The sequence below is a fragment of the Stegostoma tigrinum genome, chromosome 33, assembly GCF_030684315.1.
Source record: "Stegostoma tigrinum isolate sSteTig4 chromosome 33, sSteTig4.hap1, whole genome shotgun sequence".
Taxonomy (NCBI): Eukaryota; Metazoa; Chordata; class Chondrichthyes; order Orectolobiformes; family Stegostomatidae; genus Stegostoma; species Stegostoma tigrinum.
This window is the reverse complement of record NC_081386.1, coordinates 29,245,453-29,317,541: the sequence shown is the minus strand read 5'-3', so window position 1 is coordinate 29,317,541 and position 72,089 is coordinate 29,245,453. Positions and strand designations below refer to the sequence as shown.

At 43.7% G+C, this 72,089-nt stretch overlaps 1 protein-coding gene across 5 annotated transcripts; it reads right to left on the bottom strand.

The window, feature by feature from the left end:
* Nucleotides 1–16,360: 16,360 nt before the first annotated feature.
* anp32a (acidic (leucine-rich) nuclear phosphoprotein 32 family, member A) lies at nucleotides 16,361–53,747 on the bottom strand. Of its 5 annotated transcripts, none has more exons than XM_048562682.2 (7): nucleotides 53,709–53,747; nucleotides 31,724–31,873; nucleotides 29,827–29,949; nucleotides 28,357–28,555; nucleotides 23,365–23,507; nucleotides 19,998–20,064; nucleotides 16,361–17,644 (listed from the first exon to the last, which is right to left on the bottom strand). In XM_048562682.2, the coding sequence occupies exons 1-7, from the start codon at nucleotides 53,730–53,732 to the stop codon at nucleotides 17,586–17,588; spliced, it is 765 nt and encodes a 254-aa protein (XP_048418639.1). In that variant the 5' UTR covers nucleotides 53,733–53,747; the 3' UTR covers nucleotides 16,361–17,585. The 5 variants fall into 5 exon arrangements, with proteins under 5 accessions (XP_048418639.1, XP_048418637.1, XP_048418638.1 ...); XM_048562680.2 differs by lacking the exon at nucleotides 53,709–53,747 and adding an exon at nucleotides 51,536–51,703; XM_048562681.2 differs by lacking the exon at nucleotides 53,709–53,747 and adding an exon at nucleotides 45,035–45,136 and having other exon boundaries at nucleotides 28,387–28,555.
* Between the last annotated feature and the right edge of the window lie 18,342 nt (nucleotides 53,748–72,089).

Genomic DNA, 72,089 nt, shown 5'->3' with positions numbered 1-72,089 from the left:
TGTACACTCCCCCCACCCCCTCCCACTCCTAGTTCTTATGGTGAGTCCAACATTATAGCCCTCCCAATGCAATGGAATGTCAGAACTGGTTTGTGCAATTTGGGGATTGAGGAGCATTTCTTTGCACAGACTGAATATTATCCGTGGGTGTGAGTGGAATGAACTTCCATAGTAAGTGGTGCATGCGAGCACAGTTACAACATTTAAAAGATGTTCAGATAAGCGCATGAATAAAAATGTTTGGAGAGATATGGGCTAAGTGCAGGCAGATGGGACTAGTTTAGTTTGCGATGATGGTCAGAATGGACTGGTTGGACCAAAGGGCTGGTTACTATGCTGCATGACTCTGTATACAACATAGAAACAGACCCTTTGGTCCAACTCATCCATGCTGACCAGATGTCCTATATAAATCCGGTCCCATTTGCCAGCATTTGGCCCAGATCCCTGTGAACCCTTCCTCTTCACATACCTATCCAGGTGCCTTTTACATTTTGTAATCTGTGACATGATGGAGGCAAAGTTAATCAGACGGTGAGATGGTGTGACACGGGAATCACAAATTTTCAGGAAGGATGAATGTCTTCAGTTTAGTTCTTATTCTTTTCAATTTCTTTAAAGTAGATTCCTTAAATTTCTTAAAATAGAAAAATGATCTAAACAAAAATATAGAAATCCATGTGATGACGAAAGTCAACAGGTATTTGTGACAGACATAAAAAGTTAATTATTTACTGACACTTAGTGGGCCAAAGATGGTTTTTTTCTTGGTATGTGGGTATCACTGGCTGGGACAACATTTACTGCTCATTCCTAACAGCCCTTGAGAAGACGGTGGTGAGCTGTTTTCTTACATCACTGCGCTCCTCTGTCTATAGAGACATCCACTGTGCTGTTAGGGAAGGGGTTTAAGGATTTTCACCGAGCAACAGTGAAGTAAGGACAATATATTTCTAAGTTATGATGGTGTGTGACTTGGGGGTGGGGGGGGGGGGGGGTGGGGGGCACCCTGGTGGTGATGGTGCTCCCATGTATTTTCGGTCCTACTTTCATTTGACAGAAGCCACATGTTTCTGAGGTGCTGTCAAATGAATTTTGGTTAAGATGCGGAAGGTACACACTGCTGCTGCTATGCAACAGCAGTGGAGAGCGAATATCCAAGGTGGTATATCCAACTTTCTCTCTTGATGTTTCTCTCTTACACATGGTCCCTGGATGACATGTCCATCTGGGTCCTCCTCCAGTGTCACAACGATGCCACCCAGAAACTGGAGGAGCAACACCTCATATTCCACATTGGGAGCCTGCAACCCAGTCGTCTCAATGTGGACTTCACTAGTTTCAAAATCTCCCCACCCTCAGCCTCATCCCATGACCAACCCTCCCTCTCATCCCCGGCTCCTTGACCTTTCCATCTTGTTTCCCACCTATCTGCTCCTCCCAACCTCACTGACCAATCCTCACCACTACCTACTTGCATTCACCTATCACCATCCCACTTACCTTGCCCAGCCACACCCCCCACTCTATTTATTTCAGAGCTCCCTTCCCCCTCCCCATTTCTGAAGAAGGGTCTAGACCTGAAACATCAACTTTCCTGCTCCTCTGATGCTGCCTGGCCTGCTGTGTTCCTCCAGCTCCACACTGTGTTATTGCATAGTCACTCGGTCTGGATAGTAGTTCTATGGACATCAGTGATCTCTAGAAATGCAGCTCCATTAGCTTGGATGGCAGTATCATGTCAACAGTGCAAGTCCAATTCACACTAACTGAGGTTACCACTAAAGTCCTACCTTTTCAATATTGTCCCTTCACCTAAGGAGTGGTGACCCACAGGTTAAATTCATCATCAGTTCTCTCATTGTACGGTGATTTTATCTTTACACAAAGCTAAGCTAGGACACTCAGTGTGACCGGTCTAACATAGCACATAGGGAAACACAATCAAGTTGTTTTGTCCCCAGAGACATGCCTTCTTACATTCGTTAATAGATGGTGATCAGGACAAAGATCTCAGTTTACAGAAAGATCAATCATGGCTCCCATGATGAAATTGTAAAAGGTACTGGAGGGATTGTGGAACAATTCTCTAGAGCAAATTAGTACCTCAATAGGCTATGACCGCCCTAATTATGACCACATTTTGGTAGTGTGGATGAATGTAATAAGACTGTGGCCTATCTCCAATTACCGCTTGGAATGTTCAAAGTACATATTGACCCTGATCAGAATATGATTGCCATCTTCCATTTAGAAGATAAAAATTAGAAAGAGAACAACTCCAGTAAGTGTCAATGGCCCAAGTGTCTGGAATGGTACTGTGCGTCAGTGAAAGAGGATAGTGCCCTCTACTGTTCACTGGGAAATCATCCTCGAAAGGAGAGCCATACAAGCCTGCACCCTCTGCTGGGTGAAAGCAATAAACGCCCATGAAAAGAACTCTCATAAAGTGGGTTAGACAGAATAGGACTCAAACTCGAAACGCCTCTACTGGTGAAAGTTGGTTGAAGTGGGTTCTAAGCTGACTGGACAACATTGGAGGTCAAACATAATCAAAACAGACAGTGCCGACGTTTGAATGAGATGTTAAACTGAAGTTCAGCCTGCCTCCTTGGGTTCAATTTGAAATGTACCAAGGCCCAATTTTGCAGCTCGGTTACTTCTTTGCAGTGAAAGCAAAATACAGTGGATGTTGAAATCCAAAATATAAACAGTTAATGTTTCAAGTCCAATTTGATTCTTCTTCAGAACAAAAGGCAAAGTGCTCCAAGAAACAGTTACATCATACACAAACCTTTACTCTTGTTTCTCTCTCCACAGATGCTACCAGACCCCGTTGAGTTTCTCCAGAACTTTTTGTGTTTATTCCAGATCTTCAGCATCCATGCGATCTTGCTTTCAAAGTCAGAGTGTGACTGGTGATACAGGTGAATTAAAATAAGAATTCATCTCCTCGCCTGTACTTAACCACGTACAATATCACATCAGAGACAGTAGGAACTGCCGATGCTGGGGAATCTGAGATAACAAAGTGTAGAGCTGGATGAACACAGCAGGCCAAGCAGCATCAGAGGAGCTGGAACGCTGACATTTCAGGCCTAGATCCCTCTTTCTGAAGAAGGGTCCCGACCCAAAACGTCAAGCTTTCCTGCTCCTCTAATGCTGCTTGGCCTGCTGTGTTCATCCAGCTTCACATAGTGTTATCTACAATATCATATCAATTCTTCTTTCTGTGTCTAACTTTTTGAAACCATATAATATTTAAAAATCTTTTTGCCAAACTCAGTTTTTTATTCAATAATATTCATTATATAGTGACTGAAAATGTAGTAAATCATCTTAAAGTGTATTATCAAACAAAATTTTACATTTCAGTAGATATTAGGGAAGATGAGCAAAAGTTTGGTCAAAGATGTATGCTTCAAGGAGCATGTTTTGAAGTAACTTATAGTTTTTAACTATTATTTAGAGCCAAATTAGTTGAGATTTTTTCCCAAATAACTACTGTCCCCTGAATTTAAGCCAGTCAATCCAGAAGACATTTGGTCTTGGGTCTATGGGATTAACATAACCATCCCAGGGGAAGAAGGGATGTAAGAAAGTTATCTTCCTCCAAATAGCCTGTTGAATTTTAATAAACATTAACTATAATATCAACATCTTAGATATTGGAAGTGTTTGATTTCTCCCTCTAGAATATATACTGAATGAGTTTATAGAGACTAGTTGCATTTATTTCAGTTGTAACAGAAAAAACTGAAGTGTGATCATTGCTAAATTCATAATTATTTTGACGGAAATGAACAAGCTTTATGTTGGATATGTATGTGGCTATGATGAAAACCATGAAAATGTGTGATACCAAATCTAATCGCATCCAGTTTGATGTTATTTCTAACTATTGATTTACAAGGATGTTGTCAGTGTTGGAGGGTTTAGGTTATACGGAGAGGCTGAATAGGCTGGGGCTATTTTCTCTGGAGCATCAGAGGCTGAGGGGTGACCTTATGGAGGCTTATACAATCATGAGGGGCATGGATAGATGAACAGTCAAAGTCTTCTCCCCAGGAAGAGCAGTCCAAAACAGGGCAGCATAGGTTTAAGGTGAGGGGGAAAGATTTAGAAGGGGCCTAAGGGGCAATGTTTTCACGCAGAGGGTGGTGTGTGTATGGAATGAGCTGCCAGAGGAAGTGGTGGAGGCTGGTACAGTTACAACATTTAAAAGGCATCCGGATGAGTACCTGAATAGGAGGGGTTTCGAAGGAAATACACCAAGTACTGGGAAATGGAACTAGATTAACTTGGGATATCTGATCAGCATGGATGAGTTGGATTGAAAGATCTATTTCTGTGCCGCACATCTCTCTGACTGTCTAAGAATATTAGGAATATCTAAGAACAGACATGAATAGAATATATAACAGCATATATGAATATTTAAAGTTTTTTACCTTGAAGTCCCAAGCAAGATATCTTCTCTCTGTGGGAGAAACTATCTTTTGAGAAGTATCACCTGAGGGTTTCTAATGCATCTGAGATTTCAGAGTGACAGTGCTACTTTTATACTGTTCAGGTTCCTCTAACTTGCAAATGCATTAACCCTATATAAAGCTTGATCCAACCTTCACATAATGCTATATCATTTAACATAACTCCTTAATTATACAGGTTTCTTTATGGAGCTGTGATCTTTTCCCTTGTCAATTTATTTGTGGCATTTTATTCTTTTGCATGATTATTCCTTTTATCTCCCCCTTATACCTTTAATGGGGTCATTTACCTCATTTGGCTGGTTGCAATGCAGAGTGCTAACAACAGCTGGGTTCATTTCCTGGACCAGCTGAGGTAACCATAAATGACTACTCCCAACCACTCCACTCACCTGAGGTGTGGTGACCCTCGGATAAGACTCCAGGTGTCTTTCCCAATGAGAGCAGCCCCACGGTACAGTGGGATAATGAAGAATTTGCTCATACTTTCAACCTTAAAAGAAGCCTTTCACTAAAGGCTTATTAACAAAAATCTTTTCTTTCTTTGTCTTTTTGAGTGTTTTCTTAATCCCGGTTTCGAAATATGTTAATGTGATAAAGATCTTTGCCATCTCTTGTCAGTTGAATAATTCCAGTATTTCTTCTGAAATTGACATCATAACTCCACACCCGGGCATAATGTTACCATGTTTCTTTCCAGTTTTGTTTCAGTGGTTAAGTCTATTAACTCAATTAATAGTATTTCCATATCCCTTTCTAGATATATCCTAATTTCAAAGTTGACTTGGCATTCCCTGCCAACTGTGATGGCGTCTTAAATAATTAACTCCTTACATAAGAGCGTAAGAAATAGCAGCAGGACTGGGCCATCCGGCTGACTGAGCCTGCCCCACCATTCAATAACCTCATGGCTGTTTTGGTGGACTCAGCTCTGCTGACCCACCCACTCATCATAAACCCTTCATCCCTTTACCGTTCATAAAAAAATCTGTCTTTGCCTTAAAAGTATTTGACAAGGAAGCCTCAACTGCTTCACTGGGCAGGGAATTCCACAGATTCACAACACTTTGGGTGAAGAAGTTCCTCCTCATGTCAGCCCTAAATCTGCTCCCCCTTATTTTGTCCCTATGCCTCTGGTTCTAGTTTCACTTACCAGTGGAAACAGCCTCCCTGCTCCTCTCTTATGTATTCCCTTCATAATTTTATTTGTTACACCAACCCTCATTAATATTTTTTAAAATGTCTATGTTTGTCCTATTTAATTAGCCATATTTATTTCTCCATCAAACAGGTAGGGCTAACCAGATATCAGCACAGTGGCTCAGTGGTTAGCACTGTTGGCTTACAGCACGAGGCTTCTGGGTTCAGTTCCACCCTCAGGTAACTGTCTATGTGGAGCTTGCACGTTCTCCCTGTGTCCGCATTGATTTTCTTCAGATGCCCTGGTTTCCTCCCACAGTCCAAAGATGTGCAGGTTATGAGGGTCGCTCATAGCGTTCAGGAATGTGTAGATTATAGGGGGTGGGTCTGGGTGGGATGGCCCAAGGGTCAGTGTGGACTTGTTGGGCCAAGGGGCCTGGTTCCACAGTGTAGGGATTCTGTGATTATGTTTAAAGGGGGAAAGTATGGTACAGAGGCAGAAAGTTTTAGGGAGAGAATCACACAGCTTGGGACCTCAGCAGTGAAGACCTGGTCACTGATGTGTTTGATTAAAATCAAGGATTGTTAGCTCTTTGAGTTAATTTCACTTGTTTTTCCATTCATTCATATTAATACCTGACTGACTATCCTGGCCTTGTATGTAACAACGTTCTGGGTTCAACTTGTCTTGACTGATTGAATGGTTCCTTACACAGCAAGTGTGAGCAAATGGCCTCGCTTATCAGTCTCAAATGCTTTTGATGTTTCTCTCTCCCACTCTTTATATTTCTTTCTCCTGATTCTTGCTTTCTCTTTCTTTTAGGTCAGAGGTAGGAGGCCTGTATAACTGGAGGTTGTGGGGAAAATGAACTCAATCCATCACCCACTGACTTCCTGGACAGTGGTATAGGAGCAGTCTAGGCATATGTTTTAGTCTCCTAGGCCCAATGCAATCAGACGGCCTTAGTGTAATGGCAATACGGCCAATTTAGTCATCCAGAACATCATCAGACTGGGAATATGGATTCAAATCCCACCACTGCAGAGTGTGAAATTTGAACTCAATAAATATCTGGAATTTTAAAAAGTGGCAACCATTTTGATTGTCAAACCCTTTCTAATCCACAAATCTTCTATAGAGAAGGAAATCTGCTACCCTTACCTGATCTGGCCTATAGGTGACTGTAGACCAGCTGCACTGTGTCATAGAATCATACAGCACAGAAACAGACCCTTTGGTCCAACTCATATGCATGACCAGATACCTCAATCTGACCGAGTCCCATTTGCCAGCATTTCACCCACGTCGCTCTAAACCATTCCTATTCATAATCTGAGGGGTAACCTTTTCAAACAGAGGGTGGTGCATGTATGGACTGAGCTGCCAGAGGAAGTGGTGGAGGCATGTCCAATACAAGGTTTAAAACACCAAACAGGAAGAATTTCCTAAAGCAGTAAGTCATCATTCCCTGACCAGGCCACAGCAGCGACTGTAATAAATCCTGACCACTACGCCACAGCTTCCGGTTTTTAAAGCTTGTCGTATTGCCACTACTTTTGCCATTTTCTAGAGGGACAGTTTCTCCTCCCGATGATGCCCTGCACTGGAAAAGCAACAACTCCCTCAGCCTGTGCCAACATCCATTTACTGGAACAAGAAATCCACACTCTGTTCCTTCGCTCTGTCAGATGGTGAATATATCTGTGAATCTGATTCAATGAACCCATTCATTTCTATTATATACTTTAAGAATATACATCTGTCACACTCAAACTTTCTCTATTCTGCATGTCAGCAACTTTTGCTGATCTCATTTTGGGGACTAAATTTTCAGAAGTTGGTTTAAAAGTATGGTTGAATCTTAACAGCCCTTTGGGCAATAAATGTTGGCCTAGCCAGTGACACCTTCATCCGTGAATAAATGAAACAAAATTGGATGTTGGGAAGATGCCCCCATTGGTAGGAGAGACCAGGACCTGAGGGCACAGACTTAGAGTAAAGGGAAGATCTTTTAGAATGGCCAGAGAGTGGTGAATCTATGGAATTCACTGCCACACACGGCTGTGGAGACCATGTCATTGACTACATTTAAGACTGAGGTAGCTAGGTTCTTGATTATCAAGGAGATTAAATGTTTCGGGGAGAAAGCAGGAGAATGGGGTTGAGGAGCTTATCAGCCATGGTTGAATAGTGGAGCAGAATCAATGGGCTCATTGGCCTAATTTCTGCTCCTATGTCTAATGATACAACCCAGTGCTTTCAACCAATATCTATCCCTATCTCCCACCCCATTTCCCTCAGAATCTTAGTTGCTCTCAGAAAGCAACGTTTTCCAAAATAAGGTTACAAAAATAACACTTTCCTTGCTTGACTTACTTGCCTACACTGCATCAAGATTAGAATTCAGAGATGAGGAGAAATGTTATTTCTCAAAGGGTTGTAAGTCTGAGGAACATTGATAGCTCAATGAGTGGACAGTGCTGATTGGTAGGCAAGAGCCCATTGACCAACCAATAAACACTCTTCACTCCTTCAGCATCAATGTCGATTTTGACTTGGATTGATATTATTCTGAACCATCCTGTTGAGTGCAAGGTGAAAAACTTGGACAAAAATTTCTTTCAACAATACTTAGATTTTAAGGGAGTTTAGAAACAGAAGTCACAATATGTGTGATCTCAAATTCCAGGTGTATTTTACCTCAATAAAGCGTTTGTAATTTTTCATCAAGTTTCTAAAATCATCTAGAAGATGAAAGTTGGGCTCACGGGACAATACTGATACATCCTGAGGTAGGGGAGTGACTAGTCTGTATATCCAGGCCACGCAATCTAAATTTAGTTCAGATTCCCAACTCTGAGTGAAAACATGTCCAAGCTAAGGGGTAGTAGGAACTGCAGATGCTGGAGATCTGGATGAACACAGCAGGCCAAAGCAGCATCAGAGGAGCAGGAAAGCTGGTATTTTGGGTCTGGGCTCTTCTTCAGAAAATTTTCTTGGCTGCTTGGCCTGCTGTGTTCATCCAGCTCTACACCTCCTTGTTATATCATGTCCAAGATAAGTCTTTTTGGACAGCTGAGGGCCTCGAGTAAAAATGTTAATGAAGGTATTACAGCATACAGTTAACAAGTGAATTTACAAATTTGGGGAGTAGGCCTCTGGGCCCCTCTGGCTTTGTTCAACCATTCAATAAGATGTCAACTGATCCGATTACTTCATTTTCGTCGGCCCAAAAAAAACCCTTTCTCGCTTATTATAAAGACTGCAGATATTTCTATTTAGAAATGTAAAACAGATAACAGAAGGGTTATTGCTTGCTTTTTTAGCAATTTAAAGGAAAAATGAAACTTTATGGTCACTTCCTGGTTAATCAGGAACTCGTAACTTTGCTTGAAGCTGGATTTAGTGGGATATGCTGGCATCAGTTGCCTTTGGGAGAAAAATATACCTGCCCACCAATGGGGTTTTCATTGACTGCAGGTGGTGGTTTGTCATTTGAACTGTATGTGAGGAGATGCTGATTGGTGGCAAATGAACTCTCATTGGTAGAGTCATTGCCATGGACAATGCAATTATTAATACTACTGACAGTTAAATGCCATGCTTTGTTTGATTTTAAACCTGGTAGGCTAGCTCTGGCTGGCTCATTTCTAAGGGAAATGCCTGGACCAGAGACAGGTTGTCACCCATTTTGTTGAGTTGAAACAGACACAATACATGTACATGCTCTTTGCAGACAGAAAGGACAAGGCACTGTATATTAATGTACGTAGCTCCCAGCACAGAGTGTGTCACATTGTGAGCCCCATCAGAAATTAGTTATTAATGCAATTCCTCTGGCACAGAAATTATTCACTAAATGTTTCAAACAAGCAGCCACCCGTTTAAAACTGAAGTAAGGGAAGTTCATTCTTCTCTCAGCTTCATGAGTTATGGAAATCTCTTCCTCAAAAAGATCATCTGGGACTTTAGAAAAGGGGCTACTGCCCAGGACTGGACACCCAGACTTTTGGAAATACCAAAAACATCCGACTGCAGATGGACAGAAAGTCAGGTTTAATATTTCAAGTTGATCACTATTATTGCAGAATGTTAACTGTTGCTCTCTTCAAAGATGTTATCAGATCTGCTGAATTTTTCCAGAAGTTTTTACTTCAGATATGCGTTGGAATATGAATCATATGGGCCATGTATCAGTGTAGGAATTAAGATATCCACAATATTTCCTTTTTGCCTCAACTTCTACCAATGAGATCAATTGTTTGCAATTCACATCCTGCTACTAGAAGCAAATATTTTTTGTATAAAAGACAAAGATATCCAGTTAACAAACCAGTAGAAAATTAAGAAAAAAATGATTTGTTCAATGCTAAACTGCAAATCTCAAACATACATGTCCTTACACTGGAGCTAATCAGGAACCAGCCCTATTCATATTTGCTTTAGTAAAGAGAAGTGAATCACAAACAATTGATCTCATTGGTATAAGTTGAGGGAAAAGCAAAATATTGCAGGTATCTGAATTCCTACCCAGATACAAGGCCCATGTGATTCATATTCCAACAGACTACCCCTAAGTTGCACAATTTACGTACTACCTCTAGGAATCTCAGAATAATACATCCACACTGGTACAAATACTGGAAACTATCCAAATCCAGTATATAGTTGAAAACTGAAAGTGCCAAATATTACTTTGTGATATGCAGCTTGACAAAGTTCATTGTAACCCCATTCTCCCATTGAATCTGAGCTGTAATTCAACATGCACTTGTCTCCAAATCCAATTGGCCAAAGACATTATCATAAAAGACAAGATGGGGAAATGGACACCTCAGAATGTGGAATTGTTCAGAGGCAAATAAAAGTTGAAATGGAATTTTGATGCTGGGCAGATACTTTGAGATTTAGAGTTTAAAGACTGTTATAATCCCAGTGGAGACTGGCCATTTTTCCCCCCAGGAAAACAACCTGGGTATCCTGTTAGCCAGCAAGTCTCCCAAGCCTGTGGGTCAGACAGAATTCAGGTTATGTAACTCCCCCACCACTCCCCTTCTAGCCCCCATTTCACACTAAACAGACGGTCCCAAAATGTAATATTACATATGATGTAACAGGATATAATTTCAGAGTACCAAAGACAGGCGAATGTTTTGCAGTTTTCAAACAGAATGCTTAAAGTTCCAGTCCCTCAAATTGGAGGCCAAAGTGGAAATTACAAACTGGGAACAGGTGCACCAGCTGAGCAGGACTCAGTAGAGAATTTAGTTGAGGTGAAGTGTCTGTGTCAGAGTCCAGCAAAGCATGCTAGTCTCTGTTTCTGCCCCGGAAACACGTGCAGCCGTTTGAGATTTACTCTCTCACCATCAGAAAATGGTCAGCTTGAAATCCTGCCTCAAGGAAAGCAACTCAGGATAAAACTCCCAACTGAATCCCTATAATCACTTAATATCTTTTCTATAGCGCACAACAAAGTAGGCAGGACCAATCCTCCACTCTGCCCTGAATCTGAATTGCCTTATTCAGATAAGAGGTTAATCTCAGTAAGGGCTTCTGTGGTGCAGTGGTAGTGTGCCTACTTCTGAGCCAGAAGGTCCAGGTTCAAGTCCCAACAGCTCCAGGAGGTATATTATAACATCTCCATACAGGTTGATTGGAAACTAACCAAAGTGATTAATCTGTGTGAGAGGGGAAGTGAATTAATGTTTCTCAAATGACTGTTTCTGCAAAAAAACTGAATGGGAGTAAGCCACTCCTGATCATCATCCAGAGCCCATAGTAAACGGTGCGCACACATGTACAGGAGTAGGCCATCTCTCTTTCAAAACATTTGTCAATTGCCTGTACAATAACATGGTACCTTCTGCCCATTGAATCCATGCTGGCTCCTGAAGAATTATCCAGTTGGTACGATCAAGCTGTTCTTTCGCTATATCCCCACAATCCCCCCACTGCCCTAAATTCAGATGTAGACAACAGCTCCTGCGGCAAATTACTGGAAGTCTCAGGACAAAGATAAAAACACAAGGGACCAAAATATTGCCATGGTAACACAAGGATTGCTTTGGACAGGGAACATCTTTTAAAGTTTTCAAAATGAATGCGTGCCTCTCAACAAAACGTTTTAAAGTACAAAAGTAAAACAAAAAGAAAATCAATTTTATCCAGCACTGCCACTAGACATATTGGCTCATTAACCATCAACAACTCCATGTACATGACAACGTGCCCACACTGCCAACCTATCTCAAAACAGCATGAGACTGGGTGGGGAAAGGTGTACCAAGTAGACAGAGTCTCAGAAAGAGCAATGTACAAATCCCCAGCAGAGAAACTGAACAATTAGACCTGCATCTCCTCAGTGCTTTGAGATGTATTTTAACAAACAGATGGAGAAACTCAGTGGGTCTCACAGCATCTGTGGAGAGTGAAACAAAGTTCCCTTCAAATCCTGTGACCCTTCAGAACTACAAGCAAGGAGGAAGAGATGGCATTTATGCTGATGACCAGGGTGAGGAGAATGAGGAGGAATGAACAAATAGGAGGGACAACAGAAGAGAGAGGACAGTGAAGGGTATGAGAGGGAGAGAGGGGGCAGCATGAGACATGGGGGGGGAACACTGAGGGGCAAGTGTGACAGGAAGAGGGGTATGAGACTGAGGAGGATGTGTGACAGGGAGAGGGAGAGAAGGGGGCTGGGAGGGGCACATCCCTCCTTAGAGAGGGGTTGAAAGAGTAAAAGAGGGGAGAGAGTGAGAGAAATGTCCCAGATCAGCTGTGAAACTGCACTGCACTGTTGTTTGGTCAAAGAAAACCAAATCTCCAGAGATGTCTGTAACTTCACAGTCAGTCAACCAGCTGTGAAAGTTCACTTCTTAGTTCTTTTGATGCTTTCTTCTTGATCTCCAGTGCCATTCTCCAACCTCTGTATTTGCTCACTCTCCCAAAACTTTGTTTCCTGCTGTCCTTTTCCTCCCATTTATTGTTGTTCTTGATTTTATTTTTAAAAATAGTTTCCAAAAAAAATTGCAAGACTTACAAAAAGAGTAATAATTGCTCCAAGAAAGTGAGGAAAATCAGCTCCAGGGCTGAAAAACACAATCACAAAAAAGGAACTGCTCGGACAGTCTGGATCCTCTCCCCACCCACAGACAGGAGTCAAATGCAACTAGATCAGATTGCGATTGCTGGCCTGCAATACGAGGTGGACAGATAGACTCAACTGCAGTGCTACTGATCGAGCTGGTTGGGTCTCAAGCACAGCTGTCCCCAGGCTTGGTGCAGGTGGTGAGGGAACCAACAAGGAAAAACCCTACCTGTCCTCCTCCTTACCAGTGTGCCAGCTGCAGATATATCTGTCCATGACAGTATCAGTCAGAGTGACCACAGCACAGTCCTTGGAGACAAAGTCCCGCCTTCACTTTGAGAACACCCTCTATTGTGGCAGCAGCACCATGCTAAATGGAAGACTTCATACAGAACGAACAACTTAAGACTGGACACCAGTGGGGCAGCAGAATTGCACTCCAACACAATCTATAACCTCACCATATCCTCCACTCAACCATTACCATCAAGCCAGGGTTATCAACCTTGGTTCAATGGAGAATGCAGGAGGATAAGCCAGGAAGAGCACTAGGTGTACGTGAAGATTAGGTTTCAAACCAGTGAAGCCACCAAACAGGATTACTTGCATGCCGAACAGCAAAATCAGCAAGTTATAGGCAGGGCTAAGTGATCCCTCAACCTCAGGTCAAATCTAAGCTCTACAGTCATTGAACATTACAGCACAGTACAGGCCCTTCGGCCCTCGATGTTGTGCCAACCTGTCATACTGATTCTGAAGCCCATCTAACCTACACTATTCCATGTACGCCCATATGCTTGTCCAAAGATGACTTAAATGTACCTAAAGTTGGCGAATCTACTACCGTTGCAGGCAAAGCATTCCATTCCCTTACTACTGAGTAAAGAAACTACCTCTGACATCTGTCCTATATTTTTCACCCCTCAATTTAAAGCTATAAGTCCTACCACATCCAATTGTGAATGGTGGTGAACAATTACCCAAATTACGAGATGGTTCTGCAAATATCCCCATCCTCATTGATTGAGGCCAGCGCATCAGCACAAAAGATAGTGACATTTGTAGCAATATTCACCCACAATGACAAGGGGCTGATCCATCTCAGCCTCCTCCAGTGATCCACAGTATCACAGATACCAGTTTTCAGCCAATTTGATTCACTCCAAGTAACATTAAGAAACAGTTGGAGGCATTAGATACTGCAAAGGCACGCCTTGAGAACATTCCGAAAATTTGTGCTTCTGAACTTGCTACACCCCTAGCCAAGCTGTTCCAGTAGCTACAACAGTGGCATCAAGCAACATGGAAAATTGTCCAGGTAGGTCCTGCACACAAAAACAGGACAAATCCAACCCAGCCAATTCCCACCCCATCAGTCTCCTCTCAATCATCAGTAAAGTGATGGAAGCTGTCATCAACAGTGCTGTCAAGCAGCATCTGCTCAGCAACACAGAGTTTGGGTTCCACCCAGCTCCTGATCTTATTACAGCCCTGGTTCAAACGTGGACAAAAGAGCTAAATTCCAGAGGTGAGGGGGCAGTGACAGCCCTTGACATCAAGACTACATTTGACAATGTGGCATTAAGGAGCCCCAGCAAAACTGGAATCAATGGGTATCAGGAAACTGTGTAGGTTGGAGTTGTAAGGTTGTGGTGTATGGAGGTCAGTCATATCAGCTCCAGATCACTGCAGGGGTTCTTCAAGGTAGCTAGCGTCCTAGGTCCAACCATCTTCAGCTGCTTCATCAACGGCCTCCCCTTCATCATAAGATCAGAAATGGGGATGTTTGCTGATGACTGTCCAGTTATCATTGGTGGCTCCTCAGGTAGAGAAACAGTCTGTGTTCACGTGCAACTAGATCTAGACAATACCCAGGCTTCAGCTGACAAATGGCAATTAACACCTGCACCACAAATTCCATACAGTTGCCCACCAATGAGATAATTTAACCATCACCCCATGACATTCAGTTGTGCTACTATCACTGAATCCCCCACTAAATCAACATCCTAGGGGTATCATTGACCAGAGACAACTGGAGTTGCCACTAATAATGGTAAGTGGTGCAGGTCAGGGGCTAAGAATACTGTGGCAGATCTCCTGACTTCCCAAAGCCTGCCCATGGGGCAGGTCAGGAGTGTGATGAAATGCTCCCCACTTTTCTGTTTAGCTCCAATGACACTCAATCTTGACACCATCGCAAGACAAAGCAACCTGTTTAATTGGCATTACATCCATAAATATCCGCTCCCTCCATCATCGCTCAGTAGTGGCAGTGTGTACTATCTACAAGATGCACTACAGAAATTCACCAAAGACACTCAGACAGCACCTTCCAAACCCACGACCACTTTCATCTTAAAAAAAGACATGTAGCAGGTACATGGGAACATCGCCACCATGTTCCCCTCCAAGCCAGTCACCAGAGTTGGAAATTTATTAACACTCCTTCATTGCCACTGGGTCAAACATCCTGGAATTCCCTCCTGAATGGCACTGAAGTCTACCTACCGTAGATGAACTACAACACACTGAACAGCAGTTCAAGGCAGCAGCTCACCACCTTCAAGAGGCAACCAGGGATGGACAATAAATGCTGGCCCAGGCAGTGACAACCACAATGACTGAAACAAGGTATTTGTTAGGCACGTTGTCATCTCACACCCTGCACTACAAGTCCTTTAGAGTGTACACCGGCGTCAATTACAGTACTTGTCTAAAGTCACTTGAATCCAGGCCTCCTGTCTCAGAGGTAGGGATCCTACCATTTTGCCACAAGAGCCCTCAAAAGTTGCTTTTAAAATGGAGGTAGGCTCAATGGAGTATTGTGAATTGAACCAACGTAATACACCCTTACCTCCCTGAAATGTGGCTGTCAGCTCCAATTCCTGATCTCTACTTTCCTCCAGATCAAATTTACTCCCCCCCAGGGAGGTGTCCATTTGATTGGGTGCAAGCCACTGTCTGAGAAACAGCAACAAATATCAGCCAAACCTAGAAGTGCTTCACCTATTACTGATCACTTCACAGCAAAGGATCACACAGGTAGTCACTGTGTTCCACAGATATGTTGTGCACCTTTATCTCAAACAAATCACCAGATTTCCTTTTTTTTAAAAAAAATAAGGTGTAGATGGAGGAAGACAAATTTAGTGCAGCAGATGGGATGGAGGATGGCTAGCTACTGTAGAGGTTTCAGACAGACAATCTGGCACTCCTCTAGCTTAGGTTGACTATTATAATAATAGATCGCCCCCATGTTTACCAACTTCAGTCAGGCTACAATGATGCTGGAAAGGGGTCATGACTGCAATCTCTCAAATCATGCAACATAGAGGCGGCCATTCTGCCCAATGGAAGAGCCAACACAGGTATGAACACCTACAGCCCCTGTATCCGCTCCCAAACGCTGTCCATAATCCTTCACATTTACCCAATTTCCAACATTTAAACCACGTCCTTTCCGGAATTACCTGTTGAATCTGCTTTGAGCCCTGTCAAGACAATACATTCCAAACTGATAACGAACAGAGGCTTTTAAAAAGACCCTCTTCACACAGCTCTGGTCTCTGTATACTTTAACCTGCCGGAAGTAGAAAGCTGAAATCTTATTGCCCTGATACTCGAAAGAAATCACAAAAATTGTATATAAAAAAGGATTTATTGAAACCGTTGAATGACAAAAAACAGACACAAAACTAAAGGTTTGGCTTTGCTGAGAAAAAAAACAAACTGTGGTGATCTTTTGTACAGATGAAATATTGACTAGGAATACAGTCACCCCAAATATGAAAGTAAAACTCTGTACATTCACTAGGCATTTTTCCCCACCCCAAGTCAATTTTACTGACTTCACCAAGATAAGAAAATACAATTCTGTATTAGTAAGATGCCCTCGAATGTATGAAAACATGCCCATTCAACACTACGTGCCAGACTTATTCTTCTGCATAATGAAGCTTGTAAAAAAATTCAAAGTTTACAGCACAAGGAGGAAATAAATGCAGGCATTTCTCCTCCTCTATGGTATCAGGTTATATTTTACAGACCAAAGAGTAGTACACAGTTGCTGGAAATAGTTTCAGATGTAATTTTTGTTTATTACAACTGTAATACACTACCAGTCATCGATTAGGACTAAATTCTAATGGGTGCCATTTTCAGAAGCCAAGCTACCAGTGAGGTTTGGGTCCGGGGGTCGGTGGTGGTTTAGGATGGGGAAAGGAAGGGACAGGACAAAAATGATATTTGGTCACCATCTAGAGAAAACACAACCTCACACCAAGAGAATGAGGAGAGAAGGGTTTGAAGCTGGGGAGAAATGAGAGGGGAACAGTGATGGTGAGGGGGGTGGATTTTAGATAACAAAAAAAAAGGGGGGGGAGAAGAAGAAAATATGTCAGCTTCGCTTTCCAAAACTGGCAGCCATTTACTGCACAGTACATACACTCTCTCACACACATACAACACACACACACACACTCTTCTCTTGTTGTTGCATTTTGAAGATGCCATTTGGTACATGTTGCTGTGGTAATGATGATGTCGGATATGAATTTTTAATGGCTGCTCCACCCACCCAACATCGCTTCGGTTTTGTTTTAGAAGAAAAGAAAAAAAAAAGAGACACAATATGACTCAATGTTGGCCCTTGCCCATGCCTATAACTCATCCAAATTCACAAACACCAAAGAAAAAAAGAAAATAAAAGTTGAAATTAAACATCCCTGAGCAGCAGTAATGGGAGTTTTCTTCCAACTCATCAATCCCACAGCAACACTGGGGCGGGAGGGAATTTGGGGTGGGGTGGGGGAAGTGGTAGAGAAAACAGATAAAAACAAAATCACAGTAGGTTAACATCCAAAATTTAATCATCTTCTTCGCCTTCATCCTCAGGATCTCGTTTCCTCTTCTGTCCTTTGATCCCTATTTTGGGAGGGACAAGGAAACATCAAAAACTAAGTCCACAGAGCATCCTATATATAACAGCCAGTCTCTCCCCAAGCCCCAGTTCCTTAAGGCACAGGCTCCTTAATAGCCCTTTAGGTACCATGGGGGAAAATGAACATTTTTTTTTCCGATAAAAAAAGGGAATTTCTGGCATCCTTACTCTTCCCCACCCTCACTGAAGTATCTGGATCAAGTGCGGCATGACCACAGAGTCTGCAGCATGCTAACAGACCCTTCAGTCCAACCTGTCCATGCCAAACAGGCATCCCAATCTGACCTAGTCCCTTTTGCCTGCATTTGGCCCATTTCCCTCTAAACCTTTCCAATTCATATACACATCCAGATGCCTTCCACATGGTGTACATGTCCCCGACACTTCCCAACTGGCGATCAAACATGCAACCCCCTTCAGGTCTGTTTAGTTGTGACAGACTGACCAAATTGTCCAGTTATCATGGTTAATCAGCAGGCAGCTTTGATTTCCTTGAAAGGAGGAGATAATTGCATTAGAAGTCAGTGCTGAGACAGCATTCACTCCAGCCAATTCCTGGGATGACCAAGTCTCTTCAGTGAGGACACGAACTGGTTGGGCCTGTACTCCACCGGAGTTTGGATGAATCGGGAAAATCTTATTTGAAAGGTGCAAGGTCTTGAAGTGACCTGAAACCAGATATGGACAGGTCACTTCCTCTGGTGGGGAACAGTGGAACTAGAGGAACAGAGTTTAAAAGTAAGAGGTCTCCCACTTAAAACAGCGCAGTCTTATCAGACACCCCCTCAACCTCGGAGAGTGGTTAGTACACGGAACACTTTTGCAGAGTGAAGAGGCTGGGTCATTAAATATTTGATTCTCTTCAGTCAAATTTAACAGGTTAATCGGTAGGATATTGGGGTACAGTGGTAGCATCCCACCAGTGAGCTAGGAGTGCCAGTTATAAGTCCTGCCTTCACCAATGAGATCCTCAACTCCACTTTTCTCCATCGTCCTCAATTCCCTTCCCAATTTAAAAAGTCCCTCTCTCAGCTTTGATTATATTTAATAATCCAGCTGCAAAAATTTCAAAGATGCACCACCTCTTGGGAGAAGAGATTTTCCAGGGTTGGAACTATAGGGAGTGAATGAATAGGCCGGGCCTATTTTCCTCGGAGCTTCGGTGACCTTATTGAGGTGTATAAGGTCATGAGCAGCACATGGGGAAGCAACGGCCTAGTGGTATTATTGCTGGACTGTTAATCCCGGGGCCGAGATAACGTTCTGAGGATCCAGGTTCGAATCCAGCCATGACAGATGGTGGAATTTGAATTCAATAAATAAAAGCCTGGAATTAAAGAATTAGTTGATCACCATGAAGTCATTGTTGATTGACTGAAAAACCCATCTGGTTCACTAATGTCCTTTAGGAAGTGAAACTGCCATCCTGCTCTGGCCTATATGTGACTTCAGACCCACAGCAATGTGGTGACTCAACTGCCCTCTGGGTAATTAGGGATGGGAATAAACGTTGCCTGCCTGCAATGCCCTCATCCCGTGAAAGAATAAAGAAGAAAACAATAAATAGGGTAAACAGCCAAAGTATTTTCCCCAGGAGTCCAAAACTAGAGAGGGCACAGGTTTAAGGTGAGGGGGGCAAGATTTAAAATGGACTCATGGGGCAACTTTTTCATGCAGAGGGTGGTGAGCGTATGGAATGAACAGCCAGAGGACGTGTGGAGGCTAATATAACATTTAAAAAGGTATCTGGATGGGTATATGACTAGGAAGGGTTTAGACAGATATAGGCTAAATTAAATTTAGGATGCCTCATTGACATGGTCAAGTTGGACCAAAGGGACTGTTTCAATACTGTATGACTCAGTGACACACTGGTCTTAAAAAACGTGTAAGGATAAGAACCCCCTCATTCCGAGATCATATCCTCTGATCCTGGATGCCTCCACAAGGGGAATCAACTTTTGCACATCTACCCTGTCAAGTCCCCCAAGAATCTTGGAAATAATACCATGCCTTTAGATTTGACGGTCTGACAAAAACAATGAAATATGATCCTTTAAATGGAGCCAGATGATTCACATGTAACAAAATGACTGTGAAACTGGTCGCACAGATTAACTAGCATCAGCTCCTTTGCTGATTTTAAAATACATGTTGCCTCGATCTACTTTAAAACCACAAGGTGAGGTGCCTGAGCTGGTTTTGTGTATTAGATGCGTACATTAGTGTCTGTAATCTGGTGTTAGAATTCACAGATCAGGAAACGCACCTTATACTTTTGCGAGGAGGAACACCCAACTACCAAAAAGGCAGAGAGCAGGAGTTTGTGATACTTGCCTGTTTGTTCATCCTCTTCCTCCTCCTCGTCTAATTCACCATCATTGAAGTCCTCTTCCTCTTCCTCCTACACGAGGAAAACAGCCCTCTTGTTAATTGGTAGCAACAACAGTCCACAAAGTGCTCGGTTTAAGTTGACCAGTAATCGGCACTGTTCTTGCCTGCAACAAGGCCGAGACACAGTGGCCCATTTCTGGGTGAAAATGTAACAGATTGCATTTCTGTTTGGCCTTTGGTAATACAAAGCACGTTGACCGGAGGTGCCTCACAGTAATGTTGTCAAACAACATATGGCAGATAGAGAACATTAATGAGATATTCAAAACAGATGATCATTAAAAAAGTTGTTTTAAAAGGAGCAAGTCATACAGTACGCGAACACACCCTTCGTCTGCATGGACTGGTTGGACCAACATTCACAAACTGCATTAGTCCTATCTGCCTGGGTTTAGCCCATATCCCTCAAAACTTTGCCAATTCATGAACTTATCCAAAATTTTTTTTAATGTAACTGTACCTGCACCCACCACTTTTTCTTGGTAGTTCATTCCGCACATAAACCACTGCATCCAAAGTAAACTCCACTCATGTTTTTTTTTTAAAATCTCTCTCCTCTCAACTCGCTATGTCCCCCCCCTTGTTTTGAACTCCCCCTACCCCAGGGAAAAGACCCCTGCTATTCTCCTTATTAGTGTCCCTCAAAGTACTGGAGAAGTTCAGGGAATGAGCTCCAAGCTCTGAGGCATAAGCAGCTGAGGGCACAGCCAATGGTCACCCAAAGTACACGTTGCATCGTGTGCGGTGTTCTCCCCTTGGATGAGATTTAACGGAAGCGTATAACTGGGTGTAAAAGGGATCCTGGGATCATCAACCAGTTTGCCCACAATGAAAATTCCTCACTGCTGTGCACCACACGGCTACACTCTGTCCCAGCACAAAACAGAACTTCTCCCCTTGGCAGAGGGATCAGTGCCCTCATCTCAAACAGGAGGTTTGAGATGAGGGAGCAAGATCTTTTCATCCAGAGTGTGCTGGGAATCTCAAACTCGCTGCCTGGCAGAGACAGAAATCCTCAATATTTTTAGTGGTGTTTAGGTATATGCTTGAGATGGATATTATTTAAGGTCAAGTGCTAGAAAATGGGATGACAATAGTTAACTGGTTATTTTTCACAGGAGTAGACGTAATGGGCCAAAGAGTCTTTTTCTATGCTGTTGACCTCTACTGCAACACACACTTAAAAAGCAATTCAATGCACTCAGAAGTACTGAAAGGTGCGTACAGTAAGAGCAAGTCTTCATCTAAGGGACCATGTTTTTGAACCATTGTTCTTTCTCCTCTGCTTTCAAACCAAACAAGACCCATATTTACATACAAAGAGCAATCACCATTCTCTTATGCGATGCCAGTCTATTCCCAATGAGACTCGAATCACTTTCTCCAGTAAAGCAATGTAGTAAACAAACAGCTTAGAAATGCTGAGCTTTTATAATAAACAATAGTTTTCACCCCACACAATTGTACAACCACTCGAACATATGCAAAGCCAGTACAGGGTCATAATTCCCCATTCAGGAACTTCAGAAACCCAGTGTATGAAAGCAAAAGAAACTGTACAGCCAACTGTAAGCAGATTTGATCCAGTCGATGGACTTTGCTAGACCGAGTAGCCAGACCTCACCTTGTAAGGAACAAAGCCTGTGCTCCATGAGATCTGGCCTCCTGCACATCAAGCTGTAATTACAGCTTGATGCTGGCTATGCCTTTATCCAAAACACCCTCTGCCTCTCCCTCTTCACCGTTAATTGACTACTTCAACTTTGGCCCTCTCTCCCAATGCTGCCTGATGTGGTTTGGTGCCAAACTTTTTTTCAATAACACACTTTGATGCATCTCGGGCATTTTACACAATGCTAAAGATGCTATGTAAAACGCAGGTAGTTGCCGAGTTAAATTTTAGCAGCTCAGAAGGAGTTGGAGGAATCTGCTCCCTTTAAGCTGACATTGCAGATTTGTCAGAGGGCTGAAAGAAATACCATCTAGCACCCCGAACTGCTTAGCTCCTCTGCCATGAGCTTTGTGCTGGTCTTTCCAACATGCACTCCCTCAGAGAATCTATGCTCAGTGTTGCAACACCAAATTTCAGATAGGATTGGCAAAGTGATAAAGACAATCGTGGCTACACTGAAAAATGTGTAGCCAGAAAATTTCCCCAGATTTTGTGGGGAGGATTTAGTAGCTATGAACTTAAATAGCACGCATATTCCCATATCCTGTGAAATAACTTGGAAAGGCCTAACCTGTTACAAGTCATTCACAGGATTATGGGAAAATATAAAAAAGGTGATAGAAAAAAAATTATGAATCTGAGAAAACAGTTGATGCATGGACGAGTGGGAGAACATCTGAAGGCACGAGCTGATGTGAGTTTCACAATATACAGGGTATGAGCACTGATGATTAAGATGACAATGTGTTGGTGGGAGAACAAGTGAGGCCTTGTCAGGGCACATGCAACTTTTTTTAAAAGAAAGGGGAAATTCATCAGGACTGCATCTGTTACAAAGGCAGAAGAACACTGCAGCTGGAAAGTCAGTTAGCAAACGCAAATACAACTTTTTGTTAGCTGTCAAGCCAAACTTTATCTACCCAATTGCTCCAAATCTGGAGGTGGATAAAATTACAACTTGCATTTACATAGCTCCTTTCATGGTAATAGTCCTAGCATTTTACCTCCAATGAGGTACTTTCAAAGTGCAGTTTTTTTGGGGGCAAGTAGGAAGCTGGGCAGCGAATGTGGACAATCTCCCATAAAACTGTAAGGAAAAAGGTAATTTTTTTTTAAAAAGTCATGTGATAGAGATTGAGGATTATCTGCCAAAAGCAAAAAAAACCACACAAGCTGGGATGAACTTCCCTGTTCTGTGAATTTTGTTTTTAAAAACACATTTATCCTCAGGGACAGATGTCAGCTCAGTTTAAAAGAAGTTCCATCCAAAAGTGCAGGCATCCCTCAGCAGTGCACTGAAAATGGACAATGTCAGTCACATTGTGTCATAAAGCAGGTACCCAAGGACTTGCTGTAAAATCGAAAGGCAACTCTGTTCCCGTCAGGCTTTTTTTTGGGGTGGGGGTGGGGTGTGTCTTACTACGGTTTCGTGACCAACCCAACCTGATTAAATTTGTACGGCCGATCAAACATTGCATCTTAAATCAGAAAGTGAACGCAATTCAATTCAAACTAAAACAGGACAAAAAAAGTGCACTTATATAGCATCTTCAAGTCCTAAAAGGGCTTTGGGTGCAAGACGTCGATGCAGTAATTCCTCAAATGCCCATGCCAGGGCTTCTCTGAACCAAACCATACCTCTTCCTCTACACTGAGAGCCTCTTCCTCCTCTTCCCCATCCTCCTCCTCTTCATCCTCATCTTCCTCTTCCTCCTCCCCTTCTTCATCTTCATCCTCTTCACACTGAACTGCCTCATCATAATCTTCCTCTTCGTCAACTTCTGTACATTTTAAATAAAAAAGTGTAATTTAATTAAATGCAACATATTAAAAAAAAGGAATACAAATGATTTCTAAAATGAGACATTACATCTACAACCGATATTAGAATATTCTAAATGTTTCTCGAAGTATGGGCAATTATGCACATGATCTAAATCAGTCATCAGTGCAACACCGAAGAATCGGGACCCGTCGTAAATTCTTGTAACTGGGTGAAGCATCTGGTCCTGCAGACTGGGTCAGAATGAACTACTGATAGTGACCCGAGAAATGTACAAGTGGGTCCACACAGGAGGTGGATTTCAAAACCCGCCCACAATCACCAGTGTCAGAGTCACACAATGTGGAGACGGAACTTTCAGTCCAAACTCTCCATACCGACCAGATATCCTAAACTGATCTAGTCCCACTTGCCAGCATTTAGCCTATATCCCTCTAAACCATTCTTTTCTTGCCTCCATCCAGATACCTTTTAAATGTTCTAATGTACTAGCCTCCACCACTTCCTCTGGCAGCTCATTCCATAGATGCACCACCCTGTTTGAAGAAGTTGCCCCTTGCCCCTTCGAATCTCTCCCCCCTCACCTTAAACCTATGCTCTCTGGTTTGAGACTCCAACCACCACCACCCCCCCACCTTAGTAAAAAGACTGTGGCTGTTCACACCATCCATACCTTCTATTTACCTTAAATCATGCCCCTCATGATTTTATAAACCTAAGGTCACCCCTCAGCCTCAGACACTCCAGGGAAAATAGCCCCAGCCTATTCAATGTCTCCTTACAGCGCAAACATGCCAATCCTGGTAACATCCTCGTTAAACTTTTCTGAATCCTTTCAATTTTAAACAATATACTCCCTATAGCAGGGAGCCCAGAAGTGAACACAGTATTCTAATCGTGGCCTAACCAACGCCTTTTACAGCTGCAACATGACCTTCCAACTCCTACACTCAATGCACTGAACAATGAAGGCATGCGTGCCAAACACCACCTTCACCACTTGGTCTACCTGTGACTCCACCTTCAAAGGAACTCTGAACCTGCCCCCCCGGGTCTCTTTGTTCAGCAACGTTCCCCAGGGGCCCTACCATTAACAGCACGAGTCCTACCCTGGCTTGCTTTACCAAAAAATAAAGCAGCACCTCACATTAAATTAAACTCCACCTGCCACTCCTTGGCCAAATGCACTTGAACCAGAAAATAAAACTATTCCTCAGTTTTTCATTCCTCCCATTTTCCTTGTTTAAGAAAGATACTGAACAGAAAATAAACAGAGCATAATGTGGAGACATCCGTGTCCAGCTACACAGTCACTTTGACAAATCTAGAGAGAGCTTGAGAGAGTCAAGTTTCAACAGGGGAAGGTTAAACTACAGTTCTAGATTCTTCCCCTCAAGGATTTATTGCTTGCCACGAAGAGCCTGAAATTACAAGACTAGAGACTGTGTCCATATCAGGCTGTATCCCACCATCTTGATGTTGCTGCTCTTGGGACAGAGGTCAATGATAGGCCTGCACTGTTTACAAGGGCCAATATGCAACATGCCCAGCCTCCTTCAACAGGTGGGACCAGGGACCCCACACCCAGAGGAATGGGGCAGTGAATGGGAGCAACTTACAAGCTCCCTTTCAAGCCAGCACCTACCCAACAGGGAGTACAGAGTCACGGCAACAAAATCCTGAAAATCACTCCCGTAAAGTGCCCACACAGTTCACCACCACCTATAAAAGGGTAACAGGGTACAGGGAATAAGTGCTGGGTTTTCTGTAGGTAGGTCAGTAGAAGAAGCAAGCTATCATTTTACACAGCTGCATGCTTAAAAGAAGAGTTGAACAGAGTGAAAAAATAAGTCAGCTGCAAGCCTGTCTCCCCCAGCGACACTTTCACAGGAGCCCAGCCTATAGCTCAGGGAACAGCTCTCAACGGAGATAATCTGACACCCACAGGATTCCTCCCAGACACTGCGTCAGTCCACAGACAAGAATCCAACACTGCAGATGAGGGGCAAGTTCTGTGCTTTGGTATATATTGGGGAACAGTTACAGTCTATGTTCAAACAAGACTTGCTAGACTCCATCTCCACTTCAGCTCAGCAGAATGGAAGTTCAAAACGAGCAGATTAAGGATTTTAAAAAAAAAAGCACAATGAACAAATAATCAGAGGAATCAGTCTCAACCAACTCATTTTTCTTGTGAAGCAAGTGTTCGAAGTGTGGGATTTGACAATACTGTAACTGGCCAATGACTGACTCTACACAAGTTCATCCTCTAGCAAAAACAAATCATTGCACAAGGTTAAAATTCTCCAGCTAAATGCAAGAGGAGGGGTGAAAAAAATATGTTTTGGTGGTGCAAAGATTCCCCAGTTGTGTGCGCGTACAGTTGGAACTCTGATTAAGCCCCAGACACACAAACACAGAGGAGCAGAGAACCCAGCAGAGGAAAGTATATGCACAAGCAGAGGTGTTGTTACAATACTGATCCTTGCTTTCACGAACTCCTAGATGCTGAAAGTTCAGCAAGTTGGAGAACAGTCCAAGATTTACTGTTTCTACATTTCAAAAAAAAAATGTTTCTGTAACCACTACAAAAGCTGGGTATGTTTATTTGACAAACTGTCACTTGGTCAAGGATGATGTGACAATAAACTGATATCCTAAACGGGAGGTCGAACAGACAAGTGAAAAATTACCACAGCTTTAAACATATTTCTAGCTTTTACAGCATCTCTTTTAAAGCTGCAAGTTTGGTTCAATTAACTAAGGAAGCAGAGGAAGGATTTATACAAATTTTAAAGCAGCTTTCAGACTGGAAATTCATAGGCAACTTCTGATAACTTTGATATTGTTACACAAATAGAAAAATAATAAATTTACTTGCTCAGTGAAGCCATTTTGCTGCTTTCTTCCCCACCCAATTACCAAGATTGTTTTATCTTCTAAAATTTCTCAAATCGAGGGCATTTAAACTGCACTTGTGTGCAAAATGAAGGGTTTTAATTTCGTCTCATGGTGCACTGGTTAATACCTCAAATTATACTGTGGTTATAACCAGTCGAATGACTTAACAGAGCACACAATAGAACTGTAGTCAAGCATATTGACACAGGGCACTAATAGACAAAATTAAACCTTGAAAAATGTTGAAGCAAAACATCAGATTTCTATACAGTTTATAGGCAGTCATTTCCAGGGTATATAAGTATTAAGTTGCTATTTTACTCAAAAGATATTAAGTCAATTTAAATAAACAGGCTGTACATTTTTGTCAAAGAGAAAGATCAATTCCAGCAGTCCAAGTGCCCAGTAATTGATATATTTTCATGCGGAAAAACCCATACAAAAAAGTTGCCAACAGATGGTTGACAAAACATTCAGATGTGCTGGGCCAGAGAGAGGCCAAAACCTTTGTACCATTTGTTTGACCTTATGGGTGTTGAGCCAATAAGAGCAGCAGCTCGGCAAATCAGTGAATGGGGCTTGTGTTGCATTCAACATGAGGTTCCTAGTTTCAATGGTTGCCTAGGAAACAGGATAGGATACTGAAACACTGGAGGTCAGAGGGGAGGCCATCCAACCTCCATCATAATGGGACATGGAGAATGCGTTGCTGGAGAATGTAGCACCCATGTGGTCCTCGACGTTGTCGTCTAGGGACGTATTACAAAAGCCCTCATGCTGCACTACTGGTCTTTCACTTTACCATTGAAAGCTGCAGCCTGTTTACAGGCCAGGCTGGAATGGAGCACATTTGATGCACTGCTTATTTCACAAGGGTAGTCTACGTATCTGATGCAATCAGATAAAAATCAAATTGTTTTCAAACCAGTTGTTTTCTTGAGGGGTTTTTTTGTGTTTAACAATGTTGTCAAAATCATCTTCAACTTTACTCCTCTCACCCTTTATTTGGGGCACTGGAGTGCTCTGGTAAACCAGCCCTGATTAAACAGAAGAAAAACCCACTGCAGATGCTGCCAATCAGAAACAAAAAACAAAGTTGCTGGAAAAGCTCATCAGGTCTGGCAGCATCTGTGGAGAGAACTCAGTTCATGATTGGGGTAAAGGGAAGGGTTGACCCAAAGCACTGAGGGAGCGTCACTGAACCTGAAACATTAACTCTAATTTCTCTCTACGGATGCAGCCAGATCTGTTGAGCTATTCCAGTAATTTCTGCTTTGGTGCCAGTTAAAACAGTTGCATGTACACCAACTATTCAAGGCTTATATGAAGTACCGTCAGCATGGAAACAGACCCTTTAGTCCAACTCATCCATGCCGACCAAGTTTCCCAAACCAAAGCAGACATACTTGCCTGCTTTTGACCCACATACCTCAACCTTTCCTATTCATGTACTTGCCCAAATATCTAAGTGCTGTAACTGCATCTGCATCCACCACTTCCTCTGGCAGTTCATTCCATACACATAACCACCTTCTGTGTAAAGAATTTGCCCCTCGTGTCCCTTTTAAATCTTTCCCCTCTCACCTTACACTTATGGTCCCTCAGTTTGAATGGAACCAACCCCAGGGAAAAGGCTTTTGCTATTTACCATATCTATGCCCCTCATGACTTCATAAGACTTCTGTAAAAGGGTCACCCCCTCAATTCTCTATGCTCCAGTGAAGAAAGTCCCAGCCCCAATTTGTAACTCAAACCCTCCAGTCCCCGTCAACATCCTTCTGCTGCCATCCTTTCCCCAACACTCCAATCAGTCATTGACTAGTGGCTAGAGACATGCCCGATTACAAGCCATATTCCTTCAGGACAAAACCGGGGACAATTCATAGCAACAGATTGGAGACTGGAAAAGGGCGGACGGGAGTTTAATCACAGAAATTTTGGTGTACCGTCTTCCTCCTCATCATCATCGTCCACACCTTCTGCGTATGCTTCAGTGTCCGAGTCCGGTGCCTCTTTGTCTTCGCGATCGTATCCATCGAGGTACGTCAGTTGTGGGAGAAACTTGAAGACATTTTCTCTGTAATCATTGAGGTTTGTCACCTCGCAATTAAAAAGGTCTAGACTCCTCAGGTTATCCAATTTTTTCTGTAAATAAGGTGGGGGGGGGGGGGGGGGGGGCAGAAAAACACATGGAAAGGGAGAGGTGGAGAAAGGAAATAAATCCCAGAAAGCTTAGGTTTGAAGCTGGACAAAAAAAAAGCTACAGACCAGACAGTTCAAATCCTCCAATGTTCAGTGTTGACAAGTTAGTCTGAAAATAACTGCTTCAGAAACGCCAAGAAAAATTTCCTCCCAAAATGGAGTAGCTCAAACACAAAGTACCAAGCAACTATTGATTGAAATGATCCTAAAGCCATAGATCTGGAATCTTGCAGATTGGTCTAAGTGGATAGCTCCTTTGGATAGCCAGCACAAGGAAAATAGATCTGATGTCCTCCTTCTGGTTTAAGATCCCTAGAAGTGTGGGTTAACCCTAGACTTGATGGATCTTTTCCTCCAAAGGATTGCTCCTTGAGCAACAACATGCTGGAGTCACCAGTGACAGCAAGCTCCAAGGAATATGGAGACAACTCTGCAGGAGGATTCTGCCTTAGAAAAGCTTCAATGAACACCACTTTGCCTGGGGTTATCCTGTTAGGGCAAAGAAGAGGGGAAAAAATCCTCCGCACAGGAAAAAAAAAGGTAGCACAATATTGGAACTCTCTGCTTCAGATGGTGGTGGAGGGGAATTACTGATTTTTTTTAAAAAAAGGTAGAAGTGGATGGACTTCGGGGCAGCACGGTGGCTCAGTGGTTAGCACTGCAGCCTCACAGCGCCAGGGACTGAGTTTGACTCCACCCTCACACGACTGTGCTCATTCTCCCAGTTTCCTCCGACTGTCCAGATGCGCACGTTAGGGGAATTGGCCATGCTAAATTGTCCGCACGTCAATGGACGTGCAGGCTAGGTGGGTTAGCTATAGGAAGTTGGAGGTTACAGGGACAGGATACAGGGGTTGGAGATGGTGCAGGGTATTTTGATTTCTTGTTTACCTCGCATTTGTAATAGGTTTATTCTTTGTTAAAAACATTCATTTGTAAAGTTTGGCACTATTGTATTTTTCATTAAAAATTGTATACTTTTTAAAAAAAAGCATGGCCATCAGGTAAAAACTTATCTAAGGGGATTTATGAATCAAAAAAGGGAAAAATCCAGTGAGAATTAAAATATATGAACCAAAAATCTATCAAGCTTGTGGGAATAGTATTTACAGTTGTAGCAATCAATATTTACAGCCCACTCAGAATTGGGTACGAGATTACAAATTCAGAGTTCAGCTTTATTATCAGTTGGACACTTGCTGCAGGATACTCACCAGAGGTTCTATTGTGCTGAGATCTTTGATTTTGTTGCCGCTGAGGTTGAGATGTGTGAGGTTCGGACATTTTTCTGCCAAAACTTCTAGCCCGCCTGAGATTCTGTTATCGCTTAGCTCGAGCTATATGCAAACATTAAAACATCACATTGTTAGCACTAACACAAACTGGGGAATTAGTACTTTTAAGCAAAAAAAAAAGGTACTGGGAGTAAGAGGAAGGAATACTCTGTCCAGTCTAGTTCCATGTGTCCACATCGGATCCTGGGCTTCCCTTGCACGTTGGCAAACAGGAATCTGAAAGATATTGATTATTTCTTCTGCACATCGCTGCAGAACTAACACCAAAAGATTTTAACGCAGCACAACTAGGAGTTCCAGACCATAGGAGGCTGAGAAAGATAAATTGAGACTATGACGGTACCTAAGATTACAAAAAGCAACACGTGACAGAACAGTTTGGTTATTCTTTTGATATCTTTGGTAACACACGTTCATGGAAGGGGGGGGGGGGGACAGAGGGACAGAGGGACAGAGGGACAGAGGGACAGAGGGACAGAGGGACAGAGGGACAGAGGGACAGAGGGACAGAGGGACAGAGGGACAGAGGGACAGAGGGACAGAGGGACAGAGGGACAGAGGGACAGAGGGACAGAGGGACAGAGGGACAGAGGGACAGAGGGACAGAGGGACAGAGGGACAGAGGGACAGAGGGACAGAGGGACAGAGGGACAGAGGGACAGAGGGACAGAGGGACAGAGGGACAGAGGGACAGAGGGACAGAGGGACAGAGGGACAGAGGGACAGAGGGACAGAGGGACAGAGGGACAGAGGGACAGAGGGACAGAGGGACAGAGGGACAGAGGGACAGAGGGACAGAGGGACAGAGGGACAGAGGGACAGAGGGACAGAGGGACAGAGGGACAGAGGGACAGAGGGACAGAGGGACAGAGGGACAGAGGGACAGAGGGACAGAGGGAAACATGTTCTGGTGCAGCTGCACAGTTGGCTGGAGGGCTGGTCTGCAATGCAGAACACCACCAACATCAGGGGTTCAGTTCCTGCAATGGAGGAGGTTAACATGAAAAATTCTCCTCCTCACCCTCTCCCACGCCCGAGACATGGTGACGCCTCAGGTTAAACCATCATTAGTCGCCTCACTATCTCTAATCAGAGAGAGAGCTCACAGTCCTAGGTCAATGGCAACTTTACAAGTGAATGATATGTGAAGGATGGGAAATATGACCAACAGCCAGATTCCACCATCTGCAAGGCACAGATCAGGGGCGTGATGGAATACTCTCCCTTCCCTGGATGAACGCAGCTCCACTCAAGAAGCTTAACACCAACCAGGACAAAGCAGCCTGCTCAAGTGGCACTACATTCACCAGCTTTCACTCCCTCCACTCTGCTACTACTACTATTACTACCTACAAAAAAAACTGCAGCAGTTCAAGAAAGCAGCTCACCACCTTCTCAAAGGATGAGCAAATAAAAGCAATACCCACATTCAAAACAAAAATAGCAGCCACCATGATTCTTGGGGGAGCTAGATTCCTTTTAAATTTTGCATTTGTTAAATTTACAGCTGCTAGAAATCAGGACTGAAGAACCAGCAGTGTTAAAAGTTTTAGAAACAAGCAAAACAGTGCATGGGGCAGGGGGGTGCGCACTCTCACTAATGGAACCTCACATCTGGCCCAGGTATTGACTAGGGGTGAGGCAAAGAGCTTCTTATTTCCACATCAAACAAACAATCAACAGGGCACGTGTCAAGTCTAGTGATCAAACTGCCTCAGGTTTCAGACAATTGTTCTTAAATTCAGCAAGATTTCAACACAGGTGTCATTGGCCATCACTGGGAGCTATTAAAGCAGCCAGAAGGCTTTTTAATTACCTTCTTTAGCTTGTTTAACTTTGGTAGATTTGCGACTGACAATAAGCCTACGTTGATTGTGCTAAGGAATTCCAATTCTTCAAATTCATCTGACAGACCCTCAATTTTGCCTTCATTTGAGCGACAGTTGTCAAGAACAAGTTCTTTCACCTGGGAAAACAGAAGCAAAATTAAACTAAACACAAAGAAAATAGAAAAGAACTTTCAGACGCTTTACAGACATACATCTTAGATAAAAACACAGAAGAGACCTTGCGTGTGGTCAAGTGTCCTTTTACATCTTACACGCTTGCAAGGCACCAGAAATCGCAATTCTCAATTTGACCAGACAATATCTAAGGAGCTTTCCTGTAAGCCGTTAACAAAACACTGAGCACAGGCACAGCTGGGAGGCTTCAATAACCTGAGCAGCTGGTTACTAATGCCGTCCTGAACCATACCAGATAACTGATCTATAAAACTTTGTTGTACAATTTTAAAAAGGGAGTTAGGCTCTGGCTTGAGCAAAGACGTGGAGGGGAGAGATTAGTTAGAATCTGATACTATCCAGTTATACCCTAAACACTGTGGAATCAAGTACCTGTCAAGCAGAGGGAAATAACTGGTTTGATTTACATGGTTCCTCCTGGCACAAATCAGGTTTCCTAGGTGATACAACATGAACACAGTTGTAACAGCAATTGAAGGTAGGGTAGAAGCTGGCAAGATTAAAAAAAAAGGGGAAATCTCTTGTGGCACAATGGCAGCGTCCCTACCTCTGGGCCAGAAGGCCCTGCTTCAAATCCCACCTGCTCCAGACACGTGCTGGTGCACAAAAGGTTGAGGGAAATAGTAACAAAAGGTGATAACAAAGTGTGGAGCTGGCTGAACACAGCAGGCCAAGCAGCATCAGAGAAGCACAAAAGCTGACGTTTCAGGCCTAGGCCCTTCATCTGAAAGCTTCTGTGCTCCTGAGATGCTGCTGGGCCTGCTGTGTTCAGCCAGCTCCACACTTTGTTAACTTAGATTCTCCAGCATCTGCAGTTCCCACTATCTCTAGTAACAAAGGTGTTTGTGCAGCACCACGCAGACCATTCTGTGCTCGGCAACTACGTCCTCCATTACTGCCCATCAAGAGACTAAAACAGGGACAAGGGTTATACCCGGTCTGCTAGGTGTGGTGGTTTGGATCTCTGCTCAGGAATGTTTATGCACAAGACAGGCATAAACATTATTTGCTGTTTTGAAGTGAAGACGACGAGAAGCCAAGGTATCCATGGCTCAGAGCTCCACCTATCAACTTTCTCCGACACACTAGAACACACAGTCATGAAGTATGTGTGCGGAACAGACCCCGACAGGTAACTGCCCTGTGATTTCCAGCAACATACAGAGCAAACTGCAGAAGGGTATACTCCTGTTCAGTTTGCATTTATAGTAAGGAAAACTTACCAACGCATTGACCTCCCTCAAATGAGATAAGCCACTGCATGGAAAGAATTCCATGTTTTACCGAAGGGTGAAGTTTTTAATGTACCCTTCAGTAGAGGCAAAGTCAGCTCACCGACTGAAAGACAAGTTGAACACACCTTGGTCAAACGAAAGGACTCTAACCTGCATTTTAATTCCTGCACTAACTGATCACCACTTCGCAACACAACTCCAGAAAAAAAACTCATCCCACAATGCAGAGCCTCAACATCACGAGGATACGGTGACCACTCGTTCAAGGGGAAAATACAGTTCTTTACTGCTGCATCAACTCTTCAATTTCAAACCCCGAATCCTGCAGCAAATCCTATCAGTAGGGCTGGAATACTCAACATTTAAACAAGTCCAGGATCAATATTTGAGGTGGCACAGTTAGAGAGACAAGTTGTCTTTTCTCAGTTCTTGGAATGTAAACCAGTACTGGTAGTAAACACTAGCCTTGCAGATTTAAATCTGGGGGCAGAGAGGAAACTTACATAGAAATCCCATGACCAAGGTCTGTATGCTTGGGGCAATTAGCACTGCAGCCTCACAGCACCAGTGACCTGGGTTCGACTGCAGCCGCAGGTGACTGCGTGTGGAGTTTGCACATTTGCACTGAGTCTGTGTGGGTTTCCTCCCACAATCCAAAGACATGCAGCTTAGGTGGGCTGGCCATGCTAAATTCCCCGTGTTCAGGGATGCGTAGATTAGGGAATAAGCCTGGGCTGAATGCTCCAGGGGTCGGTATAGACTTGTTGGGCTGAAGGGCCTGTTTCTACACTTCAGGGATTCTCTGGAAAAAAAAGAGAGAGAGATCCACAACACAAGAAATGCTGAGATCTGTGGAAGAGTTTTAAAAAGGAATGGGCTTTTACATATCCACTGTAACCCATCTTTGCCAATCCTTCCTCAACCGTGATCATGCTAGCTGGGTCAGAATCCTGGGAATTTCCTTTCTAAAGGTCACTGTGGATCAACCCACAAGAAATGGACTGCTGCGGCTCAGAAATGCAGATCAACGCCTTCTCAAATGCCGGGCGCAGTGACACCTATGTCCCACAAAATGAACTTGTTGAAGGTTAAAAAAGCACTTTCTGCAGTCTCTACATTCACAGGCGCATTCCCCTTTCTCTGACCATTTTCCTCTGTGGGTCCAATAGTGCAAGTTTCCAATGGATTCAGTCACAAGCTGGACTAACAACTTTCCTATACTTTTAAAGATATAAAACAGATCTTAGATCTTAAATTACACTAAAGAAATGAGCAGGTCCAGAAGTCTGCAATTCAGTTAGTGAAGGAACGGAGTGGTCTGTCATCCAAGGTAGAGAAGCTCAGAATGGATTTGTAACCAATTCTTGATCTCATTGGGCCATTTTGGTGTGGGAGGGGTGGAACTGCTGCTTGTAATTCATAATCAGAGACAGTCAAAAGTGGTCAAGGTCCCCAGTAGTAGACGACAACTAGACATAAAACATACAAGACATTCAACAAAATATTCTTTGGCTGAATACAAACAGGGCAGATCCTCAGCCGCAGCTCTGGCCCGCTGCAGAACACAAAGCATGTTGGTTCCAGACACAACTGATTTTATGCCAATGTTCCATTCCACAGAAAAAACAAAGACAGTGCTGGAGAAGCTCAGTAGGCATGGCAGCTTCTACTGGGAAAGCAGTTAACATGGAGTGCAGCAGGACTCTTCTTCAGCTGCAGAACAGTGGTATTGATCTAAAATATTAATCCCATTTTCTCTCCACAGATGCTGCCTGACCTGCTGTGTCTGCCCAGCACATGGCTTTATTTCAGATTGCCAGCATGTGCCGTACTTTGCTTTCATCATAGATTACTGTGCTCTGCAAATGAGAACTTTAATCACTTTTGCAAACAAATTACTTCTGGACTTTTTTTGGGGGTGGGGGGCTGGAGGGAAAAGGTGGGTGCTTTCTCCACTTGAGCAACCTACACCGGCTAGAATGTGATAATCCCTTGGTACCTACTCCTTCCTGAATTCTCTTGACTTGCAAGTCAAAAAGTATACTATTTTTAAAAACAGAAAATGAAATTCGAAAAAGTTTGTAGTGAGATCAATACATCTTCAACAATCTTAAACAAAATTGCCAGAGGCAGGGATCTACAACACAAAGACCCTTTGGCCCATTAAGTCTGTGCCACTCAAAAAATTAAATGTAGTTATTCTGGAAGAAAAACAACAATGTTGGAAAAATTCAGCAGATCCAGCTGCATCTGTGGAGAGACAGAGTTACTGGTTTTGGGGTGAGTGACCCTTTTTCAGGAGTAACTATTCCAATCCCATTTTCCAGCACTGGGCCCAAAGCTTTGTATGCCTTGGCACTGTAAGGGAACATCTAATAACACTCAGATGTTACACAGGGCGTCTGCTTCTACCAGTTTTTACAAGCAGGTGGCCAAAGATTTTCCCCTCACATCCCCTTTAAATCTCCTGCTGCATTCTTTAAATCTGTGCCCCGTTCACTGATCCCTCCGAAGGGTTTGGAGTCTATTCCTGTCTACCCTGTTAATTCCACCCCAGGGTGCACACCCCACACCAAGCCCCGCCAATAATTTAATGCATTTCAAATCATGTTGCTCTCCCCCACCCCCAGCCATCGTAGCCTCCATTGCTGAGAAGAACTACCCCAGTCTGTCCAATCTCTCTACCTAACTACAACTCTCCAGCACAGGCAACACCCTGATAGATCCCCTCTGCAACCTCTCTGGTGCTATATGCCAGCTCTCCTATAAAATGTGGATTCTAACACCACACTCAACATTCTAGCAGTGGCCTAGCCATCTTTGTATATAGTGCAATTGTAATGCCCCTATGCTTAAACTTGCGAATAAAAGCTAAGTACCTCATATGGTTTAACTGCTATCTACTCATCCTGCTACTTTTTATGGACTGGGCAGACATACACACCAAAAGGTTCATCTTATCCTCTGTGCTTCCCAGGGTTCTACTGCTCACGTACTTCCTCGCCTTCTTTGTCCTGCTCACAGTTATCTGGATCAGACCATCCTTTCAGTAGATAAAATGACTGTAGCACAAAAAAAAGGTCTCTTCCAGCCAGGGAATAATAGTTATTATTTATTGTTGAAAGCACAGATGCCAATTTGCAAAGAAAAAAAAAAAAGGTCCCACGAGTGCTGTGATGCAAAAGTGACCAGGTAATTTGATGTGGTGATCAGGAAGCAGCTTGGTTGGGACACCAGTGAGGATCCCAGCTCATCTCTGAAACACAGTAGTGCCATGCAAACTGTTACATCTCTCCCCACACCCCAGATCAAATACTGGTGTTACAAGCACTGGGCAACTTTATGGAAATCTAGGAATGTATCCCAGTAGAAACCCTGTAACAGTGACCAAGGAATACCTTAAAATGTAATGAGGAAGTTATTAAGGAACACGTTCTTGATCTTCCAACTGGAGAGTAAAGAAAAATTTAAAAACTGTCAAGGCTGCTCCATTACCCAGTAAAAGCGAGATTTATCCTCCAGATCAAAGATGACTTTCCCGTCTGATTGTCACATGCATTTCTTCATTAACCGGTCTGGAGTATACGCTAGGTAGCTCAGTGGTTAGCACTGCTGCCTCACAGCGCCAGGGACCTGGGTGTGATTCCAGCTTTGGGCAACAGTCTGTGTGGGGTTTGCAAGTTCTCTCCATGTCCACATGGGTTTCCTCTAGATGCTCCAGTTTCCTCCCACAGTCCAAGGACGTGCAGGCTAGGTGGATTAGCCAGGAGAAATGCAGGGTTACAGAGACAGGGTGGGATGTTCTGAGGGCCAGTGTGGAATTAATGGGCTGAATGGCCTAGTTCCACACAGTAGGGATTCCACAATCAATGACAGCACATCCAAAGCTTCACTGGGATAAAAGAATTCCAAAGATTTGTAGACCAAGCTATGGTATTTCTCCTAATGTCAGGACTAAAGAGTGGCCAACCCAAGACCATGGCCTACTAGTTCAAAACCCTCCAGTCGGAGGGGGGTAATTGCCTCAGCATTTACCTTGTCAGGCAAACCCTCACACACTTACTCATTTCAATAAGATCACTTCTCATTCTTTTGAGAGAATGAATATTGGCTGCCCTGAATACCAGCTGCAAGATTAAACAAAACTGGTTGCAAAGGAATGAAAAACATTTGGCGCATGTACAGTTCATTCACCTCACTTAAACTGCAGCTTAAAGACAATACCCAAAACTTCACATTTATTTATGTACAAATGTTGAAGGATTTTCGACCAAGCACACGAGGGCAGCTTGCTTTGCTGCAGGATCATGCGTTTTTAAAAGAAAAGCAAAACAAATAAAAAAAAAAGGACTGATGCAGTCCATTTTCTGGTGACTGTGCCATGCACTGCTATGAAAACCCTCACAGGCCAATGCTGTTCAAGATGATAGCTGAAGACACCTGCACGCCCTCACTGCTTTCCCATTGAGGAGACAACAGAAAACTTCAGGTAAATGACAATGTTGTCTCCAACACCTGCCAAGCCTCCACCCCAACAAATTCCAGCTTCTGTTCAGTGATAAAAGTTGGGGCAGCCAGTATCAGGCAATAAAACCTCAAAAATCTTCAAGTTGAAACCAGAGTTACCACTGACCAGGGAGTGAATGAGATTGGCCATTTAAATACAGCCACAACTGCAGGCCAGATGCTAGGAGTCCTCCAGCAAGTAGCTCACCTCCTGACCACCAACTGTGAGAAGCTGAGAGCATGAGCAGAACTGAGGTGGTGTTGCTTAGCTGCAGATGTAAACCAAGTGAAGGATTTCAGGCCTGTTAGGGTACAGGAGCCAAAAACTGGTCAACAAGTTTAAGTGAGGGCAGTGATATTGAGCAGGGTCAAGGGGTTGGGCATCTCTCAAAAGGAATTCCATAAGGAGGCAGTTTATTTGTGCAGGAATAACCACAAATGTAAAATAAAAGACAATGAGGCTTGATAAGCTCAACAGTTCGCTGTCAGTGTTACAAATAACAAAATATTTTAGTCAGCCAAGAGGACCTGGTACGTTATGAACATTATACAAAAGGACACAGAGAAAGTGGACCTAGAACTTAAGTCAAAGAGTAAGAAAGGTTGCAACAATCCAATTTGCAAACCATTTTATGTAGAAACATGTTACGCTCCAGCATATTATGAAATGTACACCCTGATAGCACGGTACAGAACCACAAACATCCCCACTGTAACTACAGCCGCTTCCTGCATAGCCAGTTTTTGCAGAAATCTCCAGCCTCCCCTTTACAACAGACAATCCAACTGAAATAGGCCACAATAAAGTGTCAGTCACAAACAATTTTTATACAAAGAGATAGCTTTAAAGCTCCATGTTCACAAAGTCACATTTCAATGACGGTCGTCACTCCCACCCCCCAAATTGGGGAATGAAAGCCAGCACTTTACCTTCACTGCAACTTCAACCACAACTTCAACCACAAGGTGTGGGAGTAGGCCATTCAGCCCACTGAATGGTGGAGCAGGCCAATGTGACAATCCTCAAAAAAAATCACCCTGCCCTTGGTTTTCCATCCTAGAGGCGGATGTGCCTTCATGCTGTATACAACTTCCCTCTTGTGAAGCAGTGGTAATATTCCTATTCCTGGACCAGGAGACCTGGATTCAAGTCCCACCTGCTCCTGAGTCTGAATGTGTGAATTAGAAAAACAGGTTAAATGAAAACTGGGATTGCTCCCTAAATACATTCTTCACCCAGATAGTTGAGAGCCCTGTGGAACTCACTACTACAGAAAACAAATCAAGATCAAAATATTGTAGGGTTTCATCAAGAAATTGGAATTAGCACTTGGGTCTATATGGGGTAAAAGTAAGAGGTCAGCAGGAACAAGCAAGCTATTATACTGAATGGTGGAGCAGGCTCCATCACTAATGATCAATGGACTAAAAATGGCCTACTCCTACTCTTCTATTATAGTTCCAAAGTGATTCCAATGCTCAGCCAGGGGATTCCAATTCTTGTGTTCGGATTACTGAATGACCTCTTCTCCCCCCAGCCCTCTAATGAGCTTTATTCCTCAAGTTCTGGCCTCTTACAGATCGTAGATTTCAATAAGTCTACTGCCTCTGGATGTACCTTCAGTTTCTTAAATTCTCCTTTTTTTTGTTAAAAAGGCTGCTTAATACACCCATCTCCGTCCGAACTGGCCTTTAAAAAGGGGCTCAGCACCAAATACTGTTTGATGTTTCTGCAGAGCACCTGCTGAGGTTGTCAAAGTAAAAAAAGAGTAGGGATGCTGTCATTTGCACAGTCTAATATTACTTGCTCATTAAACCAAATAAATTAGCCAGCCCTGGATATGTAGAGTGAGTTATTAGAGCAGCTCAAAAGATGGATAACTTACATACTTTTTCAGGGGCTCAGCTGTACTAAAATAGGCCAAAAGAAGTGCTTTCTATTCCAAACAACGTGTATTTCCCATTTCTGCAAGGATTGCTGGTGTTTGATTGCAAGCTTAAACACCAACTTTGGAGCTGTTGACCCAGCCCATGGAAATGAGACCAGCTAAGTATCTTCACCATAGGCAGCAGAAAATTCAGTTAGTTATATGGGATCCACATCTCCAACAGTTAGCTCCAGGTCAGAGCAACTGGGAGCTAACAGGATGCAATTCTGGTCCTCTTATCCCAACTCTAGGAGGCCTGCATTTGGAACACCCCTCTTTTACCACAGTTATTCATAATCCCTTCCATATCAACTTCGTCTTTATCAGAGGCAGCATGAAGATCAGCATCTTTTAGAATGTACTTTAAATACACTACTCAAAAGCAACTGAAAAATGAAAACCCTGGCTAGTGATAGAGACAGATAGAAATGGCGAGTGGAACATTTTTAAAGCTCAGTCGTCATTGTTATGAAGGAAACACAGTAAGCTACCGCCCGCCCCCCAAACACCAACATGGTCAGGATTTGGTATTTTGCTTTCAGGCAGTCAGGGGAGTATTATCCAAAGGAGAATATCCCTACCCTTATGTAACTAGCACCTTTGGTGCATTTATAGTCACCTGAGATAACATGTGGATACTCAGTTTAACATCATATTCCAGAGCTCGACTGAGGTTTGAATAATACCTCTGGGTCATATGGCTTGATGCTGCAGCTGACCAAATTACTGACTGGAGATATTTTCTGAAAAATCAATCCCTTCAAATATGTAGATAACAGTGTGGAGCTGGAGGAACACAGCAGGCCGGGCATCAGAGGAGCAAGAAAGCTGATGTTTCGGGTCGGGACCCTTCTTTGGAAATCCCCTCAGACATGTATTATTTACATAGCTCTGGAGGGAGGTTGGACTTAAACACAGGCATCCTAATCCAGAGGTAGGGATAATACCATTGGACCACAAGAACCCCATTATAAAAATATTTTCTAAGCCAACCTGCTCAGAGATGTCGTATCGCACAAAACTAGTCACGTTAATTCCAGGCAGCTGAGTAGCCCAAGATTTCAGTTGCCAAAAAAAAAACCCACTTCCAGACTAAACTCTTAGGCTGAAACAACAATAAACATTCAAACCAAAACACTTGATGGACTGGACTCAATTTATCGGCCACAATTACATATTTAAACTGTGTACACAGAATTCCAGTTTATTAACAGTAACAGGGACTCAATCCTACTGGTTCCCAGACAGCACTGATCTGCACAGATCAAATAATCAAGAGACAGTCCACACGTTGTTTGGGAAAAAAAAACTTTCAAATCTCTGAACCCCACACTTTGGTGTCGGTACAGTCCTTTATACCACATCTACAAACCAGATTGTAATCTGGCTCTCAATCTGATTATGATAGAGGAATCTGTTTCAAGTTTATGAATGGTTTGAGTGACTCCTACCAGGTTAAGACTTTATGAAAGTCTTACTCCCATTTCTGTAACATAGGAAGCTGATCATCATTACAGCTGAGCCACCAGCAGTTTTTGCCTCAACTATCTTCAGAACTCCTTGTTCTGACTATTATAGATGGAAAGTATCAAACAAGTGGATACTGAAAATATATTCAAGAGTGTGCACATGTGTGTGAAGTTTTAAGAAAAGTGGGATATTTGGCAACATAACATCATGACTTGTTAAAAAGCAAAAAGAAAAAAGGGGGGCTTCCCAACCGATCATTTCAACTATAGCAATGGGGACAGACAGCTACATTTGCAGAGTTTGAGACAAATAAATTTCCACAACACTTACTTTGTAGGAACCAACATTCCAAAGATGGTTTCTTCACTTCTCTGGCAATTTCTCCCCCTAACATGTGTCTCTAAGCTGGAACACTTGCAGAAGTGCAAATTTCTGGGCTCTCAATAGCAATGAGGCAAGAGACTCCATTTGGGTCAGATTCATAGCCAGGGTTAAGGATGTCAAAAACCAAGAGCTCCATCAAAATAAAACAAAAACTTGGAAAAATTAACAAGTTTTTTTTTAAAAAGTCTGAACTGCAGAGAGACAGCGCTTTTTGGAAAATGTGCTCCAGCAAATAGCCGCACAACAGACCAAAGCAAGGTGTTTAGCTAGAATGCAAACAGAACAGTTCTTGTTCAAAGTTTTCTGAAGAAGGGAACCGACCCAAAATGTCAAGCTTTCCTGCTCCTCTGACACTGCTCGGCCTGCTGTGTTCATCCAGCTTCATACACAGTGTTATCTTAGATTCTCCAGCATTGGCAGTTCCTACTATCTCTTGTTCAAAGTCACTCCAGACTTTACTTGCTGCCCCTTCCTAATGGACAGAGATATTCTGTTCACTCATCACTGTGCTTAAAGATCTACGGTCTAATAGAGACTTTAAAAAAATCTGAATCACTATCTCCTCCATTCCCTCAAATCAGTATAAACCCCTCCAGCCATCGCAGATCTTTCCACTTCTGACCTCTTGCCTTACCCCACGTCACCTTCAGATGCTCAATAATTCCCTCCATAAATCCATTTCCACTCCACCTGGCTTTTAAGACCTACCTGTCTGACAATGCTCTTCCTATCCTGCTTGAGAGAGGATTTATCATCCTGAGGATTGCCACAAGGATATCTAGCTAGGTTACTAGGTTTATATAAAACTGCTGGCTGCTACGACTGCCCATGCTGATCTATAGTCAGTCAATCACCAGCTGTTCAAGTGGTTTGCTCTCCTTGCTCTGAAAACCAGAGGGTAACACCGATTGCCATGGGAGATTGTCACATCCATGGTGGTAGGTTGAGTTGACTTATTGATACCTTACAGAACTTTGAAGATGATGTTTTTGTGGGGATTACACCTGCAACTTAAGGAACTGTTTTAGTGCACTTAGGGTTCAAGTCTGCCCTTACATGGTAAAGTAAACAAAACTGTGAGCCCTTGTCAGCAAAGTGGCTTGAGGTATATGACCATTGCAAGCAAGGGGTGTGTGCACACGCGCACACTGGACATGCATATAAAACATACCACAGCCTCAAATCCACATCAACTTGCAAATATTCCAAAGACCGATTAGGATACAGATTTAAACTGTTTCAATCCCCAAAGTAGCCAGTAGAAACCGTAACAAACCTGAAGACTGTAATCATGCCTGCAACTGAATGGGCAGGTCCTTAACGCCATCATGCAATCCCCACAATTACTTCCAGCTCATTAGCACCCACAGGGTAAAATCTGCCACTCAGCTGATTTGAAGAATGCATAATTCACACAAATCCTTCTCCACAGCAATAAGCAAAAACATAGTCATTATGAACCGCTCAGCAAGTTGTTTTAAAAAAAAAATCAGTAAGTCCAGATAAAACTGAACGCAAGACTCAAAATATTTGGCATTGGGCTAATTCTGTATTTTTATGAAGCAGGCATCCAGAGATAACGTGACCACCCCACCCACCCTGCAAGCTAACTTCCTGACCAGACACGAAGTTATCTAAAACAGGCCATTTGACCCATCTTGCAAACAAACAGTCTTTTGCTTCAGTTCCAACCCATTAAAAAAGGTAACACTGCATTTTTTCTTGTCAATAACAGTGTTATTAATGCAAAAAAAAAATTCCAGTAGGTACTCAGAGTAGCATTACAGGACATGACACAGAGATACATAAGGAGATAAGAGATCAGTTAGACAGTTAGGTTTTAAAGACTTTTAAAACCTAAAGGACAGCGATATTGCAAGACTTAGGAACTAAAGGCACAGCCTCCAAAAAAAAAAGGTGGAACTACTGGGAAATCACCAGGGGCTAAATTAGAGGCAGATTTCCCTGGCGGGCTGTAGGTTTGGAGTGAATTACAAGGATAGGGAGGGAGTGGAAAGATCATGAAGTGATATGAAGAAGAGGAATAAATTAAACAATATGAAGCAAAACCCTGTGAGGTCGAAAGTTATATCTGCAGTGCTCTCATTCAGTAACCTTTCCAGAACACAACCGTGCCTACCAATCACTCAAATCGGGGGGGGGGGGGGGGGGGGGAGGAGGAGGGGGAGGAAGAAGAAGAAGAAAGAGAGTAACCATGTTGAACAGTTGCTAACTGTGTAGTTACTTAGCTCTCCATTCAGGATAAACTAAATTGAAAAGGCAGCTCAGCTACTGGATTGGAGGAGATGAAAAGAAATGTCAACTATTGACAAAAAGCTCAAAAAGAACATTCATAATTGAAACAATTTTTTTGGGAGCTAAGTGGCACTCAAATGGTTTACACTTGATTCCCAAGGGCTGCAGCAAACTCAGAATGCTTCTGCAGATTTGACTGTAACATCCCCTATTTCAGACCTTGAGGGGAGTCAACCCAATCCCTCACGAATGTGGGATTGCAGGGCACATTTTGTGAACTTGCTCATTATCATAGTCTCGACAGTGAGAAAAGTGAAATACAACATTACCCTTTCTCCCTTCCTACATTAGCAGATGTGCAGATGCCAGCATTGGAAGCAGGTGGACAGAGTCAGAAATTACACAACACCAGGTTATGGTTCAACAAGTTTCTGAAATTACAAGCTTTAGGAGTGCTGCTCTATTATCAAGTAAAGTCAGGCTGATGAAGGGGCAATGCACCAAAAGCTTGAGATTTCAAATAAACTTGTTGGAATGTAACCTGGGAATCGTATGAGTTCTGACCTTGTATTAGCAGAGACAGTTCTATTTGCTCTGTGTGTTTGGTTCTTGGTCATCCCCATCTGGATCTATATTGCTGCAGTGGCTCTAGTCAAACGACATCTTGATCTTCAAATTCTCACCCTGCTCCACAGCTTTGCTCCCACAAAGTCACACACACAACCTCAATCTAAATCCAGTCTTGGAGTATTTTCCAATTTTTGTCACTTCGCCATTAGTGAGCACCATTTCAGTTGCTCAGGCCTGGAGCTCTGACATTCCTTCACTAACCCCTCCACCACTACCTTGACTTGCTTCAAGGAGGGTCTTTAAAACCCAGCTCTTCAATCGCCAACCCTTTGCAGCTTAGTGTTATGTTTTGAATTATGTGGTATGCTGTTAGGTGTAAACTATTAGTGTTCAAAGCCAACAACAGATCAGAGCTGATAACTTGAAAATCTCAGTTACAGCATAATTCCTTTGGAATGCAAGGCAAGAAAACCACATCCCAAATTTAAACTCGGCACTCCAGATTTTTACAGGATTTGGAAATTCCTGCACAATTTTGGAATGGCTCAGCATCAAAACCGCATTGATGACCCCAACGTTAGAATGTCCTAAAATCAGCTGAAGTCTTCATACTAGCCACTCATCAAATCAAAAACAAACCTGAGACAGTTTGAATTCACAAATTATCTGTCGAATACCAAGTCCATTGCTGGAGATGGGTTCAACTTAAGGTCAACAAGCTCACATTACAACAACAAACACCATTTGTACGCACCTTTAAAACCAAGTGAACCACCCAAAAGCACTTCACAGCAGAATTATAAAGATACATTTTGACAAGAGCCACAATGTACTGAAGTCATTCAGCATTCTTAATACATTTAAAAGGATATGAAATAAGCAAATGGTGGGGTGTGGCAGAAACAGAGGTGGTACCTACACTCCCTCCCACCCCCACCCCCCACCCCCACCGGCAGTGGTTGAGAACGCCCTTGTCCGCGTCTCCCACATTTCCCGCAACACATCCCTCACACCCCACCCCCGCCACAACCGCCTAAGAGGATCCGCCTCGTTCTCTCACACCACCCCACCAACCTCTGGATACAACATATCATCCTCCGACACTTCCGCCATCTACAATCTGACCCCACCACCCAAGACATTTTTCCATCCCCACCCTTGTCTGCCTTCTGGAGAGATCACTCTCTCCGCGACTCCCTCTCCACACTCCCCTCCAACCCCGGCACCTGCTCCTGCAACCGCAGAAAATGCTACACTTGCCCCCACACCTCCTCCCTCACCCCCATTCCAGGTCCCAAGATGATTTTCCATATCAAGCAGATGTTCACCCGCACATCTGCCAATGTGGTATACTGTATCCATTGTACCTGGTGTGGCTTCCTCTACATTGGGGAAACCAAGCGGAGGCTTGGGGACCGCTTTGCAGAACACCTCCGCACGGTTCGCAATAAACAACTGCACCTCCCAGTCGCGAACCATTTTAACTCCCCCTCCCATTCTTCAGATGACATGTCCATCATGGGCCTCCTGCAGTGCCACAAGGATGCCACCCGAAGGTTGCAGGAACAGCAACTCATTCCGCTTGGGAATCCTGCAGCCCAATGGTATCAATGTGGACTTCACAAGCTTCAAAATCTCCCCTCCCCCCATTGCATCCCAAAATCAGCCCAGCCTGTCTCTGCCTCCCTAACCTGTTCTTCGTCTCACCCATCCCAAGCCGCACCTCCATTTCCTACCTACTAACCTCATCCCACCTCCTTGACCTCTCCGTCTTCCCTGGACTGACCTATCCCCTCCCTACCTCCCCACCTATCTTTTCTCTCCATCTTCAGTCCGCCTCCCCCCTCCCTATTTATTCCCGTTCCCTCTCCCCATTCCCCTCTCTGAAGAAGGTTCTAGGCCCGAGACATCAGCTTTTGTGCTCCTGAGATGCTGCTGGGCCTGCTGTGTACATCCAGCTCCAGATTCTGTTATCTTGGATTCTCCAGCATCTGCAGTTCCCATTATCTCTGGTACCTACACAGTTAGCTAAAGCAGAATGGGAGGAGGCTCCTGTACAAGGATAAAGTCCAGCAAGGATTCCAGTCTCCTTTCAGATTTCCAGCATCCATAGCATTTTGCTTCTGGTTTAGGACTTCTCTTCCAGGTGTCCTACTCTTCTTTCTGATGGGATCTCCTTTTGGTTCTTCTACCCTGTTCACCCTCTTGGTTTTCCTTTTCCCCTTTCTGCGACATAATCTAAAAACCACCTGTTTTTACAGGGACAATTCCATTACAGACAATGGCCTCCGGCTTCAAACCTAGAATTCTGTCATTCTTTGCATGATCACAAGGTTCTCTCAGAAATCCAAAACCATGCTCCTAGTGCAGCTCAACATTGTTCACTGACACACATACACCTCATCTCTGCCTCAAGCACACCAACTGATTCAACCTCAAAAGTTGCCCAGGTCCATGCTTAATTTTGTACCTCTTCTGGCATCTTAAACAAAAAAAAACACCTTGGTGTTCCTTTAAAGGGTTACAATCTTCACTGGAATCATGACCGCCAAGACTCCCTCTTGTGATTGCCATCCTCACCTTCAGAGCCCCTTCCTTTCTTAATTGTACCTCAATACTTGAACAAGAAGAAGTGTCCTGATGCAAGATCATTGACCTGAAACACTAACACTGTTTCTCACTCCACGGATGCTGTCTAACTGGAGTTTCTCCCAGTTTCTAAATTAACAGTTGGAGGTGAAACACTGGCTTTATTTAAAAACAAAAAGTTATGTAAATCTACACTAAGCATGCCCTCCAAGATGAAACAGCAATGCACAAAATCAGGCTAGACTCAGATTATAAAAAAAGTGTTCCCTTCAGAATAGGGAACACAACGAAAAAGGTCATGACTGCACTGGCCAATGTAGTAGTAACTGGCAATGACAGTACAGGTGCCCTGTCAGTACTTTTGAAGCTCAGGCTAAAACCACACTGTTGGAGGTTTTGTAAAGACAGCATTAGTTGCTGCTCAGTGTTGACACCAGGTTCCCAAAATGGAAAGTGTTCTATCTCCCAGAAGGATATACCTTTACTTATCCATCCAAATATTCTGTTACATTACCTCATTTCATTCTCACATGCATATTGCAGTCAGGTCATGTTTGCTGCTTCTGAATAGACTGCAACACAACATTGTGACCTCATCGAGAAAGAAATCCATCATTTGCCCACTGGATTGAAAAAAATCATTAAGTGCATTGCCATTTAGGGATGGTTTCCACACAAGCCAACTTATCAAAATCTAGGAGGCAAGTCAAAATATGCAGATCAACGTTCTACATCAAGGCCCAATACTTCAACATCCTGTTTCACAGTAGTCTAAACATCCATGTGCAAGTCTCTGCAACAGTATCAAGCAATGCAGTACACAAGCTGCACTTGAGCTGGGTATACCAATGAGAAAACATTACATATGAAAGATCTACCAGGACATGTAATAACAGCACAGTTTTAAAAAAAAGCTGCTCAAGATGCAGCAGTGAGGTACAAAGGCTTGATTCTGCCTCCAAAAACACTGCTATTCTGTAAGCTTCAAAACTTCAGAATTTAAATGGTATACAGTTCTAAGTCCATTGATTTTTCCAAGGCATTGGTTTGCAATGCACTGAATATAGCAACATATGGGTTCAATGAAATCCAATATTGCAACAGAAAGCACTCATCCTCCTGGGTCATTAACATTAAAATAATGCCAAGATGGCACAGGTGGTTAAACTCTCATCTCCCAGAGCATGAACACAGCGTTCCAGTGGGCCCGACCTTTCTCCCAGCATGAACCCAACGTGTTGTTATCTCAGTGAGACCCATGTGTGTCAGGGAAGAGGGAAAGAGAAAGACAACGAATATCTGTGGGCATAGAGTAAGAAGAGAAGACTGAGTTACAACTGCTGCTGGAGGAGATCTATGGAAGCCAAAATGCATGTCTCTGAGATCACAACCCCCATTGTTTTTAGGATGGCAACCCTATTTGAGGCAGCTCTGATACAGCATGCTTGTCTATCAGAAGCAGTGGCCTAAACAACTCAAACTTAGCACCAAATCTATGAATGCCCATCTCTGAGAATACAAACTCTCTATCTTGGACAAATTAAATGACAGAACATAAACCCCGATATTGAACAGAGTGCCCAATATTAATGCACTCAAATATTTAAAAACATTTCCCCAGGATTAACACTATGGGTTAAAAAAAAACACGATCAAGGCAGAGGTAAAGCTAATCTCAAGTAAAACAAAGCTTCCACAAGATCACAATTTGAGCAGTAGATCTGATCACTGCTGACTGTTCTGAATCACTTCCTCCATTCCAGCCATTGGCAAGTTTATATCAGGATAAAGGGAACACATGCCTAAAAATCTCAAACTTGTCTTTTCCCCTTCAGGTGTTGAATGATGCGTTATGGTCCTGTGTTCTATATGTGCATACTAAACCCAACAAAGTCACCAACTCCTCACACTGCCTACAGCTGAACAGTAATTCACACTTGAGACGATTGAGTGGGTACACTTAAACAAACCATGACAAATTGCCAGCAATTTAGCTACCACAAAATCTAACTGAATACAAATTCAAAAGAAACACAAAATGCATAAGATTTAAAAAAAACAAACCTGGGTACAAGTACTGAGTTATACAACACGTGTCAAATTGCAGGCAGTATGGCCTGTTGTTGATTTGAAAAAAGCATAGCAGCATCCCAACATATGGGAAATTGATCTGTTGTAACGTGGGATTAAAACAAAAAAACACACCGCAAACTCGGAAGGAGATATTTCGCAGGGCCTGTGCGCGTGTTTATGCTTCACTTGTCTGAGTTTCATCCCTTTCCATAGGTGGGGGGGTGGGGGAGGATTCACTGTCAAAAAACTCGCAGACCACCAACCACCAGTTCTCGCCACCCCCCCCCGCCCAAAAGAAAAACAATAACGCGAACAGCCTGATCTGCAGATATGTTCACTGGTATCACTTTTTTTGGCGGGGGGGGGGGAAAAAGAGAAAAGATAATTTTTTAAAAATGAGCGCAAGATTTGCACAGACGTGGCTGGATTGAGAAGGCATACCCCGCAACAGCGACTTTTTAAAAAATCTTAACAAGGTAGTTATACAACCAGCACACCTCCCCTAAAAGAGTGGAGGGAGGGAAGGGAGGACCCTGGTGACCTTGATTGCTGGTTGCTCCTGATAGAACGCCGAATGTTGCGAAGTTGCAGAGTTCGGAATTGGAACGTTCGACACCGCAAATTGTTACATCGCCTGCCACACAATTGCTACATTACAAAATGGCAACCAGGGCCAAAGCAAAGGAGGTTTAAAAAAAACTTTACCTGGAACTGCGATCTCACATGATTTAAACATTAGTTTTGATACTATTTGAAAACACCCAGCTCCCACCAGCCACCCCCGAGCGTTCTGGTCACAAAGCAACGCCAACTCCCAGATTACGTTTATTTTCCTCCAAATTAAAGTTGATTTTCTCGGCCCCGCCACCCCGGATCTTAACGTTGATGAATCTTCTTGAATCGGTGGAAAAAGAGCTGATGGACTCGATTTTCCGAATGACGTAACCTTACTGTATTTTCGTCCTTACTTTTTTTGGGGGGGGGTGTCTATTTTTCTCCCCCTCCTTGGGCTCCACCGTTACCCCCCTCCCCCACCGGGGGCGCCGAATACACGGGTCCGTCTAGCCGTCTCTTCTCTTCCACCCGCTGGGTTAATCTTAAAAAGAAAGCTCTAAGAAGACCGCGGTATTAAATGTGCTTCATTTCTATTTCCAAGCCCTGAATAAAATGGCGGCCGTCCTACTTAGTGTTGGTTCGGGTCCTGCCAACGCGGTACGAAGTTCCAAAGTTGGCCCCGATTTCTCAAAAGGCTGTGTCGCCGGGACCGATGAAAACTGTTTTTCTTTTGTAAAACATTAACACTCCCTCTCCGCCCCCCGACTACTCCTGCGCTCTGTCTATTACCGTTCTCCTCCTCCAAAAAAAATAAAAAGGTTGAACTTAAATCTCGTAATTTTAAAACAAATACACACACCGCTTAAAGTGCGTGCTCAACTCAAACCCAGCCTCCCCTTTTTTTTCGGTGCTACTGTACCAACGTTACAAAAACATCAACGAGCTAACGCGCAGCTATTCTCTTTCCCACCGCCCCCCCACCATTGGAAACCTGCTAGGATATCGCAGCCACAAACAGATAATTTAAAGATCAAGCTATTAGGAAAAATGCAATCATTTCTACTCCACAAACATTCCAAGAAACGATACTACTTTCCATGCAATCACTGTTTTAAATAAATAGTCGAGCCTGTCCCCCTTTAAAGAATTTTTTGGAAAAAAAAGAGTTCAATAACCAGATCGAAAAAGTCTGAGAAAAACTAGTTTTTGTTACAGCCCAGGTTACTCGAGTTTTAAGTCTTTCGGAAGCCGAAATACGCAGGTTTAAAATTTAAATTTCGCGTCTCTCGTGCATTTTAGATATATTTACAGTATCCAAAATGATCCACACCAAGCTCTCATGCGCGCGTAATGCAGAGATTCATGTCAAACAGCAACTATTTTTGTCCCACAAGGTCTTTCGCTTTTCTAAAGATTTTTTTCCAAAGTTAAAATAAACGGGAAGCGTGAAAACCTCAAGAAAAAAAAACCATGGGATTAACCTCAACCACACCGTCATATTAACCTCGGACTGCTGTCTATTATTGGAGTACTTTGTAATTTGGAAAAATATCCGAGAATGGGCGCGTTCATGACTATGAAGTTGCAAATATGGCTCCCCATTCTCCCTTGATCACCGATTGGAATATCTCCTTGATTCTTTATTACTCAAGCTCTTTTCGCACATTTTACAAACTTCAAACATTTCACTTTTTTTCTAAAATAAATGAAAGTTTACCAAGCACCAGCAATATTAAGTAATCAAGTTTCAAAGACACTTGCAAAACTCTTGGGTGCATTTCATCCAATCCAGTTGAGATTACTGCCCATGATGATACAAACAAAATTTAGCAATCAAAAGAAAACAATAAATACATGCATTTCAAACAGGAAAGCAGAATATTCCAGCACATTTGCAACCAGATTCTTAGGAAAGCAGGTATGGTAACTGCCCCATGTATAAACAGACAGGACCCCCATATCAACTATTTCTCCTTTAAAAAAAGAACAATATATATATTTTTAAAAAGTCCACAAGTTTCTTTTAGACAAATCTTACATCTGAAGGCGTCCTATTCCGTAGCTCTAAATTAATTCTTTTCGTCATATCCATCTTTGCCACCAAGGCTGATTTACAATATGAAGACAAACGCTCTGGTCACCAAAATGCTGTTTCACACAGGGAGAAAGATCTGCTTGTAATACAGGCTAACGCCACTACACCGCCCAGCCAACCCAACTTGATAACTAACTCCATGGAGGGGCGGGACTAGACTGCCTTGACGGACATGCCAGTTCGCGAGTAGCATCCCTCCTCTTCAAGTCATCCCCCAATAGCAAGAGGGAAGCCGAGGCCGGGGCGGGAGCTCCAAGCTGTTAAGTTCGGTTGCAGCTAGGCTTTTTCAATGCATTTAATAGCTTTCCACAGCCCAGGCAAAAAGCATGGTGGCAAATGGCGTCTTTTAATATGCGATCAGAAAGAAAAGTCTTATCCGACAAAAGCTCAGTTAAAACTATATTATTTAAAAAGCGATGCTGCCAACTTCTTCTATAATAACACACTACATGTACAAGGGTACTGGATGAGTGCAACTTCTGGTCCAGCCAACCAAGTTGCTCGCTGTCAAAAGTTCAGCTTTTGCAGACATACACTGATTGAATTGAGAAATATACGGGATTGAAATAACTTTAAAAACTTGAAAGCAAGCAAACACTGATACAAGTGCACCATAATATCCTTAATATTGTGATTAAGTAAAAAGTAAATAGAAGGGAGCGAAACACAACACCCATCACGTGGCGTTGTTTATTTTTTTAAAATCAATCCAACTTCAATCAAGAGCAAATTAAGTCGCTAAGTAGTATCTATTTTTACACATTAAATGCAAGTCATCCAAATAACAGCATAGCACCCAAGCAACAGTCGCTTACTATACACAAAATGGAAGGGCATTGTCATGTCATGAGGCATACAAGAGTCAACGTCCTTCCCGCATGGTTCTTCATTAGCATGCATAAAATTTAATTACCTTATTGTCCAATCATTGTGAAAAAACTTTTTTTAAAAACAGTGAAAATTTCAAATGATTGAAAGCGGCACGGGTGCATATTTTTGCAACTTGTGAACATACGCACAGGAACAAGTGAAGTGCTATAAATTTTAATATGCGTCACGCTCAATTTTTAACTACAAGTCCAAAGACAGAAAAAATTAACAAAATCTTTATGGGGCAGAAACACAGTCGAATGACATACCAATGAGAAAAGCGCAGGTCTGATTGACATGTGGATCAGCAAATCGGCTCATTGTTGTACTGATTGACATGCAAAGTCATCCAATCAGCATTGCGGGAGCGCGGGCGGGACATGCACAGCAAACATCGAATCCGGCGACAACAAATGTAACAAAAAAATACAGCAGGTCACGTGCGCGCCTGGGCGCCATCTTAATCGCAACATTTCTTTCAGACAAAGACATTAAAAATTGCAAATTCCACAACATAAAACCTTTCACTTCTCAATGCAAATTATCAAATAAAGCAAGTGGTTTTACCTACTCCCCATGGGCGCTCTTTGCCGAGCTCCAGCGCCGCGCTAGAGGCACAGAAATAATGCAGCACCAGTAACTACGCAACAGTTTCTCTGCTGCAACGCGGCATGGCCGTCTTTGTAAACGTGCATTTGTTTTTTGTTTTGCGAAAAAAAACGAGAAAAATAATGCAATCATAGGATATGCAATAATAGCGTCGTCTTGTCAAGCTTTCGCGACAGCTGGAGTTTGTAGCGAGCCCCCTTTTAAAGGCATTTTTGGTTGCACCATATTTTTTAATTCCTTGCGCGAATCACCTCAATGTTTTTTTCAGCTGCTGGGGTGTGTCACCAGGCGGCCCCTCGACCGAGGTTTTGCTGTTTTGCCAGCGACTGCGTGCATCGTGTGCGCAAATGATGGGGTTTAAGCTATTCTTTAAACCGTCTCTACAATGCACTGCATTCACATTACTCCAACCCCCCCTCCAGCAACTATTGACCGCTCCCACTAGCTTCCTCTTTTTGTAGAGCTGGGCAGCACTTTCTTTTCATAATTTTAACCAAATTTCGAATGAATAACATTGCATAACTTATAGCAGAACCTATTTAAAAATATCTTGTTGCAAAAATATTAACCAAGAATTATTTTCAGTTTATTTTCAGATTCATTCTATCTTAAATCACATTAAAATGTTTTAAAATACCTTGGCAATCTTATAGCGGCCCATACATTGAAGATACACGTTGATTCATGTGGCGGAGTTGGAACAGTCCTTTCGGCTGTGTGAGTGCCGCCATAAATCTTAATGTCTTACAGAAATAAAGAATGTTTCTTTAGTATAAGGTAAAAACGTTCAAATAAGGATTAAGGATAAAATATTTTTAAACAGATATCAAATTAGATCATAACTGTTTTATTGACCTCTTTATGCAACTGGCTTTAATTCTTTAATTGGAAATTGTATGCAATATAAACAAGGGACAGACACAAAAACAGATTAGGGAGTTGAATGGAAGAGCGGAGCTCAGTAAACCCACTTATGTTAATGTCCCGATTGGCTTAAAAACCGAAAGTGGATTTGATAGGGACCTTATAACATCCAAAAGAACTGCGGATGCTGTAAATCAGAAACGAAAACAGCATTTGCTGGAAAAGCTCATCAGGTCTGTCAGCATTCTGTAAAAAGAAACCGGAATTAATGTTTTTTTCTGAAGAATGATCTAGGCCCGAAACGTCAGTTTTCCTGCTCCACTGATACTGCGTGGCCTGCTGTGGTCATTCCAGCTCTACACCTTGTTATCTCCAAATTAACGCTTAAGGTCCAGTGACCCCTTCTCAGGTCTGAGGAAGTGACTGTGTTCAGCTAATGTAAAAGTAATGATTAATCACACAAATGCAAGGCAACACAGTGATTCAGTGGTTAGTATTGCTGCCTCGCTGTGCTAGGGATCCACGTTCAAGTCCAGCCTTAGGTAATCATCCATGTGGAGTTTGTACATTCTCCTAGTGTCTATTCGGTTTCCTCCCACAATCCAAATATGTACAGGTTAGGGTGAATTGATCATGGAAAACGCAGGGATAGGGTACTGTCTGGGTGGGATCTTCTTTGGAGGGTCACTGTGGACTTAATGAGCAAAATGGCCTGTCCCCAGGCTGTAGGGATTATATTGCCAACCTGCAGAGAGCTCTGTCCAAATGTTCTTCCTTCTCAGGAAATGGGAATGGGAGTGTTGGAGAAAACAGTTCCAATTAATCAGTTTTTATATTTTCTAATTTCCTTGCTCATCAATGCTATTACACACCTGCAGGTGGGTCTTGAATTTAGACCACCCGGTTTAGAGGTATGGATACTACCATCGTGCCACAACAGTCCTCCCAATTGATTTTAATTTTATTTTATGAGCTCCAAATCCTGTAACCTCCGTGACCTGACTGGGTTAATGCAGGTGGTTACAGCCCCTTTACTATTATTTGATGCCTCATCCAACTGACAACATTTTGTTCATTTTAGTATAGACACTACAGTGAACAAATAAGCAACATCCATAGGAAAATTCCAATCAAAGCAAGTTATTGTGGACACTGGAGAACCAAAATAAAGTAAAACAGAAGGTGCTGGAGAAACTCGGAATTCACACAACACCAGGTTATAGTCAACAGGTTTATTTAAAATCACAAGCTTTCGAAGCACTGATCCTTCATCAGATGAAGTGATTTCACTTTGTCATTTCTCCTGATGAAGGAGCAGCGCTCAGAAAGCTTGTGATTTTAAATATACCCATTGGACTATAGCCTGATGTCGTGTGACTTCTGACTTTGTCCACCCCAGTACCTCCACATCCTGGTGAAACTCGGTAGGTCTGGTAGCATCTGCAGAGGAACAGTAATTTATGTGCCTTTCTTGTCACTTTCCTCAATTTGGAGGGGAAAATTGCCTTTACTTGCATCTATCTTCAGTGTAACTGTGATAATGTTAGACGTTATTCCTTTCCCAGTAAAGACAAGGTGTGTGGCATAGCTCCCACCGAATGCAAAGAACTCTGATTCACTGGCACACACCTTCAAGCAAGGAATGGGCCAACTTCTGGCTAAGACAGAGATCCTCATTGATTAATGGTGGAAGTGCCTACTTTTTCTATGAGGATCTCAATTTTGTTTTCCTTCTGGGAATAATGCAATTTATCAAAGGATTAAAGAAGAGTTTTACAGATTTTATTCCACAAATTGCCCTGTGTTTTAAGAGATAGCAAGAACTGCAGATGCTGGAATCAGAGCCAATACAGGACTGGAAGGGACCCGACCCAAAACTTCAACTCTCCTGCTCCTCTGATGCTGCCTGACCTGCTGTGTTCCTCCAGTTCCACGCTAAATTGCCCTGTGTTTTGTCTGTTTTTCACTTCTAAGGAAGTTACACAATGCTGGCTGAATGTGCCCATTTTGAGATGCTGAACGCATCATCCATGTGTGGGATAGACTGGATGGACCAGGAGATATTTATCCTTTCTCTTATATTTATATACATTTCATGTGAAATGCAAAGTGGTTAAAACTGCTGAGGCCAGGCATCTAAATTAAGAGGAAATACTGACAAACCTGGGAATGGTGATTTATAGCAATTTTCTGTTTTATTGCACGATGTTTTATTATTATTTTAGTGATAAGGCTTCCTCATGCTTATTTTACAGTGAAAGGGAAGGCTGAAATCAATTACTATTGTAATTATATTATTTCTTTAATATGTTGGAGCAAGTTCTTAGGATGGTTTAATAGGTACTGAACCATGCAAGGCAGAGGGCTCTTGTAGCACAGGGGTAGTGTTCCCCTTTCCAGAATGGGAGGCCTGGTTTCAAATCCTACCTGCTCCACTGGTGTGTTTTAATATTTCGCACAAGGCAGGAAGTGTCAGGTTTGTGCTAAATTAGCTAGCCTCAATCCAGTGCGGGGTTTTGGGTGCCACAGATAGCTCTCACCTCATTTGGCTAGGAATGGAATAATCAGTGAAGCATTCCTAGTGGTAGTACAGTCCAGTGTTATAGCAATTGCTGACGTGAAAGGTACAGTTATATCATCATTATTTTAGCCCCGTAGAATTTCTTTGGTGTAGATAGAGGCTATTCAGCCTATCAGGTTTGCACCAACCCTCTAAAAAGCATCTCACCCTACCCTAGCCTGCGCATCCCTGAACACTTATGGGTCAATTTAGTATGGCCGATCAATCTAACCTGCACGTCTTTGGACTGTGAGAGGAAGCCAGAGCTCCCACAGGAAACCTATATAGACATGGGAAGAACACAGCCAATCACCCAAGGCTGGAATTGAACCTGGGTCTGCTGGCGCTGTGAGGCAGCAGTGCAAGACATTATGCCACCCTAATTGGCATTCAAATTGCAAAGTAAATTGCATTCTCTCACACTGCAGGCAAATGCAATCAAATACATTTACTTAAAATCTAAAATCATTCCGTATCAAGGAAGTAAAGCATTTGAAATATTCAAAAAATAAAATCACTTACATACTCTGCTTATTGTCTTAGCAGCAACATACTGTTGCTTGGTCACTTTTTTTGTAACTGATAAGAAATGCAGTCAGCCATCTTTGGGTTTCCAATTTGTACTAATTTATTTTGCAACTAGAAAACTGGCTCTGATGAATTGAGGAACTTAAAATTGATCCTTTATGTGTTCTAGATGGTGACAGAATTGAATAGAAGAATTCTGAAATTTTATCAATAGAGGCACTGAGTAACCACATTTTCCAATGACAGACACTAGGATGGTTAACATTGAAATGTAACAGAAGATGCTGACTTAGCATTTGCAATGGTGAATAATGACTGACAAGCCTAACCAAAACTATGTCATTAGAAAGTAGAATTTGCAGAGAGAGACGCCACATGTTACCCAAGAGTTTCGAAGTATAGATTTGGGAGGCCAAATCCCCTCTTTCCATTGTATCTGAGACAGAATAAAGAAAGTGTTATTCCAAAGGAACAAGAGAGTCAGACAATTGTATCACCATTCAAGTAAAGAGGATAAGTATAGATTTGAAGTTTTGAATGTACAGATGATATATAGGAAGTAACTCTTTGGTAACAGTAAAAATGATTACTCTGATACTTAATGAAGGAATAATATTGCATATTAGATTAACATTTCCTAATGTTTCAGTATTAATTCTGTCAATAAACACTGAACTTATAAACTTGAGGATCTGTTTGTTCAATGCTTATGACATAGCCAACCCAATAATTACACTCCATCACTGAATAATGTTGTTTCTTAGCCACCGTTCGCTGACTGTTCTGCTGCAAGTGCTATAGAAAAGGAGATTGCAGAGATGTAAAAGTGATGTATGTAGAACAACTATGCAGAATAGCCAGATTCATAGTGTGCAAGTTCCCATTGGTAAAACTGATACCTGTGGAATTGGACTTCTGAATTCATTCATATTTTTAAGAGACAAAGGAAGGAAATTACTTTGAACTTGAACATTTTGCAGAGCATTCATGCATTTTTACTTTCTGGCATACTTCCTTCACTGCCAGACTGAAATGATGGACAGTTTGTTTAATTACATGAACCTGTGATTTAGGGAGGGTTTAGAGGGAAATGGGACAAATGGTGGCATGTGGGACTACATTAATTTGGGATGTCGGGTCAGTATGGATGAGTTGGACTGAAAGGTCTGTTTCCATGTAGTACATCTCTATGACTCTAATATTGCCAATCTTCCAGGATTTCTCCAAGAATGAAAGATTAATCTCAAAGACTGTCGGGAGTGACGTGGAGAAAAATCATGTGAACTTTAAAAAGATAATGGCCTGGATTTTCAGAGTAGTGGAAATCGCACACAGATTGCTACTCCACTCCTTTCCTTTTAGGTGAAACACAAGTGCTTTGCATTTCTATTGTATCAGAGAGAATGGGAACTGCAGATGCTGGAGAATCCAAGATAACAAAAAAGTGTGAAGCTGGATGAACACAGCAGGACAAGCAGCATCTCAGGAGCACAAAAGCTGATGTTTCGGGCCGAGACCCTTCATCAGAGAGGGGGATGGGGTGAGGGTTCTGGAATAAATAGGGAGAGAGGGGGAGATGGACCGAAGATGGACAGAAAACAAGATAGGTAGAGAGGACACTATAGGTGGGGAGGTAGGGAGGGGATAGGTCAGTCCAGGGAAGACGGACAGGTCAAGGAGGTGGGATGAGGTTGGTAGGTAGGAGATGGAGGTGTGGCTTGAGATGGGAGGAAGGGATGGGTGAGAGGAAGAACAGGTTAGGGAGGCAGAGACAGGTTGGACTGGTTTTGGGATGCAGTGGGTGGAGGGGAAGAGCTGGGCTCGTTGTGTGGTGCAGTGGGGGGAGGGGACGAACTGGGTTGGTTGTGGGATGCAGTGGGGGAAGGGGAGATTTTGAAGCTGCTGAAGTCCACATTGATACCATTGGGCTGCAGGGTTCCCAAGTGGAATATGAGTTGCTGTTCCTGCAACCTTCGGGTGGCATCCTTGTGGCACTGCAGGAGGCCCATGATGGACATGTCATCTGAGGAATGGGAGGGGGGAGTTAAAATGGTTCGCGACTGGGAGGTGCAGTTGTTTATTGCGAACCGAGCAGAGGTGTTCTGCAAAGCAGTCCCCAAGCCTCCGCTTGGTTTCCCCAATGTAGAGGAAGCCACACCGCGTACAATGGATACAGTCTACCACATTGGTGGATGTGCAGGTGAACCTCTGCTTAATATGGAAAGTCATCTTGGGGCCTGGGATGGGGGTGAGGGAGGAGGTGTGGGGGCAAGTGTAGCACTTCCTGCGGTTGCAGGGGAAGGTGCCGGGTGTGGTGGGGTTGGAGGGCAATGTGGAGCAGACAAGGGACTCACTGAGAGAATGGTCTCTCCGGAAGGCAGACAACGGTGGCGATGGAAAAATGTCTTGGGTGGTGGGGTTGGATTGTAGATGGCGGAAGTGTCGGAGGATGATGTGTTGTATCCGGAAGTTGGTGGGGTGGTGTGTGAGAATGAGGGGGATACTTTTTGGGCGGTTGTGGCGGGGTTGGGGTGTGAGGGATGTGTTGCGGGAAATGCAGGAGACGCGGTCAAGGGCGTTCTCGACCACTGCGGGGGAAAGTTGCGGTCCTCGTAGAACGTGGACATCTGGGATGTGAGTGAGTGGAATGCCTCATCCTGGGAGCAGATGTGGCAGAGGCGGAGGAATTGGGAATAGGGGATGGAATTTTTGCAGGAGGGTGGGTGGGAGGAGGTGTATTCTAGGTAGCTGTGGGAGTCAGTGGGCTTGAAATGGACATCAGTTTCTAGCTAGTTACCTGAGATGGAGACTGAGAGGTCCAGGAAGGTGAGGGATGTGTTGGAGATGGCCCAGGTGAACTTGAGGTTGGGGTGGAAGGGGTTGGTGAAGTGGATGAACCTTTCGAGCTCCTCTCGGGAGCAAGAGGCGGCGCCGATACAGTCATCAATGTAACGGAGAAGAGGTGGGGTTTGGGGACTGTGTAGGTGCAGAAGAGGGACTGCTCCACGTAACCTACAAAGAAGCAGGCATAGCTTGGGCCCATGCGGGTACCCATGGCCACCCCCTTTGTCTGTAGGAAGTGGGAGGAATCGAAGGAGAAGTTGTTTAGGGGGAGGCGAGTTCGGCTAGGCTTTGCAGAACACCTCCGCTCAGTTCACAATAAACAACTCACCTCCCAGTCGCGAACCATTTCAACTCCCCCTCCCATTCCTCAGACGGCATGTCCATCATGGGCCTCCTGCAGTGCCACAATGATGCCACCCGAAGGTTGCAGGAACAGCAACTCATATTCCGCTTGGGAACCCTGCAGCCCAATGGTATCAACGTGGACTTCACAAGCTTCAAAATCTCCCCTTCCCCTACTGCATCCCAAAACCAGCCCAGTTCTTCCTCTCCCCCCACTGCATCACAAAACCAGTCCAGCCTGTCTCTGCTTCCCTAACCTGTTCTTCCTCTCACCCATCCCTTCCTCCCACCTGAAGCCGCACCTCCATTTCCTACCTACCACCTCATCCCACCTCCTTGACCTGTCCATCTTCCCTGGACTGACCTATCCCCTCCCTACCTCCCCACCTATACTCTCTCCACCTATCTTCTTTTCTCTCCATCTTCGGTCCGCCTCCCCCTCTCTCCCTATTTATTCCAGAACCCTCACCCCATCCCCCTCTTTGCTGAAGGGTCTAGGCCCAAAACGTCAGCTTTTGTGCTCCTGAGATGCTGCTGGGCCTGCTGTGTTCATCCAGCCTCACATTTTATTATCTTGGATTCTCCAGCATCTGCAGTTCCCATTATCACGTATAATATAGGTCTGATGGTCTGAGACAGATCATTCTCTTCGAAGTGTCTAAAAATTCATTACCTTTAGTAATCAGAACTCCTGTTGAAGACCAGAAGGTTGACAGGCCAAAGCAGGTAGCAGGAATGGCTGATTATTACGAACTAAACCTATTTTCTGTCAAATCCATAAACCTGTCAAGGGACTTTGTGAGACACATAAGTGTGAGTCCAAAATGGGCAACTCTAAAGGAAAATACTGTGAACCAAGTTGTAGCTACAGTGATCGCAGGAGTAGTGAATAGGTTAAATGAGTGACAGAAAGGACTTGCACTGAAAGAAAAGTTAACTTTTTTTTTCTTCAAATGATAGGGCCTAAGCTGAGATGGACAAAGTTCTTCCTCTCCACAGTACAATGAAAGTCAACATTTTATATTTATTGTATATACAAAGTGCATGTAGAATATGATTTGAAGACTGGAATTGTAGCGGTAAGAATTGTTCAGATATTATGGTGGATGGACTTACTCCTAGGTATTGATTTGGCAAGAGTGAAAGTTATAGTTTTGCCTGTAATCACAGAAAGGTTGACTGAGTTTAAACAGAGGGAACAGTTGCAGGGACAGAAATTCCACATATTTTCCCATCATGTGTGGTATCCAGTGCAATGGCTAGACAAAGTCTAAAGGAGGTCAAAGTGATACCACAAGAAGGTGGTAGAGTAGTGAAACTTGCTTCAAAAACTTTATTAACTTTCTTTAAGCATGGGCATAATACGAAGGAAGTGTTTAGTATATCATCTTTAGTTGAGGCTCACAAAGCAGATCCAGAGTTAAGCAGTTTAACACTGTCAGCTCCCACTGATGCTGAGGCTGAAGGAGTAATGGAATGTTATTATTTTATAAACTGAATATTAATAAAGTTATGGAGATTTCCTCATGAACTTGCAGACAAGGAATGGACACTGTTCACGATGTAGTAATACCGCCCAGATAGTATAAGATGATACAGCACTAAGCAAATGAAATTTGTATGGTAATAGAAATACAGAAAACGTAGGTGTCAATAAACAGGCATTTTACCTAGCTAAGACTTCATAAGTACCCAACTGTAAGACATGCCATATCTGTAAACCTCCCCATGTAACTAAACTTTAATACCCATACCAGGTTTTGAAATACCATTCAGGAGAGTGTGTAGGAATGTTACTGAAAATGAAAGCAGGATGTGAGTGTATGCTGTGATAATGGGAACTGCAGATGCTGGAGAATTCCAAGATAATAAAATGTGAGGCTGGATGAACACAGCAGGCCAAGCAGCATCTCAGGAGCACAAAAGCTGACGTTTCAGGCCTAGACCCTTCATCAGAGAGGGGGATGGGGTGAGGGTTCTGGAATAAATAGGGAGAGAGGGGGAGGCAGACCGAAGATGGAGAGAAAAGAAGATAGGTGGAGAGAGTGTAGGTGGGGAGGTAGGGAGGGGATAGGTCAGTCCAGGGAAGACGGACAGGTCAAGGAGGTGGGATGAGGTTAGTAGGTAGGAGATGGAGGTGCGGCTTGGGGTGGGAGGAAGGCAGAGACAGGTTGGACTGGTTTTGGGATGCAGTGGGTGGAGGGGAAGAGCTGGGCTGGTTGTGTGGTGCAGTGGGGGGAGGGGACGAACTGGGCTGGTTTAGGGATGCGGTGGGGGAAGGGGAGATTTTGAAGCTGGTGAAGTCCACATTGATACCATTAGGCTGCAGGGTTACCAAGCGGAATATGAATTGCTGTTCCTGCAACCTTCGGGTGGTATCATTGTGGCACTGCAGGAGGCCCATGATGGACACGTCATCTAAAGAATGGGAGGGGGAGTGGAAATGGTTTGCGACTGGGAGGTGCAGTTGTTTGTTGCGAACCGAGCGGAGGTGTTCTGCAAAGCCGTCCCCAAGCCTCCGCTTGGTTTCCCCAATGTAGAGGGAGCCACACTGGGTACAGTGGATGCAGTATACAACATTGGCAGATGTGCAGGTGAACCTCTGCTTAATGTGGAATGTCATCTTGGGGCCTGGGATAGGGGTGAGGGAGGAGGTGTGGGGGCAGGTGTAGCATTTCCTGCGGTTGCAGGGGAAGGTGCCGGGTGTGGTGGGGTTGGAGGGCAGTGTGGAGCGAACAAGGGAGTCACGGAGAGAGTGGTCTCTCCGGAAAGCAGACAGGGGTGGGGATGGAAAAATGTCTTGGGTGGTGGGGTCGGATTGTAGATGGCGGAAGTGTCGGAGGATGATGCGTTGTATCCGGAGGTTGGTGGGGTGGTGTGTGAGAACGAGGGGGATCCTCTTTGGGCGGTTGTGGCGGGGGCGGGGTGTGAGGGATGTGTTGCGGGAAATACGGGAGACGCGGTCAAGGGCGTGCTCGATCACTGTGGGGGGAAAGTTGCGGTCCTTGAAAAACTTGGACATCTGGGATGTGCGGGAGTGGAATGTCTTATCGTGGGAGCAGATGCGGCGGAGGCGGAGGAATTGGGAATAGGGGATGGAATTTTTGCAGGAGGGTGGGTGGGAGGAGGTGTATTCTAGGTAGCTGTGGGAGTCGGTGGGCTTGAAATGGACATCAGTTACAAGCTGGTTGCCTGAGATGGAGACTGAGAGATCCAGGAAGGTGAGGGATGTGCTGGAGATGGCCCAGGTGAACTTGATGTTGGGGTGGAAGGTGTTGGTGAAGTGGATGAACTGTTCGAGCTCCTCTGGGGAGCAAGAGGCAGCGCCGATACAGTCATCAATGTACCGGAGGAAGAGGTGGTTTCGGGGCCTGTGTAGGTGCGGAAGAGGGACCATTCCACGTAACCTACAAAGAGGCAGGCATAGCTGGGGCCCATGCGGGTGCCCATGGCCACCCCCTTAGTCTGTAGGAAGTTGGAGGAGTCAAAAGAGAAGTTGTTGAGGGTGAGGACGAGTTCGGCTAGGCGGATGAGGGTGTCGGTGGAGGGGGACTGGTCGGGCCTGCGGGACAGGAAGAAGCGGAGGGCCTTGAGGCCATCTGCATGCGGAATGCAGGTGTATAGGGACTGGATGTCCATGGTGAAGATGAGGTGTTGGGGGCCAGGGAATTGGAAATCCTGGAGGAGGTGGAAGGCGTGGATGGTGTCACGGATGTAGGTAGGGAGTTCCTGAACCAAAGGGGAGAAAATGGAGTTCAGATAGGTGGAGATGAGTTTGGTGGGGCAGGAGCAGGCCGAGACGATGGGTCGACCGGGGCAGGCAGGTTTGTGGATTTTGGGAAGGAGATAGAAACGGGCCGTGCGTGGTTGGGGAACAATGAGGTTGGAGGCTGTGGGTGGGAGGTCCTCTGAGGTGATGAGGTCATGAATGGTGTTGGAGATGATGGTTTGGTGCTCGGGTGTGGGGTCATGATCGAGGGGGCGGTAGGAGGTGGTGTCAGAGAGTTGACGTCTGGCCTTGGCGATGTAGAGGTCAGTGCGCCATACTACCACTGCGCCACCCTTGTCTGCGGGTTTGATGGTGAGGTTGGGGTTGGAGCGGAGGGAGCGGAGGGCTGCCCGTTCTGCAGGGGAGATGTTGGAGTGGGTCAGAGGGGTGGAGAGGTTGAGGCGGTTAATGTCTCGACGGCAGTTGGAGATGAAGAGGTCGAGGGAGGGTAGGAGGCCTGGGGGTGGTGTCCAGGAGGAGGACTTGTGTTGGAAGCGGGTGAAGGGGTCAGTGGAGGGAGGGTTAGGCTCCCGGTTGAAAAAGTAAGTGTGGAGGCGAAGGCGGCGGAAAAACTGCTCTACGTCCAATCGTGACTGGTATTCGTTGATGTGTGGTTGTAGGGGGACAAAGGTGAGCCCCTTACTAAGGACTGACCGTTCGTCCTCAGTCAGTGGGAGGTCTGGGGGAATGGTGAAGATGCGGCAGGGTTCAGTGTGGCTGTGTCCTCTGGGGTTGCTGGCTGTGGAGGTTGTGGGCGCCCAGTTGCAAACCATTTCCACTCCCCCTCCCATTCTTTAGATGACATGTCCATCATGGGCCTCCTGCAGTGCCACAATGATGCCACCCGAAGGTTGCAGGAACAGCAATTCATATTCCGCTTGGGAACCCTGCAGCCTAATGGTATCAATGTGGACTTCAGCAGCTTCAAAATCTCCCCTTCCCCCACCGCATCCCTCTACCAGTCCAGTTCGTCCCCTACCCCCACTGCACCACACAACCAGCCCAGCTCTTCCCCTCCACCCACTGCATCCCAAAACCAGTCCAACCTGTCTTTGCCTCCCTGACCTGTTCTTCCCCTCACCCATCCCTTCCTCCCACCCCAAGCCGCACCTGCATCTCCTACCTACTAACCTCATCCCACCTCCTTGACCTGTCCGTCTTCCCTGGACTGACCTATCCCCTCCCTACCTCCCCACCTATCTTCTTTTCTCTCCATCTTCGGTCCGCCTCCCCCTCTCTCCCTATTTATTCCAGAACCCTCACCCCATCCCCCTCTCTGATGAAGGGTCTGGGCCCGAAACGTCAGCTTTTGTGCTCCTCAGATGCTGCTTGGCCTGCTGTGTTCATCCAGCTCCACACTTTTTTGTTATCTTGGATTCTCCAGCATCTGCAGTTCCCATTATCTCTCAATGTGGACTTCACCAGCTTCAAAACCTCCCCTTCCCAGCCTCACATTCTGTTATCGTGAGTGTATGCTTACAGTTTAGGATATGACAACCTGATTTCCAGAAGCTGTTGAGATCAATTACAGATAAATGAATGGTAGTAAAATTAACTTAGCTTTTTACTCATCATACACTGCCAATTGAAATACAATCAGACCAAGAATCTAAATGTTGTGTTTAATTTTTTTCAGGACAATATAAATAATTTTGTGATGAAACAATTGAAATTAACCATATGTCATTGATGTACCATTCATAAACACAGGGTGATAGTATAAGACTCCCAAGCCAATTATTAAGCCATATTGTCAGCAATACCCATATAATGGAACAAGAGACTTTTAAAAAATTTGCTACCAGAGATTCCCCAAATGATTCTACTCAATTTAGTCCATTTGAATCGTCATGAGAAAAGTGGGCCTTTAAGAAGCAATGAAGGATATGTTTTAGGATAAAAAGCAAATCCCCAATGTTGAATCATGTATACATATTTCTAGAGAGACTCCCAGGAGCATGCAAAGTTCTGCAGAAACATTTAGAAACTTCCCGGGAAACATGAAAGAACGGGCAAACATGCTGGATCTAGAACATTTCAAATAGGAAACAAAATGTTCATGCCTTATTCCCTTGCTGAAAAAATGTATTAATTGGCAGTTTTCCAATCCTCTTGAATTCTCAGAATCTAAGGATTGTTGGAAGGTCACTACCAATGCATCCACCATCTCTGTAGCTATTTTCTAATATACCCATCAGGTCCTGGGGCATTATCAGCCTTTAGCCACATTAGTTTCATCAGTACTTCTTTAGTGAACTGATTTTGTCCCTTTATTATCTCATATTTTTGGAATGCTATCAGTGGCTTCTACAATGAAAGCTTAAGAATTTATTCAATGCCTCCATCCTAGTTCCCCATTATTATTCCTCAGTATCATTGTCTAAAGGGCTCATGTTTTCTATTCCTTTTTCATATAATAAAAGAAGTTCTTATTGTCTGCACTGGTATTATCTTGAAAGTTAATTTCCTCCCTTTTCTTTCTTTTTGATCATCTTTTGCTGGTTTTAAAATGTTCCCAACCTCTGGCTTACCACCAAATGTTGCCACATTGTATGTTTTTCTATCAATTTGATTCCATGCTTAACTTTCTTGCTTAATCATGGTTGGCTATCCTCTTCCTAGAATCCTTCTTCCTTAACGGAATACATATAGGGGAGGCAATGGCCTAGTGGTATTACCATGGACTGTTAATCCAGAGACCCAGAAAATGTTCTAGGGACCGGAGTTTGAATCCTGCCATGGCAGATGGTGGAATTTAAATTCAATTAATTTCTGGAATTAAGAATCTAAAGATGATTGTTGGAAAAAACCCACCTGGATCACGAATGTCCTTCAGGGAAGGAAACTGACATTCTTGGAAATAGTAAGAACTGCCAATGCTGGAGCCAGAGATAACAGTGTGGAGCTGGAGGAACACAGCAGGCCAGGCATCATCAGAGGAGCAGGGAAAGCTCACTTTTCAGGTCAGGACCCTTTAGCAAAAGAAGGGTACCGGCCCAAAAAGTCAGCTTTCCTGCTCCTCTGGTGTTGCCTGGCCTGCTCTGATCCTCCAACTCCACACTGTGCTGTGTTAAACGGCCATCCTTACCTGGTCTGGCCAACATGTGACTGCAGACCCACCAGCAATATGGTTGACTCTTAACTGCCCTCTGGGCAATTAGGGATGGGCAATAAATGCTGGCCTAGCCAGGGACACTGTCATCCCCTGAATGAGTATAAAAAAAATTGTGAATCATGAACTTTTTTGTAAATGTTTGCCATTCTTTGTCAACCATAAATTTTTTTCCAAGTCCACTACAGTCATCCCTGCCTTCATTCCTTTGTAATTACCCTTATTTAAGTTTAGCACAGCGGTTTCTGACTCGTTTCTCAAACTGAACATTAAATTTCAGCATGTTATGGTCACTGTTTCCAAGGGGGTCTTTTCCTCCAACTTAATTTATGAAGCTTTCTCATTACACATCACCAGATTCAAAACAGCCAGACCCTGGTTGTATCTACAAAATATTGTTCGAGGAAACTGTCCTGAATATGCTCTATGATTCTTCCTCACAGTTATCTCTGTCAGTATGATTTTCCCAGCCTACATGAAGTAGAAAGTCCCCTTTTATTCAAGTATCTTGTTGTTTCTTACATACCCTCATTATTCCCCAAATTCCTCTCTGTCCTACAATATAATTATTGTCAGGGAGCCTGTAGACTTCTCCCATCAGCATCTTCTTCCTGTCGCCACCTGTATGGATTTTACATCTTCCAATTCAAGATCATTCCTTGCTATTGTACTTATTTAATCTCATACTAACAAAACAACCAGCTATCTCTTCTTTCCTGCCTGGCCTTTTGATAGGTGACATATCTCTGAATGTTTAGACCCAGCTTTGATGTCCTTGTAAACATGTCTCGGTAACAGCTTTAAGATCATAACCATTAACCTCAATTAATGCCAACAAATCATTTATTTTGTTCTGTTCACTGCATGTATTTAAGTCTCTTTCGCCTCTTTATCATTTTCTCCCTTTCAGCCTATTTGCTGTTTTTTTTCCCCAATGTTTGTACATTCTGTCCCCTCCTGTCCCACTCTGGGTATCGTTAGCTGCTCTGCATTGCTGTGTATCCTTTTGATTTTAAGCTGACTTTTCCCCTTTCCCAAACATGCCCTCCTCCCCCAATAACTAGTTTGAACAGCCCAAGATATTCAATTCTCTAAGACACTGGCTCCAGCCCTGTTTGAGTGAAGCCTGTCTACATGTAACAACTTCCCTCTACCCCACTGCTGGTGCCAGTGCCCCATGAACTGAAACCCATCCCACCCACTCCAATTTTTGAGCCACATGTTTAATTCCTCAACCATCCTGCAATTATCCTGGGAGGTTCTGCTTTCTAATTTAGCTCTTAACTGTTCAAATTCCGTCAGCACAACCTCCTTCCTGGTCCCACTAATGTTATCAGCAATAATTGGATCCTTCCTCTCCCACTCCAAGTTCTTTGCAAGTCAAGGGAGACATCCTTAACCTAGCACCGGCCAGCCAACATAAAGCTTCAGGACTCATGCTCATGGCTGCAGAGATCTGTACCTTATCCTACTAATTATACTGAATCCTACATATCAAATTTGTATTTCCTCCCCCAACTTGAGTGTGTCCTTGTACCGCTGTGCTGTGGTCTGCTCACTGTCCCTTCCTTCAGACACCACAGTCAGTTTGTAAGTACCTTGTAATTGTTGGACAATTCCAGGGGCTGAGGGCCGTCAACTGCAATTCCCTGGATCCCCATACTTAGCTCACCTGCAGACCCTGATTACAGACCAAATTTGAATTCCCTTTTCTGGGAGGTGAGGGGTGAGTGGGTGACTGATGTCTGGAGAAAAATGTCCAGGTAACTTTTCCCTTCACTGATGTGATGCTATGCCTGCAGCTCAGACTGGAAGTTCCTCAAGCTGCAAACATTTACTACAGAAGTGTTTGCTCTTTCTGGGTGCCCTTGGCGTCCAGCAGCTTTCATATGCTATAGCAGCAATACATCACTTGTGCTGCCACCACTTCATTTGAAAGATTATTAGTCTAGATTCCCTGCTATTCACACTTTTCAACATTAAAAAAAAACACCAGTATCAACTTTATACTTAACCAGTTTTTTTTAAAGGAAAGACAGAAGAAAAAGACAAGAGAGCTAAACGCAAATGGAAGACCTTAATTTTATTTTGATGACAAAAAATATTCTCTATTCTTAGTTACCCACAGCTGCTTTTCCCACCCTCATGTCATTTTGTCAGTTGTGGTCTGCTGTTTTATCTACACTTTTTATCCTTTCCACTCACTGCAATGTGGAGAGTTTACTTCTGCAGTAAGCCCTACATAAAGCTCTCCTTTCCCTCTCTGTACCAAATTCCCATTGTGAACCAAGTTCCCAATGTACACAATCTTTGTCTCACTCAGTAAAGTCACCACTCACACGGACCAAGCTCCTTACTGCTCCTAATCACCTGCCATCACATTAGACTGACTAGCTCTCTGTCTGTAGTCTAAATAAAACATTCCTCAGCATCATGAATGACCTCAAACTTTTCAATAAATAGTGATGTCCCTCATCTCTAATTCCTTTGTGTATATTTAGCATCTAAATAGCAACCCAGATAAAAAGGTGTACAGGTGGGTGAACACACAAAAAAGAAGGGCCCAGACTCAAAACGTCAGCTTTCCTGCTCCTTTGATACCGCCTGGCCTGCTGTGTTCATCCACTTACACACCTTGTTATCTCAGACTCCAGGATTGGCAGTTCCTACTATCTCAGATAGCAACCCAGCTTGGCTCATTCCTGCAGTAGGGTGAGGAGTTGCTCTATACATGACTCAATATGACAGCAACACTTCCTTCTACTTTTTGCCCTCAGCCTGGGAAATTCTCACCCATTCCTCCAAGGATTAGATTTGTCATTTACTTCCCAACTTTTCTGTGGAAAAAGTTTATAGGTAATCTGTAGAGACCTGTGAAATGAATTACAGCCCATTACTGGAATACAGAATGGGTGGTAGATCACATTTTGCAAAAATATCAGTTAATGCTACCACTGATTTCTCTGCTGTTGTAGACTTCACTACAACACATATTGCTTTAGTGGCCAGTCACAGTTAATATATACTATCCTGATGGAAGTAGCCAAAGAAGACAACTGCAACATTGACCCTGGTCCTACCACTAACAGTGCGCTGGTTCTGGGAAATGGATTTGCTGACAAAGCTGGCATGCATTTTTGGACAACAGCAACGTGTCTTTCTCCATCCCTAGCCACTGTATATTGGTGCATGAATGTTGCTTGGTACCAGGCACTCCCAACTGATGCTCATGAGCTAACTTCCCAGACAAGGTTGCCATGGATGTGCTGCCTCTGAGAATGCCATTCCCAGTCGTGCACAGTTCATCTTTTATAGTGTTGTTCACCTCAAATCGGCAGACATGGATGACCTTCTGCAAATTCCATTGCACAAGGCTACATATCTGTATATCTATCCTTATCATTAGTGGTACAGCTCAGGCTGAAAGAGCAACATTCAAACTTACAGAGCTAGCTGCTGGTGCCGCATCATTTTGTCCACCCTGTTGGCTAATTTCCAAACACGTGCTGTCTGACTTTCGCTGATCTTCATCATTGTGCAACATGTGACACTGCACACCAAGCATCCAGACACTTTCGTTACCATTATGACAGTACCAGCTAAAACTGTCGCAGCCCTCCCAAACCACTAGCTGGTTCTTCGACCTGTTTTTTAAACACTAAGTAGAACATTCTTTCCATTGACGAAAACGCTGTTATGCAATGTCAGGTAAAAATTATTGCTTTACACAACAAGGAAAAGTAGATTCCTAGCTCAAGTATTAGAAAAAGTCTAAAATGTGTGGCAACAAAATTGTAACACATTGGTCAGTAATGAAGCAGGAACAAGCCAGAAGTTATGCATATTGGGCAAAACATACTTTCCTACAGGTTTACTTCAGTGTAAGTTTAGCCTGCATGCTGACATCAAAGTGTAAAAAAGCAGACAGACAGTAACAAGTTTACCAACTGATAGTCAGAAAAACGTAGCTTATCAAGTCCCTTAAGGATACTATGAGGATGTTTCTCTTATGACAGAATCTAGGACAAAACAGCATAAAGGGGCTCGAATTTAAGACTGAGATGAGGAGCAATTTGTTAGTTGTGTCCAACAAAGAAGGGGCCCATACTGGATCTGGTATTGGGATATGAGCCTGGCCAGGTGATCAAAGTTTCAGTTGGGGTGCATTTTGGGAATAATGACCATAAGCCCATAAGTTTTCAGATACTTATGGATAAAGACCAGAGTGGACCTTGGATGAAGGTGTTAAATTGGGGAAGGCCAACTATAACCGAATTAGGCAAGAATTGGATAATGTGGATTGCAAGCAGCTGTTTGAGGGTGAATCTACATCTGAAATGTGAGAGTCTTTTAAGGACCAGATGGTTAGACTGCAAGACAGGTGTGCCTATGAAAGTGAAGGACAGAAATGGCAGGATATGGGAACTTTGGAATGACTGGAGAAATTAAGTCTAAAAAAGTAAACATACCTATGGTCTAAGATAATAAAATGTGAGGCTGGATGAACACAGCAGGCCCAGCAGCATCTCAGGAGCACAAAAGCTGACGTTTCGGGCCTGGACCCTTCATCAGAGAGGGGGATGGGGAGAGGGAACTGGAATAAATAGGGAGAGAGGGGGAGGCGGACCGAAGATGGAGAGTAAAGAAGATAGGTGGAGACAGTATAGGTGGGGAGGGGATAGGTCAGTCCAGGGAAGACGGACAGGTCAAGGAGGTGGGATGAGGTTAGTAGGTAGATGGGGGTGCGGCTTGGGGTGGGAGGAAGGGATGGGTGAGAGGAAGAACCGGTTAGGGAGGCAGAGACAGGTTGGACTGGTTTTGGGATGCGGGGGGGGGGGGGGAAGAGCTGGGCTGGTTGTGTGGTGCAGTGGGGGGAGGGAACGAACTGGGCTGGTTTAGGGATTCAGTAGGGGAAGGGGATATTTTGAAACTGGTGAAGTCCACATTGATACCATTAGGCTGCAGGGTTCCCAGGCGGAATATGAGTTGCTGTTCCTGC

Bases quoted from the DNA above. Each gene is read 5' to 3' on its own strand.
- anp32a (XM_048562679.2), bottom strand. From the start codon at position 45,091: ATGTATCTTTATAATTCTGCTGTGAAGTGCTTTTGGGTGGTTCACTTG. The intron at 23,508-28,356 runs GTACACCAAAAT...TAAAATGTACAG, and splicing joins TGATGATGAGGAGGAAGACG to AAGTTGACGAAGAGGAAGAT. The intron at 20,065-23,364 runs GTATGGTTTGGT...TTCCTCGTGTAG, and splicing joins CTCTCAGTGTAGAGGAAGAG to GAGGAAGAGGAAGAGGACTT.